Source organism: Pseudophryne corroboree, chromosome 8, assembly GCF_028390025.1.
Source record: "Pseudophryne corroboree isolate aPseCor3 chromosome 8, aPseCor3.hap2, whole genome shotgun sequence".
NCBI classification, from domain to species: Eukaryota; Metazoa; Chordata; class Amphibia; order Anura; family Myobatrachidae; genus Pseudophryne; species Pseudophryne corroboree.
Window position 1 is genome coordinate 367,378,610 of NC_086451.1, and position 72,089 is coordinate 367,450,698.

The 72,089-nt window shown below is 46.4% G+C and overlaps 1 long non-coding RNA gene across 2 annotated transcripts; it reads left to right on the plus strand.

Annotated features, from left to right (window-relative positions):
• The first annotated feature begins 3,729 nt into the window (after positions 1-3,729).
• On the plus strand, positions 3,730-43,839 carry LOC134949145 (uncharacterized). Of its 2 annotated transcripts, none has more exons than XR_010183114.1 (3): positions 3,730-4,170; positions 21,534-21,652; positions 22,123-22,742. It is a non-coding gene; the product is annotated as an uncharacterized LOC134949145 (long non-coding RNA). The 2 variants fall into 2 exon arrangements; XR_010183113.1 differs by lacking the exon at positions 22,123-22,742 and adding an exon at positions 42,230-43,839 and having other exon boundaries at positions 3,731-4,170.
• Positions 43,840-72,089: the final 28,250 nt, after the last annotated feature.

Below are 72,089 nucleotides of genomic sequence, written 5' to 3' on the forward strand. Positions count from 1 at the left end.
GGGTTAAGGTTAGGCACCTTCATGTGGTGGTGAGGGTCAGGAACTAAGGGTGGGAGGTTAGACTGCAGGAACGGAGGAATAGGAGAAGGGGGGAATAGCCTCTACTCACCCCTGTCAGGAATTCATACTTCGGGATCTTGGCCGCCGGCACTGACGTTTCTATAATGGGTGCAGTGTGTGCGGTGCACACTAGCCGATGAGTCCAGAGGGGGCCCACACCACACACACTGCACCAATTTTTTTAATACTCATCCTGCAGGAGTCCCGCGCCATTGTAACCGGTGCTGTTAAAACCCTGTGAAAAATGGTGCAGCAGCCATTTTCACGTAGTTCTGCGCATGTGCAGTAGAGAAATCTCTGGGAAAATGGCCACCGTGCCATTTTCCCGGAGATCTGCGCATGCGCAGCAGAGTCTGAGCCCTCTAGTGTGCAGACTCTACAGCGCTCCTGCAGAGAGGAGGGGCCCCGTACGGAGGAGGCAACACACGGGCCTCCTCCACTCTTAAAGCGCCCCTGGCCACCGGCTGTCACAACTGAGGGCTGATGACCGTGGCTGGGAGCCTCAGCTGTAGGGGCTGACGGGTACTTGAACTTAGGAGGAGCCATGTGACTCCTGGACATGCGTAAAGACAGTAGCAAGGATGCCCGAAGGCGTGACCACGACAACTGGAAATATCTTTCAGTGATTTTATTAAATGAAAAGTCATAAAACTTGCAAAAACAATAGAAAGTCACAAGTGGAAATTTAGGCGTGCAACTGGTTAATACCAGTAACCTGGAATGTAGAGAAAAGTTCTGTAAACTGTAAATGAACTAGGGTTCGCTGGAAAACTGTAGTTGTTGAAGAGTGGCTGCTGGAAAGCCGGAATACAGACACAGGTGAGTAAGGTGATGTTGTAGAGGGTTAATCACAGAGGTGTCGTGTTACACCACAGAGTGTAACACAGAGGAGTCAGGCTTGAATGCAGGAGAGTTCACTGGAGAATCTGTAGAAGACTGCACACAGAAACCACTGGAGACAAATGAAGCACTGCAGAGAAAGTCCATGGAAGAACTGCTCACTGGAAACACTGAAGACCATTGAAGCACTGACATCCTTCAGTGCTGGGACAGGCTATTTAAACCCACAGGTTAGCAGGGATTGGTGGGCAATTAACCAGAGACCAGAGTGCAGCTGCTGTGTAATCAGGCTGGGAGCAGAGTGCAGCTGATTGGCTGAAAAGTAACATGTGATGAAAACAAACATGGCTGCGCCCATGTTTGAACTTGGAGGGAAAGACTGTTTGTAACTTGCATGTGAGTTTAACCATGAAGCTGCCAGAATCACAGTAAAGAGATTTGAGACAATGAGATGCAGCATGCTGCACACAGACAGCGCAGATGGAATCCAGGCTTGGGACACTGGGACAGTCTCAGGAGGCATTTGGAAGGTAAATACTAATAAGGAATTACCTGGATCGTGACAGTACCCTCCCCTTTAGGAGTGGCCCCAGGACACTTCTTAGGCTTGAGGAGGAAATCTGGCGTGGAAAGCCTGAAGCAACTGGATTGCTAGAAGTCCTCCCAATCTTCTTCATCTGAAAGGACTGAGGAATAACATGTAGAAGGTCCCTTTCCTGGATTAGAAGTACGAGAAAATCGTGCTTTTGAAGCTAGCACTCCAATAAGTGTTAAATTAAATCTTGTTCTAGAACGAGGACTTTTCATACAGAGACCTGTAGAACTTTTTGGTAATTCTGGAACCTCTTCATGCGTGAAAGCATAACAGGAAAGAGCAGGACCTCCCATAATGTAGCTTGAGTCATCAACAAATTCACCTTCGGAACCTGAATTGAATCCTGATGAACTTGAACTGGCTGGAACCAGAGGAGTCTTTGGACTAACGGATAGGACTTGATTAGATTTGAAGGTGCTGGAATCGGCTGGAACTGAAGGAGGCTTACTGGAATCGGCTGGAACCGAAGGAGTCAGAATCCGGTTGGAACCGGAATGAGTGGTATCCAAGTGTTCAGTTAGACCATGGGTCTTCAACCTGTGGCCCTCCAGCTGCTGTGAAACTACACATCCCAGCATGCCCTGCCACAGTTTTGCTATTAATGTATGCTAAAACTGAGGCAGGGCATGCTGGGATGTGTAGTTCCACAGCAGCTGGAGGGCCACAGGTTGAAGACCCATGAGTTAGACCATCCTGGACCTGGTCCATGCTGGATGCCAACAGGGTGGTGCTCTCTGAAAACGGCAAACAGGAGTTCATAACTGCATCTGTAGCACAAAAATTTCCATCTGGGAACTTGGCTCTGGATACTTCCCTTGGGGCTGAAATTTCGTTGACCCCTCCTGGGGTTGACGAATCAGACACCTCTCTCAGGGTTGTTTTCTCCAGCACCCCTCCTGGGGTTAACAGATCAGAAACTCCTTTTTGAGAAGACTCATATGCCCCTAGTAGAGCTTGAACATTGGATACCTTTCCTGGAGCTGTAGAAACAGACGCCCCGTCTTGGGCTGCAGAAACAGACGCCCCGTCTTGGGCTGCGGAATTGGATTTCCCTTTGGTGAAGAAAGTCTCATTAAATCTCTTTTGTTTCCCAGAATTGGAAATGGGGCTCCTGGACACAGGACCCCAATTGTAGAATTGGGTTTTTCTTTGATCAACTTTTATATTTTTCTTGACCGGCTCAGAAGGAGCTGAAGATTCCACATAGGAAGGTTGGAAACTAAGAATGCTGTGATGTGGAGATCTATCCCACTTCCTTGGCTTACGGAGAGAACAGTCATTAATAAAGTGATCAGAACCCCCACAGTAGAAGCAGAGTTGAAACTGCATGCGACGCTTGCGTTCCTCTTCAGAAAGTCTAGACCGTGGCTTACTCCGGAACTTATCTTTACTTGGAGCAAGGGGAAACGAATTGGACATAGAGAGATTGGCAGCTGTTGCATCTGTGTTCTCAGCAAACTGTGGGCAGGCTTTCATGGAGATGGGAGCAGAGATAATAGGAGTATCACAGAGACACTTTGAAATAACTGGAACGATGCTAGAGAGAAGGTCTTGTAACTGAACCAACAGTTGACTGAAAGTCAGGACACTGGATGCCCCTGAACCATTAAGGGTTACTTGGATTCCATCCAGCCGGGTGGAAAGGCCCTGGAGACAGCGAAAAACTTGACCCTGTGCAGCCTCCAGAAGTTCTAAGCGTGCTGCAAGTCGTTGCATCGGGTTAAACGCTTGGGCCTGGTCTCCGGCCAGATCCATTAGGTCAGTGCTTACTGTCACAACTGAGGGCTGATGACCGTGGCTGGGAGCCTCAGCTGTAGGGGCTGACGGGTACTTGAACTTAGGAGGAGCCATGTGACTCCTGGACATGCGTAAAGACAGTAGCAAGGATGCCCGAAGGCGTGACCACGACAACTGGAAATATCTTTCAGTGATTTTATTAAATGAAAAGTCATAAAACTTGCAAAAACAATAGAAAGTCACAAGTGGAAATTTAGGCGTGCAACTGGTTAATACCAGTAACCTGGAATGTAGAGAAAAGTTCTGTAAACTGTAAATGAACTAGGGTTCGCTGGAAAACTGTAGTTGTTGAAGAGTGGCTGCTGGAAAGCCGGAATACAGACACAGGTGAGTAAGGTGATGTTGTAGAGGGTTAATCACAGAGGTGTCGTGTTACACCACAGAGTGTAACACAGAGGAGTCAGGCTTGAATGCAGGAGAGTTCACTGGAGAATCTGTAGAAGACTGCACACAGAAACCACTGGAGACAAATGAAGCACTGCAGAGAAAGTCCATGGAAGAACTGCTCACTGGAAACACTGAAGACCATTGAAGCACTGACATCCTTCAGTGCTGGGACAGGCTATTTAAACCCACAGGTTAGCAGGGATTGGTGGGCAATTAACCAGAGACCAGAGTGCAGCTGCTGTGTAATCAGGCTGGGAGCAGAGTGCAGCTGATTGGCTGAAAAGTAACATGTGATGAAAACAAACATGGCTGCGCCCATGTTTGAACTTGGAGGGAAAGACTGTTTGTAACTTGCATGTGAGTTTAACCATGAAGCTGCCAGAATCACAGTAAAGAGATTTGAGACAATGAGATGCAGCATGCTGCACACAGACAGCGCAGATGGAATCCAGGCTTGGGACACTGGGACAGTCTCAGGAGGCATTTGGAAGGTAAATACTAATAAGGAATTACCTCGATCGTGACACCGGCATTACATACTGATCCTAAACAAGAGACTCATAGGATCCTTAAGATTGACTTGAGCTTTTATCTGAGTTGAGGCAGTCAGATAAAACCTTAATATAATTCCTACAAGATTAACTATGACTAATTTTAATTGGTGGTTTATCATACTGTACTAAGATAGTGTTCCCTCTTTTGTATTTATCTCTCTATTTAGATTTCATTCTTTGTTGGTTATCAATGATAGAAGGATGCCTTTCTATGACAGAAAGATGCCGCTTCTATTTGGTCGCAAGTGGATTGTTTTCCTTTTGTTTTAATGTGCTTTTCATGTTGGGGGAGATTTATCAAAGCTTGGAGAGAGATTAAATGGAGAGAGATAAAGTACCAACCAAATAGTGTCTAACTTCCATTTTACAATCTATCTTTGAAATTGACAGGAGCTGATTGGTTGGCACTTTATCTTTCTTCACTTTCTCCAAGCTTTGATACATCTTCCTCTGTGTAATGTATATACTGTACCTGCAAATTCAGTGAGTCATGTTATTATCATACCCTACACCATTTATAATGCTATCCCAAGACAGATTCGCTTCCCTCTTGTGGTGAAAAACAATATAAATATCAGCAGTTACAAGAACACAGTTATTAAGTGCTATTTCTTTGGCTCTATCTCATGCTTCCTGAAACTCAATCAATTAGTTTGATTGCCCTAAACCAAATGTCTACCTCAAAAACAAACTTTTCTTTATATGCAGAATATATCTTACCTATTTTCCTTTCTGCAACATTTCTCTGTGAGGCTGCACAACCACTGCTTGGCCTGCAGCCTAGAAGCTACGTCAAAAGCCCCTATTTCCCTAGGCAAAGTCTGCTTCTTCATCTCTCACTGTGTGTACCAACAGATTAGTGCTTAGTTCCTGCTACAGTAGAAACCCTGACCGTGCTGACACTCCTCAGGCAAACTAAAGAAGATAAATTGCAAAGTATGTCACCTGTGACACGACTTGTATTTGTTAGCTCGGTTTGTTTTTCATCACAATCACTTTCTCTGGAGAGGGTATTTTTTATACTGTACACTGTACTATAAACTTACCACCTTCATACCATAGAAGAGGTGAGGAGAAAAAAGGGGTCTCCATCTGTGGTAGATAGAATTAGAAGTAGCTTGTCCTGGGGATGGGCCAGCTATCAGATGCATAACAGTGCACACAGGGGTGGATTGGGATGGAAAACTAGCCTGGGAAATGTATTGAAGCAGCCGTAATGGAGGTGCGGTCTGATGAGGGGGTATGGTCCGTCCTCATTGGGCCTGATTGTATGCAGTTGCGGCCTTCCTTGCATCTTTTGCTGCAATTGCATACCTCCCAACTGTCCCAATTTCAGCGGGACAGTCCTGCTATTCGGATACTGTCCCGCTGTCCCTCCTGCGGGTCGCAGTGTCCCGCGGGCGGAGGGGCAGTTGGGGAGGCTTTGATCACTCGCTGCTCTGCTCTGCTAAGCAGCGAGTGATCTCTGAATAGATGCTGTGCACACGCTGGGCATGCCCCCAAAATGCGAAAACGGGCCAGTGACGCTCGACCACGCCCACTCAGCTGAGTCCGCGCCCCTCCCACACTAAGCAACGCCCCTTTTTTGGCTGACATGGGCAGCATAAGAGATATAACAAACCATGTAGCCATGGCAGCATCACTGGATGACAGAGTTGCTGTATTGCAGACATGGAATAACAGAATGAATGGGGACAATGTAGTGTACTGTGGGGGTAATTCAGAGTTAATCTCAGCAGCAAATTTGTTAGCAGCTGGGCAAAACCATGTGCACTGCAGTAGTGATGAGCGGGTTCGGTTCCTCGGAATCCGAACCCGCCCGAACTTCAGGTTTTTTTACATGGGGCCGAGCGACTCGGATCTTCCCGCCTTGCTCGGTTAACCCGAGCGCGCCCGAACGTCATCATCCCGCTGTCGGATTCTCGCGAGGCTCGGATTCTATCGCGAGACTCGGATTCTATATAAGGAGCCGCGCGTCGCCGCCATTTTCACACGTGCATTGAGATTGATAGGGAGAGGACGTGGCTGGCGTCCTCTCCGTTTAGACTAGAGTACTAGAGAGAGACACAAATTTTGGGGAGCATATTATTAGGAGGAGTACTACTTGCTGCTGATAGTGTGACCAGTGACCACCAGTTTAATTAATCCGTTCTCTGCCTGAAAAAAAACGATACACAGTGTGACACAGTCACATACCATATCTGTGCTCAGCCCAGTGTGCTGCATCATATGTAATACTGTATATCATTATCTGACTGTGCTGAGTGCTCACTGCTCACACAGCTTAATTGTGGGGGAGACTGGGGAGCAGTTATAGCAGGAGTACATATTTTAAGTACAGTGCACACTTTTGCTGCCAGAGTGCCACTGCCACTGTGACTGACCAGTGACCACTGACCACCAGTATTGTGATTGTCTGCTGACCACCAGTATATTGTGATTGTCTGCCTGAAAAAGTTAAACACTCGTCGTGTGGTGTTTTTATAAACGCATTCTGCAGACAGTGTCCAGCAGGTCCGTCATTACATAATATATACCTGTCCGGCTGCAGTACTAGTGTGATATATATATATATTTTAATTTTATCTCATTATCATCCAGTCTATATTAGCAGCAGACACAGTACGGTAGTCCACGGCTGTAGCTACCTCTGTGTCGGCAGTCGCTCGTCCATCCATAATTGTATACCACCTACCCGTGTTTTTTTTTTTTTTTTCTATCTTCTTGATACTAGTAGCTTACTTTAGGAGTCTGCAGTGCTGAGTCTGACAGACAGTGTCCAGCAGGTCCGTCATTACATAATATATACCTGTCCGGCTGCAGTACTAGTGTGATATATATATATTTTAATTTTATCTCATTATCATCCAGTCTATATTAGCAGCAGACACAGTACGGTAGTCCACGGCTGTAGCTACCTCTGTGTCGGCAGTCGCTCGTCCATCCATAATTGTATACCACCTACCCGTGTTTTTTTTTTTTCTATCTTCTTGATACTAGTAGCTTACTTTAGGAGTCTGCAGTGCTGACAGACAGTGTCCAGCAGGTCCGTCATTACATAATATATACCTGTCAGGCTGCAGTACTAGTGTGATATATATATATATATATTTTAATTTTATCTCATTATCATCCAGTCTATATTAGCAGCAGACACAGTACGGTAGTCCACGGCTGTAGCTACCTCTGTGTCGGCAGTCGCTCGTCCATCCATAATTGTATACCACCTACCCGTGGTTTTTTTTTTCTATCTTCTTGATACTAGTAGCTTACTTTAGGAGTCTGCAGTGCTGACAGACAGTGTCCAGCAGGTCCGTCATTACATAATATATACCTGTCCGGCTGCAGTACTAGTGTGATATATATATATATATTTTAATTTTATCTCATTATCATCCAGTCTATATTAGCAGCAGACACAGTACGGTAGTCCACGGCTGTAGCTACCTCTGTGTCGGCAGTCGCTCGTCCATCCATAATTGTATACCACCTACCCGTGGTTTTTTTTTTTCTATCTTCTTGATACTAGTAGCTTACTTTAGGAGTCTGCAGTGCTGACAGACAGTGTCCAGCAGGTCCGTCATTACATAATATATACCTGTCCGGCTGCAGTACTAGTGTGATATATATATATATATATATATTTTAATTTTATCTCATTATCATCCAGTCTATATTAGCAGCAGACACAGTACGGTAGTCCACGGCTGTAGCTACCTCTGTGTCGGCAGTCGCTTGTCATCCATAAGTATACTAGTATCCATCCATCTCCATTGTTTACCTGAGGTGCCTTTTAGTTGTGCCTATTAAAATATGGAGAACAAAAATGTTGAGGTTCCAAAAATAGAGAAAGATCAAGATCGACTTCCACCTCGTGCTGAAGCTGCTGCCACTAGTCATGGCCGAGACGATGAAATGCCAGCAACGTTGTCTGCCAAGGCCGATGCCCAATGTCATAGTACAGAGCATGTAAAATCCAAAACACCAAATATCAGTAAAAAAAGGACTCAAAAATCTAAAATAAAATTGTCGGAGGAGAAGCGTAAACTTGCCAATATGCCATTTACCACACGGAGTGGCAAGGAACGGCTGAGGCCCTGGCCTATGTTCATGGCTAGTGGTTCAGCTTCACATGAGGATGGAAGCACTCAGCCTCTCGCTAGAAAAATGAAAAGACTCAAGCTGGCAAAAGCACAGCAAAGAACTGTGCGTTCTTCGAAATCCCAAATCCACAAGGAGAGTCCAATTGTGTCGGTTGCGATGCCTGACCTTCCCAACACTGGACGTGAAGAGCATGCGCCTTCCACCATTTGCACGCCCCCGCAGTCCAGTTCCTGATAGTCAGATTGAAGATATCAGTGTTGAAGTACACCAGGATGAGGAGGATATGGGTGTTGCTGGCGCTGGGGAGGAAATTGACAAGGAGGATTCTGATGGTGAGGTGGTTTGTTTAAGTCAGGCACCCGGGGAGACACCTGTTGTCCGTGGGAGGAATATGGCCATTGACATGCCTGGTGAAAATACCAAAAAAATCAGCTCTTCGGTGTGGAAGTATTTCAACAGAAATGCGGACAACATTTGTCAAGCCGTGTGTTGCCTTTGTCAAGCTGTAATAAGTAGGGGTAAGGACGTTAACCACCTCGGAACATCCTCCCTTATACGTCACCTGCAGCGCATTCATAATAAGTCAGTGACGAGTTCAAAAACTTTGGGCGACAGCGGAAGCAGTCCACTGACCAGTAAATCCCTTCCTCTTATAACCAAGCTCACGCAAACCACCCCACCAACTCCCTCAGTGTCAATTTCCTCCTTCCCCAGGAATGCCAATAGTCCTGCAGGCCATGTCACTGGCAATTCTGACGAGTCCTCTCCTGCCTGGGATTCCTCCGATGCATCCTTGCGTGTAACGCCTACTGCTGCTGGCGCTGCTGTTGTTGCTGCTGGGAGTCGATGGTCATCCCAGAGGGGAAGTCGTAAGACCACTTTTACTACTTCCACCAAGCAATTGACTGTCCAACAGTCCTTTGCGAGGAAGATGAAATATCACAGCACTCATCCTGCTGCAAAGCGGATAACTGAGGCCTTGGCATCCTGGGTGGTGAGAAACGTGGTTCCGGTATCCATCATTACTGCAGAGCCAACTAGAGACTTGTTGGAGGTACTGTGTCCCCGGTACCAAATACCATCTAGGTTCCATTTCTCTAGGCAGGCGATACCGAAAATGTACACAGACCTCAGAAAAAGAGTCACCAGTGTCCTAAAAAATGCAGCTGTACCCAATGTCCACTTAACCACGGACATGTGGACAAGTGGAGCAGGGCAGGGTCAGGACTATATGACTGTGACAGCCCACTGGGTAGATGTATGGACTCCCGCCGCAAGAACAGCAGCGGCGGCACCAGTAGCAGCATCTCGCAAACGCCAACTCTTTCCTAGGCAGGCTACGCTTTGTATCACCGGTTTCCAGAATACGCACACAGCTGAAAACCTCTTACAGCAACTGAGGAAGATCATCGCGGAATGGCTTACCCCAATTGGACTCTCCTATGGATTTGTGGCATCGGACAACGCCAGCAATATTGTGTGTGCATTAAATATGGGCAAATTCCAGCACGTCCCATGTTTTGCACATACCTTGAATTTGGTGGTGCAGAATTATTTAAAAAACGAGAGGGGCGTGCAAGAGATGCTGTCGGTGGCCAGAAGAATTGCGGGACACTTTCGGCGTACAGGCACCACGTACAGAAGACTGGAGCACCACCAAAAACGCCTGAACCTGCCCTGCCATCATCTGAAGCAAGAAGTGGTAACGAGGTGGAATTCAACCCTATATATGCTTCAGAGGTTGGAGGAGCAGCAAAAGGCCATTCAAGCCTATACAATTGAGCACGATATAGGAGGTGGAATGCACCTGTCTCAAGCGCAGTGGAGAATGATTTCAACGTTGTGCAAGGTTCTGCTGCCCTTTGAACTTGCCACACGTGAAGTCAGTTCAGACACTGCCAGCCTGAGTCAGGTCATTCCCCTCATCAGGCTTTTGCAGAAGAAGCTGGAGACATTGAAGGAGGAGCTAACACAGAGCGATTCCGCTAGGCATGTGGGACTTGTGGATGGAGCCCTTAATTCGCTTAACAAGGATTCACGGGTGGTCAATCTGTTGAAATCAGAGCACTACATTTTGGCCACCGTGCTCGATCCTAGATTTAAAACCTACCTTGGATCTCTATTTCCGGCAGACACAAGTCTGCTGGGGTTCAAAGACCTGCTGGTGAGAAAATTGTCAAGTCAAGCGGAACGCGACCTGTCAACATCTCCTCCTTCACATTCTCCCACAACTGGGGGTGCGAGGAAAAGGCTCAGAATTCCGAGCCCACCCGCTGGCGGTGATGCAGGGCAGTCTGGAGCGACTGCTGATGCTGACATCTGGTCCGGACTGAAGGACCTGCCAACGATTACGGACATGTCGTCTACTGGCACTGCATATGATTCTCTCCCCATTGAAAGAATGGTGGAGGATTATATGAGTGACCGCATCCAAGTAGGCACGTCAGACAGTCCGTACTTATACTGGCAGGAAAAAGAGGCAATTTGGAGGCCCTTGCACAAACTGGCTTTATTCTACCTAAGTTGCCCTCCCACAAGTGTGTACTCCGAAAGAGTGTTTAGTGCCGCCGCTCACCTTGTCAGCAATCGGCGTACGAGGTTACTTCCAGAAAATGTGGAGAAGATGATGTTCATTAAAATGAATTATAATCAATTCCTCCGTGGAGACATTGACCAGCAGCAATTGCCTCCACAAAGTACACAGGGAGCTGAGATGGTGGATTCCAGTGGGGACGAATTGATAATCTGTGAGGAGGGGGATGTACACGGTGATATATCGGAGGATGATGATGAGGTGGACATCTTGCCTCTGTAGAGCCAGTTTGTGCAAGGAGAGATTAATTGCTTCTTTTTTGGTGGGGGTCCAAACCAACCCGTCATTTCGGTCACAGTCGTGTGGCAGACCCTGTCACTGAAATGATGGGTTGGTTAAAGTGTGCATGTCCTGTTTATACAACATAAGGGTGGGTGGGAGGGCCCAAGGACAATTCCATCTTGCACCTCTTTTTTCTTAAATTTTTCTTTGCGTCATGTGCTGTTTGGGGAGTATTTTTTTGAAGGGCCATCCTGCGTGACACTGCAGTGCCACTCCTAGATGGGCCAGGTGTTTGTGTCGGCCACTAGGGTCGCTTATCTTACTCACACAGCTACCTCATTGCGCCTCTTTTTTTCTTTGCGTCATGTGCTGTTTGGGGAGTGTTTTTTGGAAGGGCCATCCTGCGTGACACTGCAGTGCCACTCCTAGATGGGCCAGGTGTTTGTGTCGGCCACTAGGGTCGCTTAGCTTACTCACACAGCTACCTCATTGCGCTTCTTTTTTTCTTTGCGTCATATGGTGTTTGGGGAGTGTTTTTTGGAAGGGCCATCCTGCGTGACACTGCAGTGCCACTCCTAGATGGGCCAGGTGTTTGTGTCGGCCACTAGGGTCGCTTAGCTTACTCACACAGCTACCTCATTGCGCCTCTTTTTTTCTTTGCGTCATGTGCTGTTTGGGGAGTGTTTTTTGGAAGGGCCATCCTGCGTGACACTGCAGTGCCACTCCTAGATGGGCCAGGTGTTTGTGTCGGCCACTAGGGTCGCTTAGCTTACTCACACAGCTACCTCATTGCGCCTCTTTTTTTCTTTGCGTCATGTGCTGTTTGGGGAGTGTTTTTTGGAAGGGCCATCCTGCGTGACACTGCAGTGCCACTCCTAGATGGGCCAGGTGTTTGTGTCGGCCACTAGGGTCGCTTAGCTTAGTCATCCAGCGACCTCGGTGCAAATTTTAGGACTAAAAATAATATTGTGAGGTGTTCAGAATAGACTGAAAATGAGTGGAAATTATGGTTTTTGAGGTTAATAATACTTTGGGATCAAAATGACCCCCAAATTATATGATTTAAGCTGTTTTTTAGGGTTTTTTGAAAAAAACACCCGAATCCAAAACACACCCGAATCCGACAAAAAAAATTCGGTGAGGTTTTGCCAAAACGCGGTCGAACCCAAAACACGGCCGCGGAACCGAACCCAAAACCAAAACACAAAACCCGAAAAATTTCAAGTGCACATCTCTACACTGCAGGTGTGGCAGGTACAACAGTTGCAGAGAGAGGTAGATTGGGGTAGGTTATTTTGTTTCTGTGCAGGGTAAATACTGGCTGCTTTATTTTTACACTGCAATTTAGATTTCAGTTTAAACACACCCTACCCAAATCTAACTCTCTCTGCACATGTTATATCTGCCCCCCCCCCCCCCACCTGCAGTGCACATGGTTTTGCCCAACTGCTAACAAATTTGCAGCCACGATCAGGTCTGAATTAGGCCCTAGGTGTGGTGGGCTGCCTGTCATGTGGGGGGTGGGGCCACATGACAACACACAAAACAGGCCCCACAGACATGTCAGTCTACCAGGAATCTTCCTGCTGAGCCCTATGGCCAATCCACCCGTGGGTGCATATATAGGAAGTTGTGACAAATAATTACAGGTGGCTTCCGTACACTGGCCCTCATTCCGAGTTGTTCGCTCAGTAAAAATCTTCGCATCGCAGCGATTTTCCGCTTAATGCGCATGCGCAATGTTCGCACTGCGACTGCGCCAAGTAAATTTGCTATTCAGTTAGGAATTTTACTCACGGCTATTTCATCGTTCTGGAGATCGTAATGTGATTGACAGGAAATGGGTGTTACTGGGCGGAAACAGGCCGTTTTATGGGCGTGTGGGAAAAAACGCTACCGTTTCCGGAAAAAACGCAGGAGTGGCCGGAGAAACGGAGGAGTGTCTGGGCGAACGCTGGGTGTGTTTGTGACGTCAAACCAGGAACGACAAGCACTGAACTGATCGCAGATGCCGAGTAAGTCTGAAGCTACTCAGAAACTGCTACGAGGTGTGTAATCGCAATATTGCGAATACATCGTTCGCAATTTTAAGATGCTAAGATTCACTCCCAGTAGGCGGCGGCTTAGCATGAGCAAATCTGTGAAAATCCGCTTGCGAGCGAACAACTCGGAATGACCCCCATTGCTCTTTAAATTGCGGTGACCGAAGGCAATGCCCTCTTATTTATACCACACTTGCCAACTTTTTATTTCTTCTCATTGGGAGAAGTCTGGAGATGATGCAGATGACCACTCCGGCTAAAATGATGCAATTCTTATAGAATCGTGACATTGGCCCTGCCCCCTCTCTAATAACATGTGATTCCTGGTATTTTTATCCCCATCATGCCCACTTAACTATCTACCCACTCTTCCACTTGGACAGCTATTGTACCCAAAAGAGTGTGGAGGTGTTGGAAAGGTGAAGTGTGCATGGATTTAGCCACCTGGAAAGCAACTGCCTTTATGGCGAGGCCTCTGGTGTATGGTAGTTGCCAGTGTCAGACTGGGGCATGTAGGGCCCACCGGGGGAATGCAGTGGTAGGAGCCCATGTTAGGGGTGTGGCCAGTCTGCACCTCATTGGTTTGACTAACCATTAGAGAGTGCAATGTCTGGGCCCCTTCATAAATATATACAGTTAATTCAGCTGCTGCATGCATGATAATGTACCAGATTAATAACAGCAATGCACTGTAGAAAATACACCATAGTCCAGTATAAGGTAACATATGTATAATGTATAATTCAAGTGCACAGTCTGGAACCTGAGTCTTAGAGCAGGAGATGGGCCCCCAGGTAGTGGGGCCCACCGGTGGTTTCCCCTGTACCCCTGTGGGCCAGTCCAAGCCTGTTGGTTGCCCAATCTTTCATAAGGTTAAGGACTGATGGGGCATGTCAGTTTTTGTAAAAGATCTATTATAGGGGGCGTGGCCTAGCTACTGAGGGAAGCTGACACACTTAGTAAGAGCTCCAGTGATTTGGGGCTCAAAATCCCCAAAACATCCCCTCTCTGAGCACCTCTCCTACATCTGGCAGCTTTCCTGCCTCCCCTGACGCCACTGGTGTTCCCTGGTTCGTGCCGCGGAATCGGGGAGCAGTTCTCAGAGCTCCCGCAGATTGCGGCCTACATGTAGCCCCCAGACTGGGGCCTCGATTTTGCTCCCGAGCCGGCGCGCACCTCCAGAGCTGCGGATTTGAGCCACAGACTTCCCCTCTGCCTCCTGGTGCCTGCACTGCCGTTGGACACTGCAGGGAGATACCTCCTGCTGCCCCTGCTTACCTCCTCTGCCCGGATTTACCAGGGCCCTCGGTGGCCGGATGGAGCCGCGGGATGCCCGACGGCCATTTTGGAGGAGACTTTTCTGTGCCTCACGATCTCCTGCCTGCTCCCAGCTTGTAGGATCACTCTGAAGGCATAATTCACGGGGTCCCGGCCGCAGAGCTGAAGGTGGATGTTGGGCTGCGCTTCCGGTGGGGAGTGATTGATTCGGCGCCGCACACCCGCTACTGCCCGCCCTGGAGAGCCGCTCCTCAGACGCTGCAGGTCCCTGCTCTGCCCGGAGCCACGATACAGCCGCCAGCTTCTGACACCGCACGCTGTCTGCCAGCCGCCCTGGGAAGAGAAAACCTCCGGAGCTGTGTTATAACTGCCGGCTCCCAGCGCCGCACACTACTTGCCAGCAGACCTGACGGGGGAACGAGCTCCGATGCCACACTACAGCAGCCAGCTCCTGGGGACACTCACAGATAGCCAGGTACAATAGTGGAGCCACCAACCCTTATCTCTCCCCCTGACGCCGCCTGGTCCTTGCTCTCCACAGCTCTGGAGCCACGCTGCAGCCTCATGATATAGGTGCCGCTCAGTAGCTGTTAGCTGCCCTGGGAGGATAGCGATAGGGCTGCTAGCCCTTATATCCCCCTCTAAAGCTGTCTGACTTTCGTTTCTCCCAGTCAGCGGAGAGTCGGTCTCTGGGGTGATACTGCAGCTGCCCACTCTGTTATGTTTGGGGACCACCATCTTAGGGCACTGACTGTTCCTTTTTTTTCACTACTACCTAGGATGCTGGCCTAGCAACACAATTTGTACTACCTGGCCAGTGATAGTTTTCTTTATACCTTTCCCTTTTCTACTTAACATGCATCCAAGAAACAGCGTCTGTGTCTCTTTTTACATTTGTGATACCCCGCCTACCCTCTTAGTCCTCCATTATGGCGCAAAGAAATAAGAAAAACAGGCAGGCCCACACAAATTTTTTTGGACCAAAATCTAAGGGCCCCCCAACTCCTTCATTGCTTACGGATTCTCCTTCCTCCCCCTGTTCATCGGAGATGGGTACTGACCCACAGATCCAAGCAGTTATGACCAGTTAACTTGAGGGGGTCCAACCCGCCTTTAAGCAAGAACTCTCCACAGGTATTGCCGATTTCAAGTCTGACCTCACGGCCCTTGGTAATCGTACAGATGCTCTTGAATCTAAGATGGACGACCTTTGGCTCTCTCAACAACGTCTTCATTCGGAACTCTCTAGACTCCATGATGAGCTGGAGGACCTCAAAGAACGTCAAGAAGATCAGGAGAATCGCTCCCGTTATAACAATCTGTGTATCCGCAATGTAGCGGAATCAATTCTTAGCTCTGCTCTACCGTCCTTTTTGAAAGACTTTTTTCAATACGTCTTACCTGACCTTTCAGATGCCGACTGTCTTTGTGATAGGGCTCACAGAGCGCTCAGAGCGAAACCTGCTCCGACACAACCGCCCAGTGATGTCATAGTTCGTCTACATTATTTTCGCTCAAAAGAATGAATCCTGATGTCAGTACGGGACTCCCCAGTGATCGATTTCCGGGATATGCAGTTGCAAGCTTTTCAGGATCTGGCCCCTTCTACCATTCAAAAGAGACGGGACCTCCAGCCCGTTACTAGGATACTACGTCAGCATCAAATACGATACAGATGGGGATTTCCCTTCATGTTACAGGAACAATTCCACTCATTCTGTCAAAACCTTAACTCAAGGTCAGAATCTGTTGGCTAAACTTGGTCTTCTCCCTGTACCGTCACCTGATGGTGAGACTGCCTCATCCTCTGGGCCACGACGCCCGCAGATCCCACCGCCTGAATGGACAAGGGTAACTCGTCATATCAATGACACCAATGACCCTCCCTGATTTTGGCAGACATTTTTTGCTATAATTAGATGGTCCCCAATGCTTTAGGGATATGTCTCCTGACAGATGGAGACTCTGGCTTCCATCTTACTTCTTTTAAGTGAATGTCATAGGTTCTGATATTGCTTACCAGGCTTTAATGTTTGTTATATGTTACGCCTAGCTTTATACTACTGCGCCGGGCTTACCTTGCTCACCTTATTTCCCCTTGTTCCCCCCCCCCCTTTATTTTGTTGGTTATGACACAGTACATTTTCGTTTTTTGTTTTTTATATTCTGGGTTATGTAACTGAATCTTCGGCTCCTGCCGACTCAACTATTGCGGTCCTGAGGGACTTGCTTCTCCTTCATTGGTTTGCTGTTCCCGCTACCCCCATGCTCCCTTTATTTGTTACTTAGAAGTATTTAACATTTTGTGTAGTGGTCCTTGATTGGGACCCTATATTTCAGGGTTTTATCCCGTATGGGCAGGGCCGGTTCTGGCGCTCTGAGCGCCCCGGGCGGCAATAGGGGGCATGGCTTCGTACAAGGGGCGTGGTCATTTACGCCCCCTGTACAGACTGAAATGATGTACGGTGCACGATGACGTCATCACGCACCGCACAGTAAAGGACCTCTTTATGAAGGGAAACTAGACGCGTACGCATCTACTTTCCCTTCGCAGCGGGGGGGGGGGCAGCGGCCAGCGGCAGCAGGGGGGTAGCGGGGGGCACACAGCAGCAGCGGATCTTGCCCTGGTGCGGCGCCCTCCGGACGGTGCCCTGCGCCCTCCGGAAGGCGGCGCCCCGGGCAAAAGTCCTGCTTGCCCGTGGCAAGATCCGCTACTGCGTATGGGTTCTCTATCACTTTCTCATCTCCTACATCTCTGATTCTTGTTTCTTGCTGTTCCTCTTCTTCTTTCCCTTCCCTTCTTCCCCGGGATGGGTTTCCACTGCTCCTCTTCCATTCTTTGGTATCACATGGCACTTAAATTGTTTTCTATAAATGTTAATGGGCTTAATTCTCCCAAGAAACGTACAGTGATGTTATCCGCCTGTCGGAGAAAGAAGGCTGATATAGTTTTCCTTCAGGAGACCCATTTCACTGGTACACACTCTCGACTTCAAGGTAACCAGTTTACACAAACCTTTTTTGCTGACTGTAAGAAAAGGGGGTAGCTATACTGATCCACCGTAACATCCCATTTGTACACACCACAACCATAGCTGATCCTGACGGCCGATACCTCATAGTGATTGGTATGCACCGCATTGAAATTCTAACACTTGTGTCAGTCTACGCCCCAATCAAGACCAATCACGTTTTTTCCGCACACTCTTTTTGCGTCTTAAGAGTAGCGCAGGGCCACATAATTTTAAGTGGGGACTTTAATACTGTGATTGATCCTTTCTTACATAAATCTAATCCTCCTAAAAATAAGAAGGAAACATCCCCGACTGAAGCCGCCCTCACATTAATATCCTCCATCACACAGCTTGATCTACGAGACACCTGGTGTCTTAAACATTCCACTGCTAGAGATTATACCCACTTTTCTGCACCTCATCAGCATTACTCTCGAATAGATATGATACATGTGTCTCAATCACTCACAATGTTGATTTCTGATGCAGGCATCACTCCCTGTTCATGGATGGACCATGCGGGGGTTTATATCCTGGTTGAACTCTACAGAACCCCTAATAAGACACGTAAATGGCGTCTCAATGACACCCTTCTTTCGCATCCCTCCACTCTCTCAGACACTAAATTAAACCTGAAATTATTTTTTTGAGGAAAACGCCTCCCCAGAAGTCTCTCCTAGTCTAGGTTGGGAGGCACATAAAACCACTATTCGTGGTCATTTCATGTCCAAGGCCTCAGCCATATGTAAGAAAGCAGCACAGGAAGTTTCCTCATTGAAATCTCAAATTTCTGCGCTTTTAGCCCAACATAAAAATACCCCGAGTGACTCCCTACTTTCCCAGATAAATAACCTCAGGGGTCAGTTAAATACCCTTTTATCGCGAAGAGCGGCAGCTATACTACAGAAGCTCCGTCAAAATTTTTACGATAAAACGGGTAAAATAGTCTCTTAGCCAATAAGTTGAGAAGTAAGCGAGCTATGGGAATGATAGAAAAACTGCATTCTACTACATTAAACGCACTCACTTATGATTCTAAACTGATGGTGGAAGAATTTCAGAATTTTTATAGCTCCTTATATAATCTCCCTGCCCCCCCCCCCCCTCTTCCCTCCGACGGTCCGGAGGGAGCATGTTCATACCTATCTGATACCCCCTTGCCATGTCTGACAGAGCAACAGATTTCTCTTTTCAATGAGGATATCTCGCTGGAAGAGACGGTTGCCGCTATCAAATCTATGCGGTCGTTGGCAGCACCTGGCCCAGATAGCTTTACCGCTCAGTATTACAAAACATTCCTTACGGAATTAGCCCCTTATCTTACCTCACTCTTTAATAGTGTTCTGGAGGGAGCATCATTTGCGCCAGCAACTATGCAAGCTGACATTATTGTGATTCCAAAGCCGGAGAGGGATCCAACGCAATGTTCCAACTATCGCCCGATCTCATTGCTGAATGTTGATTTTAAGATTTACGCTAAAATCTTAGCCAACCGCTTAGCTCCCGTACTCACACAATTGATACACCCGGACCAAGTGGGCTTCATCTCTGGCCGCCAGGCCTCCGATAATACCAGGAGATTTACTCTATCCATAAACAAAAGCTACCCTCATTGTTGCTAGCACTGGATGCCGAGAAGGCTTTTGACAGAATTTCCTCGCCCTTTGCTTTCTCGGTATTCCGGAGGATGGGCTTTTCTGGAAAATTTCTGGATGGTGTTTCGGCGCTTTATAGATCCACTACTGCCACGGTTTCTGTTAATCGCCTCACCTCTTCCACATTCGGTATCACTAACGGCACCAGACAGGGATGCCCGCTCTCCCCACTGAAATTTGCCTTGGTTATGGAACCGCTGGCGGCAAGGATCCGAGCTAATACAGCTATAGCTGGAGTGCGGATAGGCCCTTCTGAACATAAAATTGCATTATACGCTGACCTAATATCCCTGGGATCCCCGTCTCAGTCATTACAGCCGCTCCTCTCTGAGATAGATCTCTACTCTAAACATTCAGGTTATAAATTTAATACGGATAAAACTGAAGTGTTGAATTTTTATATCCACGCCCGATTAAGCTCTCTTTGGAAAATTCCTTTCCATTTCAATGGCACAAGCAAAAGATTAAATACTTAGGTATTTTCCTAACGCATAGCCATCATCAACTTTACCAAGCTAATTTCCCTAGACTTTTAGATCGAATTAAGTCAGATTTGTCTTCGTGGTCTAGCCTCTTTATCTCCTGGATAGGTAGGGTAAACTCAGTGAAAATGAACGTGCTCCCTCAGATACTTTACCTATTCCAGACCCTCCTGATATTTATTCCTCTATCTGTTTTTAAATTCATACAATTTCACACGTCACAATTCATATGGGCGAATAAGCGTCCCCGAGTCCGATTGAAACTTTTACAGTGCGCCACATATAGTGGCGGCCTAGGCATCCCAGACTTTAAAAGATATTATTTAGCCACACAGCTTTCACACTGCGTACAATGGTGCAACCCCGAATCTCGAAGGGTCTGGGTATCTATAGAAGCCGCCGAACTAGGTCTCTCTACTCTCTCTTCTCTTCTCTGGCTTCCGAAATCCTCCTGCCCTAGAAATGTAGCATCCCACCCCATAGTTTCCCGCTCACTAACGGTTTGGGACTTTGCCAATAGGAAATACGGCTTGGCCCAAGCCCCATCCCCTATCATCCCAATATTACACAACCCTGCATTCCCTCCTGGTACAAATAAATCATTGTTTGCTCCTTGGCAGGATAGAGGTATCTTATATCTGAATGATATCACCAGGGTTACTAGTTTTCCTCAATTTTCTCAGATTCAAGAAAATACTGATATTCCCTCCAGGTATTTTTATCAATTTTTACAACTCAGACACTTTCATTCCTCACTGGGCCACGTCCTCTCTAGCAGACCCCTGACCATGTTTGAGACTATATGTTTCAGACGTCACTCAACCAAAGGCCTATTTTCCCTTTTATATACTACTTTCACTGGGGAAACTCTCTCTCAGCGTGATCCTCATGAGAGAGCATGGGAAATGGACCTAGGCTCGGCCTTAGATGACGAGGAATGATCTGAAGCCTGGGGTAACGCGGCATCTAGCTCCATCTATGTTAGAATCAAGGAGAATGTTTATAAATTATTATATAGATGGTATTACATACCATCTCGTTTGAGCAAATTGTACCCGGATACATCGGATAGGTGTTGCAGAGGATGTGGCGCAGAGGGCTCTTTTCTACACACATGGTGGTCATGCCCTAAAATAGTGCATATATGGAGGGAAGTGATTCATTTTATTTCTAGCTTATTGCAGACTCCCATTCCTTCTGACCCTAAATACATTCTCCTCTCTTTAAACCTGCCAACGCTAACAAAATTTCAAAATAAACTGTTGCGTCATATAGTCTCTGCAATGATATGTCAATTAGCTGCAGATTGGAAAAACCCTATCCCGCCTTCCATGCAGTCTATAATTGCCCGTATCTGGTACGTTTACCGCATGGACTACATGACTAGCATCATAAACTGCTCCTCTAAGTCATTTGATAAAATATGGAGTCCATGGCTGACTACCCAACATGCCCCTTCACCTTTCAATTAGTGATGCCCCGTACTACATTTGATGAGACCCTCCCGGGGACTCTATCCTATCCTATTTTGTCTATCTCTCTCTTTCTCTCTCCCCTTCTCTGTCTTTCTTTCTTCTCGACTTCCTTCTACTTTTACTCTTCAACCTCAGTCGGTTAGCTTCTCCGCTGACTGCCATTCTTTCTGTTTTATACTACCCGCTCTATGGGTCAAAAATGGATCACTGTTTTTTTTTTGGTTATCTTTATAATTACCAACTATTATGCTGTATTTGCAATGTATTATGCTATACCCACTATCTGTTGGTTTCTGTTCGCTTTTGTTATCCCACGAATAAAAATTATGTTTAAAAAAAAAAGATCTGTAGATCTGTTACAGGAATTTCAGCTGCTAAGACTAGTCATACTAAAGTGATGTGGAATGGCTAAAGTCATTTTATTTGTTGTTATAGGGTTTTAGGTGCAACCTCCTTAGTTTGGTGAAGTTGGATGAGCACGACAATAAACTGGCAGTTGGGATTTCTTCAGTCAAGAGACCCACAGCAGCATCCTAATGGCCAGACACACTCCGGTAAGTATTTTTACCTTACCCCTAATTTTTGCGTATAAGCTATGAATGTACAGTATACGCAATTACAAATGAGTTTGCAATAGCTCCAGTGGGCATCTCTTTTCATTTCTGGGTGGCAGCTTCACTTGCCGAGAAAATCGCAATTGCTTCTGCGTTCAAACATGAATTAGGCCCAGAGTTTGGCATCAAGGTTCTCATTCAGGAGAGTCAACCATTAGGGCGTTTGTTCACAGCACCCACATCACATGCAGTTTTCAACTTATGTTGGAAAACCTGGGACAATGATGCCTAGATGCCCACAACAGATAGAAATGGAAGGTCTACGGAATCTCAGTGTGTTTATAGGATGTGGCCATTGCGTGGCAGTTTAATTTTGTTTTGTTCTTAAAGATGTAGTTTTAGGCCCTGCCTTGTGTGTCACTAAGCGATAATTATGTCACCCCAGGAAGGTGTTTTGTATCTTTTTCTAGTCTCTGTCAAGGTCTCCTTGCAACGCAGTGTATTGAGAAAACCGCTACATGCTACAGTCATTTACCTAAACCGGGATGCAGTCAAGTTTCCGGCTGTTAGGATCCCAGCGTACAGGAGACCCATACTGGAATCCCGACACCCGGTGATATGTCGACAACTGGAATCCCAACACCCTTCAGTAATTCTGACCCCGTTGGTGGGTCAACGCCACCAACCAAATGGGAATAAAACTTGTGGTGAGCTAAGCCCGCCACTGGGCCCGATGTGCGGCGGGTGCAGCAAGCCCGCGAGGGGTCCTGCCTCGCCGCTGGGAGTCCGGCAGATGGGATGCCACTTTCGGTATAGTGACAGTAATCATCCTGGCCAGCGGGATTTCATATGTATTCCTCCTAAACAGGACAAGAGTAGTGATCTATTGCGGGCCAAACATATACAGCCTCATTCAGTTGGGTAATCGGCAAAGGCACCATGTTAAAAATCCTTGATTCTCCGATCCCAACCATATTTTGGTTGGTATCAGCGAATCGAGGATTTCTGATATGTTGAATTTCCCCGAACCCTCTACGCAGCCATCGAAAGAACAGGAAATTGCTCCAATACCTGCCTGATATATGGGCCCTTTAACATGTTATAAAAGTAAAAAATAATATTTGTTTTTATAAAACTATTTTTTGAAAGTGTAGTGTTTGGAGTTTTTTTTTTTACAATTGTCTTGTCAGGAAAGTAGCTACTATATGTGCTGCACAATTATTTGCTGTGATGAAAGGTACTGCAGTAACTGATGAGCTACACCAAAGTATATATTCCTACTGTCCTGTTTTTCAGGCACTGTCCTGCTGTCCCACCCGCTGGTGGAAGTGTCCCACGGTGGGGGAGGGGGGTAGTTGGGAGGACCCCTGTCACAGCTCTGTTTAGCAGACCAACTGTGAATAGGCGATGTGCACATGCTCACAGCTTCTATTCACTGGGCAAGAGGGACTAGGGGCATGGCCAGCAGCTCACGGAGTGGCGGGCATGCCCCCACAGTGATGAAAGTGGTGGTGTGACTCGTGACCGCGACACTTCCCGTGAGCCCCTGCCCACTAACCATGAGTCCACACCCCTAATTTTATGGCACTCGCCTTAATACAGTAGCTCACAACTATCACTCGTAAAGCCCAACCAGATTTGGTAAGTCTGTCAAAGGATGCTACTGAAACAATCTTGGACACACTATTAGTATAGCCCTTCTAAGTTCATACGGAAATTCATTTGAAAATCACATCACTGCCGGTTCCTTCTCCTTTATGTTTTGTGTTAAACAGATCTACAATTAATCTTCATTCCTATCAACAGTTGCTGTCCTGTCTCCAGTTACAAGATGCCATGTTTTGCACAGGCATGGCATTCAGAAATATTAAATCACAAGGCCCTATGTTTTGAAGAATTAATTATTGTCAGGATAGAATAAAAATGTAACGTTGATTCAGTGTTTTGTAAAACAGATCAAATGATAAAGCCCCAACAAAACGTGTGACACAACACATTACCCTTCAGGTGTTTTTCTGGCTAGCACACTGTTGTGCAGCTTGAGTAATACCATGATCCTGTTTTGTTCATGTCATTCAATTTTATTTTGTTCCTGTTACTATTCTGGACTTATGACTCTAGTCAGCTGATGTTGACCTTGGTTCTCTGAACAATTCCTCTTCTAATCTTTGCTTGCTCTCTGACAACCCAGCGTGTCTCTCCTCCTCTTACCTCAGTCATCAGAGCTTTAGTTTTGCTCTTGGCCCTGTTTTAGACATTGATTCCTTTGGCCTACACACTTAATGTTGTGTGTTCATAGTTTTGCTATTGTGGCCACTTGTAGTTGTCTCTGCCAAAATCCTAATTAACAAGATCTACCTCTTTAAGGTGAATTGATGTCTTACGTAAGCTTTTTTATTTAATGTAGTCATTGGCATATATATAGTGGGTGCAGAGCCCACACTGACCAGACTGTACCCACATAATTGTATTCGCCTCTCTGGAGTCCCGTGTCAGTTGCAGCAACAGCAGAAACCACTGGGAAAATGGTGCTGCGGCCATTTACCTGGAGATCTGCACATGTGCAGTACAGAAGTCACGGGATTATGGCGCAGGCACCATGGGGCCTGATTCATGTTTATATGGAATTGTACAGCTGTGCAATTGCTTCTAATCAAAATTGGAATGCAGCAGGAGATATCTGTAGGAGATAGACGCCTCCTGTTATCATAAGCGAGGATCCCAGTGTTGAGTCTGAGGATGCAGCCTTGGATCACTATCCCAACCATTGTGACTTTCAGCTTACTCAGGCTGGTCATAAGATAAGGACACCTGGATCCAGGAAATATGTGTCAGATGACGCAGACCCTGGACACCTCACTTCTTCAAATGGAGGCCATGCCCCCATTTTGAAGAACAGTGACAAGTCCCACCCCCCAAACCATGCAGCATGTCAATCATGCTGCAGTTGACAGGGGTCAGCGAGCGGTATCGCAAGACCCGTTCTGCACCTGCGCAGACCCCCAAATATTATATTTGAATATGTGAAGCAGGCCCCATGTTCATGGAGACATGCACTTGCACAATGCCAGACTACTAGATTGCCCGTATGGAACCTGCACATGGGTCCCATCCTCTCTTAAACCACCCCGGAATGTAATCTCTAGCTTTAACCATTTGCTTGGCAACAATGCAGCCAGAGCCAGGTGTACATTACCTGGGCAGGTTGCATCACATGCAACGCGCTGTACGCCATCATGTGGAAAAGGAGATCCATTCTGCACAAGTGTAGAATTGATCTCCTCTGGTTCCTCGACTCTCCCAGAGTAAAGTGGTGCTGACATCACTTCTGAAATTGCTAACCCTAACCCATCCCCTCTATCCCTAACTATCCTCCTACTGCCTAACCATCCCCTCCCACAGCCTAACCCTAACCTTTCCCCTAGTGCTTAACCCTAAACCTAACCCTAAAACTCGCCATCGAGATCCGTTGGGATTTTGATCGTCAGGATTACTATGCCGGGATTCTAACCATCGGGCTACTGAGAGCCAGGATATTGACTACATCCTGTTTAAGATCCCCATTGATTTAGATTATACTGAGTTTCCAGTATGAACCATTTCTAAAAACAGTGACAGTTTACCAAGACTCGGTTCTCATTGTATGGGCACCTGAGTGTACAATGGCTGACAACAAATCGGTAGAAGCTCTTGATCGAAGATCTATGAAAAGATGGCCGATTAATGTGCAGAGTCACATTTGTTTTTTGAGGAAACTACAGACAGACACTGTTAGGGATCACAAGAGGTACCAGAGCGTATGAGGTGAATGCATGTGTGAAGTGCTGAAGTATGGGGCATCACGTAAAAATGTTGTCCCTAATTACTAATATGAGAGTCAGACTTGGTGGTAATGCAAGCAACCGTGATTTTTCTGAAATTCTAGTGAACCTTGATGAAGAGAATATACCTGAGGTAAATGGAGAAATATGCCTTTCAATGTCACTCTGCAAAGTAGTCCCTAGTTTGGAACAATTTATTTAAAAAGTTTATGGACACGTCAAGACAATTGCCACTCATGATGACTCATGGTTATGCGAACGCGTGATCCTTGCACCCAGGAATGAACACGTTCACTCTATTAATTATATATTGGAGAGGCTTCCAGGGGAGATGAGAGTTTACAATTCTATAAACACTGTCATGATTGTAGAAGATGCAGTGCAGCAGAGGCGTAGCTAGGGTTTTTGGAGCCCAGGGCAAGATGGAATATGGCGCCCCCCCCCCCCAAAAAAAAAAAACAGCAAAAGAAGCATGTGCGCACGCCGAAGGCACGTGCGTCAAGAAATGGGCGTGGCCACACACCAGAAGGGGTGCGGCCACGCACCAGAAGGGGTGTGGCCACTGAAAATGGCCCACAGTGCCAGTTACATTGCCCCACAGTGCCAGATACAATGCTCCACAGTGCCAGATACATGCCCCACAGTGCCAGATACATGCCCCACAGTGCCAGATACATGCCCCACAGTGCCAGATACATTGCCCCACAGTGCCAGTTACATTGCCAGATACATTGCCCCACAGTGCCAGATATATGCCCCTCAGTGCCAGATACATGCCCCACAGTGCCAGATACATGCCCCACAGTGCCAGATACATTGCCCCACAGTGCCAGTTACATTGCCAGATACATTGCCCCACAGTGCCAGTTACATTGCCAGATACATTGCCCCCCAGTGCCAGTTACATTGCCCCACAGTGCCAGATACATTGCCCCACAGTGCCAGATACATTGCCCCACAGTGCCAGATACATGCCCCACTGTGCCAGATACATTGCCCCACAGTGCCAGATAAATGCCCCACAGTGCCAGATAGATGCCCCACAGTGCCAGTTACATTGCCCCACAGTGCCAGATACATTGCCCCACTGTGCCAGATACATGCCCCACTGTGCCAGATACATGCCCCACTGTGCCAGATACATTGCCCCACAGTGCCAGATACATGCCCCACAGTGCCCCACTGTGCCAGATACATGCCCCACTTTGCCCCACTGTGCCAGATACATGCCCCACTGTGCCAGATACATGCCCCACTGTGCCCCACTGTGCCAGATACATGCCCCACTGTGCGCCCCCCCCCCCCGGTCACTCACCGCCTGTTGTGTCTGTGAGGGGAGGAGAGCACAGCGCAGCGCCTCTCCTTCCCCTCACCGCTCCCGGTCTCCGGCGGCTGTGTGTCGCCGGTTCGCCAGCCAATCAGAGCTCGCGGACCGGCAGCCAATCAGGAGCCGGTCCGCAAGCTCTGATTGGCTAACGCCGGAGACCGGACACACGCAGCGCTGCTGGCAGCGCTGCTGGCAGCGCTGCTAGTGCTCTGCCGGCGGTGAGGGGAAGGAGAGACGCTGCACTCTCCTCCCTTCACATTTCGGCGTGATGGGGGCGAGTGGGGCATGATGCCCTGGCCGCCAGCGGCGCCCCCCTCTCCTGGGCCTGCCAAGGCTCCCAGGGCACGTGCCCCACTCACCCTACCTTTGTTACGCCTCTGCAGTGCAGTATCCTCCTGAACTCCTAAATAATCTATCAGCGTCAGGATTACCTGCACATTTTATAAGCTGGTGTGTCAGTAATACTGATGAGAAACTTGACTCCGCCTAAATTGTGCAATTGGATATGACTGAAAGTTAAATCTCTTCAAAGAAACATATAGAGGTCACTATATTGACAGGCTGTGGTAAGGTGAAAATGTATTTATTCCTTGAATTCCTCAACTTTCCAAAAACTTTTCCTTCCAGTTTAACAGACAAATTAATAAACAAGTGGTGAGGTCAGACTCTAGGTAAAGTAGGGGTGGAGCTGAGAACTTGGTGTGTCAGTTTTATGTAGCCTGCTCACGAGTGAGCAAAAGCAGAGATCTCTATATTTGCACCTAGTGTACCTTTTAAAAGCCATGCAGTTCATGGCAGGTACACCTTACACCAAGTGGGCATATTTGCAGTTATATTATGTGATACAGTTGCCAGGTTTTAATTTTTATGATTTTGTGATAGTGTAGGACCTGCATGAAGGTGGGGTACCTTGGCGAGCGGTATGCAGGCTTCCGTGCATTGGCCAATTCACTAACTAAACCCCCATCATTTATTCATTTATTCATTGATGTTGTGAGGATAAGTGAGCTCATTTTGGTGAGTGCTGAACTTTTTGTTTCTATATTTTTGAGTAGGTAGCCATGGGCTACATGCACCCCACCCTATTAGTGGCGAGTGCGGATACTGCACCCCGCTTCTGGGGTGGCGAGTGCTGTGGTTTTCTATTTGTTGGTATATATATATATATATATATATATATATATATATATATATATATATGTGTGTATTTATATAACACTGCATATTATTTCTTTGAAATAGTAAACATGCTGAGTTTTGTATTGCCTACCTATTAATAAAATTGTTATTTATCATACTGGTTCATTAATGCTCATGTGATCAAGCAAACAAGTCATAGGAATACAGTATTTTACATCAAATCATTTTACAGGTCTCAAATCAGTAAATGATATCATAAATCAGAATGTTGCTGTGTTTCTTCCCCTGCTGCTACTTAATAAATGCCATGGTCACATATTACATTGTAAACATTTTTCAGCCTGGCATCCTGAACAAATGACACTGTATACGGTAACACTTTGCCATCTGGGATTCAGCCAGACTCTGCAGATCCATTCTAAAATGTCTCAGATTTGAAGCTAGCAATAGGAATTATTCAGAGATGCCTCTGGTATTTAGAGAATGGAGGAACAAAGCCTAAAGACAATGAAGAACATGATGTAATATTTATGAGCACACTGTTCTGTTGTGCTAGTGGAGCTATCTAGCGATCATCAAGGACCACAGTTTCAACTAATCATGATATTTACAGAACATTTTTCAGACTAGAAACACGTTTTACTAACTCATTGTAAGTTAAAGATTATAAAATTAAACTCTTTTAAATGTAAATATAAATGTAAAGGTGGGATGTATTCAATTGAATAAAAGCTTTATATGTAAAAGCTGCAATTTGTATCCCTGTATTTATCACTTATCAGTCTCCGCCAGCAGCAGCTCTTGCATCATTCATCCCCATAGTTTGTATGGGAGCAATATTTTGCTTTGCAGACCCTGCTTGCATGGGTTGATGCCATCTACAGATGGTGTTGGCCCATTGACTGCAATGGAGAAGCTCTGACAGAGAGGTAACTTGTGATCCCTCTCCAGTGAGCTCCAGGAGATCCCAAAGTGCATTGGAGCCATTTCTGGATTGCACAGTAGCTGACTACTGTTCTTGGGTGGAAGTAAAGTAATCTCTTTTGTGACCACTTCACTTCTTCCTGATTGCTGGGACAAGCTCTGATCGGAGCATTTTGATGCATATGAGTAGAAAAAGACCCTTTATTGCCATGATATTGTCACAAAACCGAGGTATTTAGCACTCTTCAGCCGCGCTCTCTCTTACCTGTGCCGCACTCTGAGGCGCTGTCCATCATCCGCCGGTCCATCTGATGTCCTGCGCTGTCTGCTGATGCACTGTGTCTCCATTACCGGTGCTCCCAGGCCTTGTGGCTATGGTCAGTCTCCACTACCCACTCCATGCCGCCAGTTCTCTCCAAAATCATGGATGGCGCCATGACAGTTCTGTTCAGCTGACCGCCCAGAGCCCAATCAGGAACCATTTCTCAGTCATATGATTATCACCAGGGTCGGTTCTAGACCTTGTGGCGCCCAGGGCGAAAGTTTCCTTTGGCACCCCCCAAGACGGCGAAATAGGGTTAGTGCGCGCCGAAGGCACACATAAAAAATGGGGCGTGGCTTCATAGGAAAGGGGCGTGGTCCATTTTGCTCCCTGTAGTTTTGCCCCCTGTAGCGTTGTGCACTCTGTAGAGCTGTGCCCACAGTAGCTGTTGTGCCCCCTGCAGCTGTGCCCCCAGTAGCTGTTATGCCCCCTGCAGCTGTTGTGCCACCTGCAGCTGTGCCCCCAGTAGCTGTTATGCCCCCTGCAGCTGTGCCCCCAGTAGCTGTTATGCCCCCTGCAGCTGTGCCCCCAGTAGCTGTTATGCCCCCTGCAGCTGTGCCCCCATTAGTTGTGGCCCCAGTAGTTGTGCCCCCCTTAGTGTGCCCCCATTAGTTGTGGACCCAGTAGTTGTGCCCCCCTTAGTGTGCCCCCTGCAGCTGTGCCCCCATTAGTTGTGGCCCAAGTAGTTGTGCCCCATTAGTTGTGCCCCCCTTAGTGTGCCCCCTGCAGCTGTGCCCCCATTAGTTGTGGCTCCAGTAGTTGTGCCCCCCTTAGTATGCCCCCTGCAGCTGTGCCTCCATTAGTAGTGCCCAAAAGTAGCTGTGCACCTAGTAAAAAAAAAAAAACTTACCAGCCCCGTTCCTGTTCCCGACCAGTGCACTCTGTCTCTGGCGCCGCTCCTCTCAGCTATGGGAGAGATGTCATGACGTCTTTCCCATAGCGCTGCACAGAAAGGTCCTCTCCGCGAAGGGAAACTAGACGCTACCTCACTGCGTGTCTAGATTCCCTTCACGGAGAGGACCTTTTCAAAACCACCGCTGCCGCCATCCAAGTTAGTAGCGGCTCTTGCCACCGCGGCAGCGCCCCCGGGCCAGCGGCGCCCCGGGCAAAAGTCCTGCTTGCCCGTGGCAAGAGCCGCTACTGATTATCAACACCAATCAGCAGCAAGCAAAGGGTATAAATCCTGAATCCCAGCACAGGCAAATCGCCAGTGTTTTGTTGTCTATCAACTTGTTGTGATCTCCCGACTCTGCTGTTGAATTCTAGTATAGCACCCAAACCTGTTCTGTTAGTGTGCTTTGCGGATGAGGCTGTTGCATGGGTTAGGGGTAGGGTTTAGGGTTAGGACAGAAATTCTTACTGGAACGCTGGAGTATCAGAGGTCACATGACTGCTGGTAGCCTGACTAGCCATATTGGAGCCATTGCAGCTGTCAGAAATAGGTAAGTGACCGCGGGGCCACCAGAGACAATGGCGACTTTTCATCAGTGTCTACGCAAGGAATGTCGCCATGGCTAATGTGGCTATTATGGCCATGTCGACATTCTCATTTCTATATCATACCACATCCTGCAGATCATGCACTGTGTGCAAATCTCACAGTCTACAATCAGCCACAATGTTATTAAATATCCCTAAACATAGTATTGTATCTTTTATACATTGTGTTACCTTTAATGGCTACTTTCAAGCTCATGGTACCTTTCTAATACCAATTCCATCAGCAAAGGAAATTTTAATTAAAAATCAATACGCAGGATTTTCTTCCTAAACCATAAAGCAGCTTGTAAGCACAATTACATCCCATGGAATAAGCTGCTGCCACTCTCTGCAGGCTTTTCACTACTTACACAAAACTGGAGAAAAACCTTTAGAAAACTATAAATTTGCAGCATCCAGCAGCTTTACTGCTCCCATCTGTGCACATTCATTTTGGAGTTATAGTCAATATGGAGGATGGAAAATTCTAATGCAGTCTGCAATCACAAGACAGAGAAACAACCCTAATAGTACATCTATTCCTTATAAAGAAAAAGGTTAGTTTGGGAATTTCATACAGTATTAGTGGGACACCCATAGGCTAGTTACCAGAACAGGATGGGGGAGAGAGTACCTGAGGTTACTCTCCAAACACCAAGTAATCAGTACTGTATATGCAGGAACATATTTTCACGCCAAGGCGAATAAAAAATGGTTAAGTGTATTACCATATACCCCAGACGCCCCCTTTCCCACAGGCCATGACCCTTCCCCCCCCCAAATTGCCTCTAGTGGATGTTGGGAGGTATGCTTTTATGAATGGGCTCAATCATTGACACTATAACAGTTGTAATATACTGTAAGACACAAGGGAACATTATTACAATAAGATATCAGTCTCCTTATTGCTTTATAGTTATGCCTGGGATATCCACTGAGGGTTTGATCCTTTATAGTGATATTCCTTTTGATGCCAGCCAAGCAGCAGTCCAGCTTCACTGTCACCTCACTTTCAGTTTGTAACTGGGTCACCTAGGGGGTTGATTTATCAACAAGTTTTATCATATGCAACAAGTTTTAAAACTCGTTGCATATGATAAATGGGGCTCCATACAATTAGCTCCCAATTGAAATTTTTCAAACATATGACAGATGAGAGCTGATTGGCTGGGGCACCATTTATCATACGTAACAAGTTTTAAAACTCATTGTGTAAGATAAAACTTGTTGATAAATCAGCCCCCTAGTATCAGCCACAGAATCCACAGGGAATGAGGAAAGACTGTGAGGAACAGCTCCTAATAGAATGACTATATGAGCTGTAATCCTCACCAGTCCTGATATACAGCTTCACGATCTTTAACTTTAAGTTGAGTCTCCCTTCTGGTCTATGGGCAAAGCATTTTATTCTGCCTCTAGTTCCCACCCTTGAAGCTTCTGGATACAGGGAGGGAGCTAGCTCTGGTTTAATAGATGTGAGAAGGAATGATATCTCAATCCTCAACCCCTTGCTGTGTCTTGAGATAAATGAACTTCCTCAATGGTTCTCAACTGCTGATAAATAACCAAGCTCTGGCAATCTTCCTGAATTAATGTTATCCAGTCTCTGTCTCTAGTGAGATCCATTGCTCCAGTCAACTATGTATGTCAACACATACTTTATCTCCATCCACTGTATATCCATCCAAGGCGTAGTAATACCCCTTTCAGACCGCCAGCTTTGAACATGGTTATTGGCACATGAGTGCGCATAACCTGTGTTCCCGTGTGGTCTGAAAGGTGCCAGAGAAAATATACTGGGTCGAGTGATCCGGTATTTCAACCCTGGTAGTGAGCAGGGTTAAACTCGTGTTCAACCCGGCTCGCTGTGCGGTGTGAATGGGAGCCGGGTCTGTGCCTGAGGTGGGTTGCACCCTGGGAGCTCCCGTGTCAGGCTCCTGGGTGCGACCCACTGAAAGGGGTGTTATAGACCCCTAAGTACAGTACAAATAGTCTATAAAATTTAGAATATGCCAAACTATTAATTTATTTATTTAACAGATGTATTATTCGGCAGAAACCCCTTGAGGTATTTTGACTTGAACATTTTGGAGGTTAGTTAAAGGGGCAATCCTCTTTGTGGCCTCAACGTGTGCTGGTACAGCTGGGAACTTCTCCACTAAAGAGCAGGACATAGAGGGGAAATAAGGCAGGGTGGGAGGACAGTGAGGGAAGAGAGGAGGCATACCCAGCATCATCCCATGATGTACTAAAATTTTATTATGTGGGTTAGGTTATTTAAAGTGGTAAAAAGTTAGAGAGAGTATTGCTGATGGTTACATAGCTGATAGTGGCAACACTTTGTGCTGTGCACTGACAGATGCATTTTGCTCATTGTAATAAAAACTTCAAATACTGTAGAATACTAATTGTAATAGATGCGATATAACGCTTAATATAATGCATAACTAAAGCTAAATTGAACATTATATTAAGATAATAATTAAAACAAAATATTTTAACGGAAGACAAGGGCAGAAAGTTGGCTTGTAATTGAGTGTTGAGTGGCCCAGATAGGTGCCCAGAGTAAATCATAACCAATTTATTGGGCCATTACAAATCACCTTAGCCTTAAGGTGGGTACACACTGATAGATATATCTGCAGATATATCAATGGACGGATCAGGCAGTGTGCTGTGCATACACACTGCCCGATCCATCGGGGACTGACGTCATGTACTGGTCGAGCGTGTACACACGACCGCCCAGTTCAGCTGTCAATCACCGCCGGCTGACGCAGCATGTGTACGGGCAGCCGGCTGGTCGTCCATACACACACAGCGGAGTGCCAATATATCGGTAGATATATTGGCCGTCGGCTGTGCTGCAGGGCCGACGCGATATGTCTGTGAACGACGGAGTTCACAGACATATCGCCCGTACACACTGGCCGACAGACCCGCGATATATCGGCCGTTCAATAGAACGGCCAATATGTCGGCCAGTGTGTACTCACCTTTAGAAGTCACCTTAGTAATTAAGCTGGGTGCAGACCATCTGACGGTGCAACTAAGTGACACGGCAATGCAATGTAATGATACATCACACCGCTCTACACACTAAATGATCCACTGTACAACGTAGCATTATATGCCTCATATTATTACTCCACATCCGCTGTTTGTATCTCCAATCCATTCTTCCTGGCCGTGGATGTGCTGCATGTCCAATGGGGTAATTCAATGAATGACAGCCAGGAAGAACAGACTGGAGGTACACACTATACAATGTATACAATATATATCGCTCGGATCAGTATATATCTCGGGATGGATTGTATAGTGTGTACCCAGTGTTAGCCTGATAAACATGAAATGAAAACTGAGCAAAGCCCATTGGCTCTGCAAAATAATTCTCACAAGTAGAATTTCTGGAGTTTTATACAATTGTCAACAAATAAACATGGAGCAACTTATACATTACTATCTGTTCTACCTGTTCTTTGCACAAGAGTTTCTGATTTTCACGGTCATAAATATAAAGGAGTGTTAAAGATTTGGTAAATCTATAGAGCTGTAAAGTTGAGACATCCTAAAGTAAGTAATTATTAATCCATGGCTATTGGTGTTACCTGAGGAACACCAGTAGCAGATACGTTAAAATGTGACAGGACCATTTTTGTAGTTTATTAAATTCAACACACTGGAGGTGCAATCCAAATTTTGATCTGATTGTCCGTTTGGGCGTTATCGTTCACGCAACGCAAGCCACGCATTGGTGATGATGTCATTATGTCAACTCCCTTTTCATCCCCTTAGGGAAGGGTTATTAAAATTCTAATTATGTAGTTTTCCTATTTCCCACCTGAAGAATATCTATGTTAAATTTCAGCTTCCTAACATATCGGGAAGTAAGAGAATTAGTGATGAGTTAGTCAGTGAATGAATGAATGATTGATTGATTGATTGATTGACTGACTGACTGACTGACTGACTGAGTGAGTGATTTCACTTTTATATATATAGATAAAAGAACATTATCTTGTCGTGGGCGCGATGATTGGCACTGGTCATGCTAATAAACAGAGAGGGGTTTAGGTGGAGTTTAGGTGTACTGTATGGATCATCATTTGCAATTGTGTTTATTTCTGTTTGTGATTGTAACTGCTGTAAATGGTGTTTGTGAATAAACCAGAAGGTTATTATTGCAGAGGAGCTGTTGTGGGAGCTGTGTATTATGTATTATTCATTGAATATATCATTAGGCTGTTACAATAAAATGTAATAGGAAACAGGTGGCTCAGAAAAACTCATGCTAGACAAGGTTGCCATCAGAAATTGTGGTTCCTGTGACTGACAACATAGACAGGACCTCCTCCCATGTATCAGCAGTAGGGCCCTACATCTGTCCAGGCTTGGCACTCAAGTCCCGGCTGTACCCCCTGATGACAGCCCTGTTGCTAGACATCCCTATTTGTTCTTTGGGAAATTGCCATCTAGCAACAGCTGGTGGGCTTGGTCAGCAAGCACCGCAGCAATAACCCAGGGTAGAGAGTAGGGTTGGACCCAGGAAGGTCCTGGGTAATGGGGCAGCATAAACTGGTCCCATTTACAGCATAAGAATAGTCAGATCACCAAGTGCTGGCAGAACACCCGTGTGTAGTGTAAATAGGGCCAACCTGGGAATAACCCCGGCCAAAGCGACAGTGCAGACCAAGGGTGGCACTTTAGACGACTTATCAAATTAAGTACATTACCATCATATGTTATTTTAATTGTTTCAGAACTCTTTTATTCAGCCCTTTCGTCCGGATACCTGATGAAAGGGCTGTATAAAGTGCTCTGAAACTTTTAAATAACCTATGTGTCAGGACCGACTGATTTTGTGAATCCGTTAACCTTGAACCAACCGAAAGTGTTGGTGCCGGAGTATAGTGGAAACCGGGAGGACGAAGAAAGTTCAGTTTCATATATTTATTAGAAAGTTACAATTGCAGTAAGGAGTTAAATGACAATCATTAGACACTATATATAAACTGACGTACTGCAATGAATGGCATAACGATAAACAGGATCTGTATTAAAGATGCATTGAAGAAAAGTTCATATGAATAAGATAAAATGTGCCTGAAGATTAGTGAAGAATTGCATACCCTCCAACTGTACCTTTTTAATAGGTACAGTACCTTTTTTTAATGGTCTGTACCGATTTTTGGCTCTCTAAACTTCCATTGAAAGTATAGGAAAAGGGGCGTGGCCACGCCCCCTTTACCCGTAGCCACGCCCCTTTTTCTATTTTGTACCTGTTTTTGTGTGTCAAATGTTGGAGAGTATGGAATTGTCCAATATGAAGCAAAGATTGGTGCCAAGCTGTAAAGAAGTATTAACTGGATATTGTAGACAAAGATGAATAACTGTGAAGACTTGTTACTGACGCTTAAAGGCTGACCTGGAGAACTGTGAAGAATTGTCTTTGAATGATGCAGAAACGTAAATACAATACTGAAAGAAGTAATTGCAGGTTGTGAAGATTATACTTGAAACACTGTGAAGAGCTGCAGCAGAAGACAACTGTGAGGAATGGGTTAACTTGAGAGATGAGTAAACGAGGACCAGGATTAAGTAGAAACTGTCACAGGCTGGCAGGCAGACACTGAACGAACAGGGTAGCCTCTCACGGGACTCCACTTGTTGCCACTTGGAGAGCGATTGCAGGGCCGGCGCCACCACTAGGCAGCTTTAGGCAGCTGCCTATGTGCGCAGACCACTGGAGGGCGGCAGCTCACGCTGCCGATGAATGCTTCCCTTCTTGTCATGTCGAGCGTTACCGTGGAGAGGAGCAGAAGACAGTTGCTAGAACAACTGTAACCATATCCAGCAGCACGCTGCTTACTCTAAGTGCACAGAGTATTGAAGCCCCTGTCGTAACAGTTGGGCGGCCGCGACATCCCTGCTGCACTGTCAGTGTGAATGTTACCCATAGGCAGCGGCTTCAATACCCTATGCACTTAGAGTAAGCAGCATGCTGCCGGCTATGGTTACAGTTGTTCTTGCAACTGTCTTCTGCTCCTCTCCGGGGTAACGCTCCACATGTTGCCGCCCCGCACCATAGACGTCCGCAATCTCACCCTGCGTTGTACAACAACCTCCGCAATAACAACCCCCCCGACCCCGTGCAATGTATAGATACTAGAGGGCGGAGGGGAGCTGCAGCAGAAACTCAGCAGAGGCAGGAGCAGCGGGCAGTCGGCAACGGCGGACACTCGGCACCCGGCAATGTTGGCAGCAGCAGGAACTCGGCAGCGACAGGATAGGCAGGTACACGGCTGCACTGAGCTCCTGGGAGAGGCAGCCAGTCGGCTGCCCTGTTATGCAGCATAAGTTTGTCAGAAGGACTCCAAGCTCCTCCAGATGTTTAAGTGTGACCTTACTTTATGTGTATGTATTTATATGTGTGTGTGTATCTTGTGTTTATGTATATAACTATACAGTAAGTATGTGTGTTTTATATATATATATATATATATATATATACACATATATATACACATATATACACATATATACACATACATACACTGTTTTACTGTTTGTTTGTTTTTTAACACCCATGGAGTGTCATCTGGTTGCTGAATTGCATTGAATGGGGGGGGGGGGTGGGGGGGGGGTGCAGTCTTACACATTTGAATATATTTATGTGTGTGTGTGTGTGTGTGTGTGTGTGTGTGTGTGTGTATATTTTTTTCTTTTCTTTAAATGTATAGCATTTATCTGGAGAACCCCTCTTAGAAATCCTGCGTTTGCCCCACCCTACTCTTCATGATCGCAACCCAGAGGGCGATCAAGGGGTTGGGTCCCTCCTACTGCACCACCAGATATGCCAGGATTAAGGACCAGGGGGTCGTTGGGTAGGTGAGTGCTTCATTTAATATATAAAGGGTGGGGGTGAGAGGGGGGAAATACTTAAGGGGTGGGGATTATTTAATCTATACAGCAAAGGGCGGGGGTGAGGGTGCATCTTTAAATATATAAGGGATGGAGGTGCTGGAAGGGGGAAAGAGATATATATATATAATAACAGTAATGTCAGAGCCAGTGGCTGTGCACACCTGGACGGAGCAACACTTGAACTGCTTGGTCGGGCGCCATATAGTGTCTGCCAGCACGAAAAAACACTTGAATTCCCCCCCAAACAGGTGAAGAGCAGCATTAGCCTTTTATTTTACATATATATATATATATATATATATATATATATATATATATATAGTATCTGTACCTTCCCCACCTGTGGCTCAGGTGTATCTGGCAAAGGACAAGAGGCGGCACTCCAAGGTCTTGAAAAAACTTTTATATGCAAAGCATGGTGCAAAACAGGGCAATAAAGTGCAAAAAATAGAAAAACATGGAGGTCTATTTTTTGCACTTTATTGCCCTGTTTTGCACCATGCTTTGCATATAAAAGTTTTTTCAAGACCTTGGAGTGCCACCTCTTGTCCCTTGCCAGATACACCTGAGCCACAGGTGGGGAAGGTACAGATACTGCATTATCTTTAGGAGGGCACCCAGGCATTTATACTGCTGCACAGAGTGCCGGATGTGTACATTTGTATTTGTATATATATATATATATATATATATATATATATATATAATATATATTTACAAGAGATTAGAGAAACAGCAGGCATGTAGTTATGTGACCGGTCAAAACACTTCCCCCTACATCCCGCCCCTTGAGAATCCCGTCAGTCGGCATGCCGACTAGCAGGGACTATTCCCACTCTTGTGCATAGAACCTGTGGCGAGCACAACGAGCCCACAAGGGTCTTCTTGCGCTCACCCGCCGGCATTTCGCTGCCGTTATCCTGGCGGAGGTATGCTGACCGCTGGTCACGCATACCCAATACCCAGGCACAGCCCCTGTCTTAAGTGCCCTGGGCCCCCCGAAGGCTTAATCCAGCCCTTGTCTAGCGGTTCTTGCGCACCCTGGGTAGAGCACCTGCAGCAGTACAGCAGTAACCTGTCCTGAAGTTCCCACTAATAAGCCCTACACAGTGGATGATTAGTGTGATTTGAACGATGATCGATATAATTCAAATTGGCTTGCATTGAAAAACTATTAAAAACCAATGATGAACGACTGCGGGGACGCGCATCTTTCATCGTCGGTGCCTCCATACTAAACGATATGAATGATATAGCATTCTTTTCTGAACAATATCATTCTGAGATATCGACCAGTGTGTAGGGCCCATTAAAATCAGCATGCTGGACGGGATGTACTAAAAGGAAAATGCGGTAAAAACCTGTTTTCTGTGTTCTACTGCATTTCCTGGATGTACTAAAACTCTGTGTGTGGTTGGTGGGGGGGCAGCAGGCTGAAGTTTTGCCTAAGGCGTCGAGAAACCTTGCACCGGCCCTGAGCGATTGACTGACAGCACAGCAGGGAGCTGGTGGATCTCTTGCAGTGAAGGCTGCAGGCAGACCCCTGGGAGAGGAGACGATATCAGGACCACTGGAATCACACAGAAATTCACAGGAAGAGCACAGAGGTAGGGTACAGACTAGCTACAACAAAGCACTGGCCAAGAGTGAAATAATCCTAGCCTACTTATAGGCCGCACAGGCACGGGATTGGCTAACACTTACCCACAGATGCTCACAGGTGCTGCATTTGGTCTCCAACATGGCCAACTCCTATACTGCAGACACAGAGGCACCTCCGGCCATTAGGTCCCCGCACTCCTGACTCCCAAAACCTGCATCACCTCCGCCACCGACCCTGCCGCGTCCCCACACGGCCGCACAGCACCGCAAGCAACTGCCTCGGCAAGGGACGGACCACAGAACCCGCAGCAGTGAGTGAGCGGTTCGTGACAATATGATGGTAATGTACTTCAATTGATAAGCTGTCTAGAATGCCTTCGTGGATCTGCGTAAGTTTACTTACCATGGCAAGTGCGGGAGATGGGTTTGAAAGCACCAAGACGCAGGTGATGTTGGTAGCATGAGAGTTCCGGCTCAGTGACGTGCTATATGTGTGTGTGTATACAGTATATATATATATATATATATATATATATATATATATATATATATATAATTTGTGTGGACAAAGGATGAGGTGGTAGAGAGCGACCAAAGATGCCAAATAAATGCTAAAAGCAGAGTGATGATATAAAAAATGTATACAAATTTATTGCAGTGGAACGCACTATACAAAACTGGTTGTAAAAACATACAAGCTCATATAAAAAGATATATATATGACCCATACAAAGAACACAAACTTAAAAAAGATTATTAAAATTTAAAAAAGAAAAGAAAAGAGCATGGTGACATAAAACCATATGTATTACTTAAAAAACTTTGAAGTATCACTTTAGCACAGAAGGTAAAAAATACTTAAAAAGTTTAAAAAGCACAAAAGAATAAAAAGGCATTCAAAAGGATGTAAAAGAGGAATCGAATAGCTAAACTTTGTGGTGAGGTTAGACCAAAGAGTAGCACCCAACGCGTTTCATCCTATCTGGACTTCATCAAGGGGTGATCATATGATGGTAATGTACTTCAATTGATAAGCTGTCTAGAGTGCCTTCGTGGATCTGCGTAAGTTTACTTACCATGGCAAGTGCGGGAGATGGGTTTGAAAGCACCAAGACGCAGGTGATGTTGGTAGCATGAGAGTTCCGGCTCAGTGACGTGCTATATGTGTGTGTGTATACAGTATATATATATATATATATATATATATATATATATATATATATATATATATATTTAAAACAAACAGAATCAATCCGGCACTCCACTCCCAGTGAAAACAACAGCTGCGGTGCCATCCCAGCCAGTGACAAAAAGTCCCAGGTTTAAACAGCAGTAGTAAGGGCGGCACTCAGTCCAGACTTCACAACTTGATGAAAGTTTTGGCCCATTAAAGTAAACTTTCATCAAGTTGTGAAGTCTGGACTGAGTGCCGCCCTTACTACTGCTATATATATATTTATATATAAATTCTGCTGGCATCTTGCTCAGGTGTCCTTATCACGTGTAAATATAAATAAAAAAAGAACAGCACTCCGAGACAAGTTCAAGCAGCAGATGTGTGTAATAAACTAAATCAATGTTTCGGGGCTTATCGCCCGGTCGTCAGGATCACACAGGTAGTGTTCACTATCTGTGTGATCCTGATGACGAGGCGGAAAGCCCCGAAACGTTGATCTGGTTTAATAAACACATCTTCTGCTTGAAGTTGTCTCGGAGTGCTGTTCTTTTTATATGTATATATATATATATATATATATATATATATATATCAGTTTGCCATGCCATGCATAGCACGGCTTAGCTTTTCTCTGCAAATTTTTTACATTTTTGCTTGCTATAATAGAATACTGTACTTATGCAGTAGCATTTTAAAGAAGCAAATTAAGAAAAATAACAAAGCATGGCTAAATCTCTGAGTCTATGGCATGCCAAGCCGTGCCATAGATGGCAGGATAAAGGAAAGGTGTATGTGGATACATTTATATATACAGTATAGAACGATGTTGCACAACTGACACATATACTGATTGGTTACAGTTAGAATTTACACTCCAATCTTCGTATACAATTCTATGTCTTCTGTTTCTATTATTCTATTATTATTTTGATTGCTGTCTTTATTCTATTACTATTTATAAATCATTATCAGTCGTTTTAATATGAATTTTCCCCCCTTCCCTATTTTTTGAAGTGTATAGTAAGTTTTTAAAATGGTATTTATAAATTATACATTCATATAAGGATGTGGTCATAAACGCTGCTGGGTTATGTTTATGAAGATTGGAGTGTAATACTAATTGTAACCAATCGGTATACAGTATGTGTCAGTTATATAATGACGTTCTGTGTGTGGCCAGGGTGGCTACATGAAAATGGCAGCGGAATATAGAGCTAGTGTCACCATCTTTAATGTGGCGGAAATGAGAGGTAGCGTCACCATATTTGTGTGGCAATTTAGAAATATAGTAGACTTCACTGTCAGATGTCATAAGGGGCGGGCCAGGCGGTCGCAACGCGGGTAAACTCAGGCTGTATGCATGCCTTCATTGTTTTATTGTATTTGGTATATATGTAGGGGCTAGCTGGGTGGGTTATCACTCCTGATGAAGTCCAACTTAATGTGACAAGGATGAAATGTGTTGAGCGCAGAAAGACTGAACCATCACCACCTGTTGGAGGGGCATTTGAGGGCATTCAGATAAGCAAATAGTATTCATTTTTAAATGTACGGGCACCACCCTCTTTCTTTTAATGTATATAAAGTGTGTTAAATAGTATCACAATATTGTGCTTTTATTCTATTCCTCTCACTGACATTCATATCCATGGAAGAGTGGGTAGACCATCTTTGAATAACAGATCACATACTGATGTATGCTGGGAGACCATTGAGGTTCTGTAACCGCGAATATTAAGTGTCGAACCACCTGATACGGTACTTCTTTCTATTGAAGGGTGCTTTATTTATGGCGATGGTACACAACTAAGAATATTCAATATACCACACTATTCACCCTATTCTCGCTTTCTTTCAGATCTACATAAAGACCTTTTGAACAACGGTTTTGTGGAGATAAGCGGACACCCCTATGCGGGGAGTGTAACCGAGCCAGCGACTGGACTATATTGACTTCTTTAAACTTTTGACTATCCTTCTTATTTGAACTTTAAAGGTTTAGCTCCAGTCACCACTATATATACAGAATACAGTATATGCCAAGATTAAATGTCCAGTTATTAATACCCCTTTCAGACTAGCAAATATTTCCCGGGTTATTGCACGTGACCGCGTATCAACTTGGGATTTTGCTTAGTCTGAAAGGGTCCTGGGTCGCGCGTCCCGGCATTTCATCCCAGTTTGTGACCTGGGTTCAAACTGGAATCGGCCCGGGATGCATGCAGTGTGATCGGGTAAGCCTGGGCAAGGCGACCCTGCACCCATTCCCTGCATATGATGATCATATCCAAGCACCGCCTCCTGTAGCATCGGCGGTGATGTCACCAACCCGGCAATATGCTGGGTCGGGCCACAAGTCTGAAAGGGGTCTCAAGCCATGTCGCACCTGGGAAGCACCAGTGTACAAATTCCCGGGTGTGACCCAGCTCTGTTAGTCTAAAAGGAGTATTAGTTAGCAATCAATTGGCTGAAACTGTCAACATATTAAAAATAGAGAAGAGTGGGACCGGTTCTCATGATCCGAGCCGGGTTCAGAGTCCAACTTGGGTTTTCCCACCTGATTCAGATCCCAAAACGTGGCAAAACGTCATCCTGCCACTGTCAGATTCTCGCAGGTTTTGGATTCTATATAAGGTCCCCGGTGATCTGCGGCATTTCACTCTGGCTGTGGAGCATGTAGTGAGAGGACGTGTCCATGCTGTATCTGTCCAGGGGTGCTGTGTTGCACATCAAAGGGCTGGGGCTGTTTTGTCCAGGGGTGCTCTGTCCATGCTGTGTACATCCAGGTGTGCTGCAGTGTTGTCCATCCGGGGGTGCTGCAGTGTTGTCCATCCAGGAGTGCTGCAGTGTTGTCCATCAAGGCACTGGGGCTGCATTGTCTTCCAGGGGTGCTCTCTCCATGCTTTGTCCATCCAGGGGTGCTCTGTAAAACTATGGATGTGACCCCAGTGTAAAAAAAATGTAAGCAAAAAATATAATTAAAAAAAGAATATATATATATATATATATATATATATATACATATATTTATTTATTTTGTGACACTGTAGATGGTTCGTCCCCAGGTGTGCTTTGTTGCACATAAAGGAGTGCTGTGTCTGACAAGGAACTGTCCATCCAGGGGTGCTCTGTAAATGTAGGGGTGTGAACTCAGTGTAAAAAAAGAGTTAAAGGAAAAAATATAATTGAAAAAATATATATACATGCATATTTATGTTTGTGCTATACCCCAGTGTACTATACTATTATTTTTATTTGACACTGCTGGTCAGACCGCAGTGTATCATACAAGTATTGTGACACTGTAAGTGGAAGTGAACTGTAGTGTAATATATATTCTGACTCAAACACGTATTGTGTGACACTGTAGGTGAAAGTAAACTGCAGTGTTATTATATTATTATTTCTGACTCATACACATATTGAGTGACAGTGGAGGTGAAAGTAAATTGCAGTGTTGTATTATTATTTCTGACTCATGTATTGTGACACTGTAGGTGTTACATTTTTTGTAGAAATTGTGGTGTGTGCTGTAGCTTACTTCGTTCCTGTTTGTTGATAGATATGGAGGAGGAATAATTGAGAGCAGGGAGCACATACTAGTGCTGCAGGTGCTGCCACCAGTAATGACGATACAAGCCCATCAAGATCATTTACTAAGACCGATGGCCAAGGGCATAGAGGGCTTAAGTCAGGGCATGTAAAATCAAAAAAGCAGCAGTAGAGTCTTCTCGCTGGTCCAAAAATCACCTCCCCATGACTGCCCTATGGAACAATAAAGAGTTCTTACCCGGCTTTGACCCAAAGCCTTTTTGCTATTAGACTGCTCAGTCACAATATAAAATTTCTTTGTGATATCGCTCCTCTGCAAACTTTCCCTGAACTCTCCACTCTTCAGAATAAATTTAGCCTTACCATCAGATGCTTTCATCAATATCTTCACTTCTGCCACCTCTATACCTCAATTTTGAACATCATCCATGTCCAATCTATACTCCACTAGAAACATTTTGTCTCTGCCTCTCTGTTTCTAAAGGGCTAATTGCCACTCTCTATAGCCTGCTGACTGCCCATAATCAACTCCCCAAAGAATTAGAGAAAATGCTTTTAAGCACCTATACCAGTGGTACCTAGTATCTTCTCGCCTTTGAGCTACATATACTCAACCATCAGATAGATGCTGGAGGGGATGTGGGGAGTAGGGCAACCTGACGCATATATGTTGGTGCTGCCCTAAAATAAAGTGTTTTTGGGCTATGGTACATCGCTTAATTTCTTCTCTTACGGGCATCACACCTCCATCCTTCCTTTCCTACTCCATTCTTCCATGTCCCATTCCTAACTGTGACAGAGATACCTTAGCCCTCATTAGATATATTTTAAATGCTGCTAATTGCACTGCTGCGGCTAACTGAAAGAAGCTTGGCCATAGGCGTTTCTATCATGGGTGCAATGTGTGTTGTGCACATCGCACACATTGCACCCATATTTTCATACTCGCCTCTCAGGATTCCAGCAAATTTGATAGCTCATGGGCAAAACCATGGTGGTCATTCCGAGTTGTTCGCTCGCTGCTATTTTTAGCAGAATTGCTAATAGGCTAAAATCCGGCAGTTCTGCGCATGCGTATGCACAGCAGGGCGCACGCGCTAACCAAGTTTACACAAAACTATGCTATTTTACTCACAGGCGAACAAAGCTTTTCAGTCGCTCTGTTGATCGGAGAATGATTGACAGGAAGTGGGTGTTTCTGGGTGGTAACTGAGCATTTTCAGGGAGTGTGCTAAAAAACGCAGGCGTGCCAGGTAAAAACGCAGGAGTGGCTGGAGAAACGGGGGAGTGGCTGGCAAAACGCAGGGCGTGTTTGTGACGTCAAACGAGGAACTAAACGGACTGAGGTGATCGCAATCTAGGAGTAGGTCTGGAGCTACTCAGAAACTGCAAGGAAATACTTAATAGCAGAATTGCTAATCGTTCGTTAGCAATTCTGCTATGCTAAGATACACTCCCAGAGGGTGGAGGCCTAGGGGTATATGCAATTGCGGTCGAATTCCCGAAAATGTCGAAAAACTGGACATTTTATTTTTCACCCAAAAAAAAAAAAAAATCGACAATGCAATTCAGTACTTTTCGTCAAAAAAACGGCCATTCCAAATTCGACTGTTTGAAATTCGACATTTGTCAAATTCGACATTTCTGCAATGGTACAAATGCAGCATTTCGACAAAAGTATATTCAATTGAAGATTGGAAATTCGACAACAGTGCTTTTAGACAGTAAATTCGTAATTTTCAATCCACCACACTTTGCTGGCGGAATCTAATAAAAAAATGTAAAAACATGTTTTTTTGTGTTTTTTTTATTGGTAATAGCATATCTATTTATATTAGAAGGGATTAGGTACTTGGTTTGTCTATTTAGGAGGCACAAGTATTATTTATGTATTTTTAAAAAAATATATATTTTTTTTAAATGGAATGGGGTAAAAAGCAGCAAAAAAAATGTGTGGGGTCCCCGCTCCTAAGCATAACCAGCCTCGGGCTCTTTGAGCCGGTCCTGGTTGCCAAAATACGGGGGGGGGAAATGACAGGGGATCCCCGTATTTTAACAACCAGCACCGGGCTCTGCGCCTGGTCCTGGTGCAAAAAATACGGGGGACAAAAAGAGTAGGGGTCCCCTGTATTTTTTGTACCAGCACCAGGCTCCACTAGCTGGACAGATAATGCCGCAGCCGGGGGGCACTTTTATACCGCTCCCTGCGGCCGTGGCATTAAATACCCAACTAGTCACCCCTGGCCGGGGTACCCTGGAGGAGTGGGGACCCCTTCAATCAAGAGGTCCCCCCCCAGCCACCCAAGGGCCAGGGGTGAAGCCCGAGGCTGTCCCCCCCATCCAAGGGCTGCGGATGGGGGGCTGATAGCCTTGTTGAAAATGTAAGAATATTGTTTTTTGCAGAAGAACTACAAGTCCCAGCAAGCCTCCCCTGCAAGCCCGTACTTGGAGAACCACAAGTACCAGCATGCAGGGGGGAAACGGGCCCGCTGGTACCTGTAGTTCTACTGCAAAAAAAATACCCAAATAAAAACAGGACACAGACACCGTGAAAGTATAACTTTATTACATACATGCCGACACACATACTTACCTATGTTGACACGCCGACTCTAGCCACGTCTCCAATGTCGACATCCGGGGTACCTGGAAATAAAATTATACTCACCTGATCCAGTGTCCAGTTCTTTTATTGTAATCCACGTACTTGGCAAAACAAAAAAACGCATTTACCCGAACCAGACGGACTGAAAGGGGTCCCATGTTTACACATAGGACCCCTTTCCCCGAATGAAGAGACCCCCCGTGACTCCTGTCACAGAAGGTCCCTTCAGCCAATCAGGAAGCGCCACGTCATGGCACTCTCCTGATTGGCTTTGTGCGTCTGAGCTGGCAGACAGCGCATCGCACAGCTCCCTCCATTAGTTTCAATGGTGGGAACTTTGCGGTCAGCGGTGGGGTTACCCGCGGTCAGCCGCTGACCGCGGGTGACCTCACCGGTGACCGCAAAGTTCCCACCATTGAAGATAATGGAGGGGGCTGTGCAATGCGCGTCTGACAGCTCCGACGCGCATACAGCCAATCAGGAGAGTGCCACGACGTGGCGCTTCCTGATTGGCTGAAGGGACCTTCCGTGACAGGAGTCACGGGGGGTCTCTGCATTCGGGGAAAGGGGTCCCATGTGTAAACATGGGACCCCTTTCAGTCCGTCTGGTTCGGGTAAATGCGTTTTTTTGTTTTGCCAAGTACGTGGATTACAATAAAAGAACCGGACACTGGATCAGGTGAGTATAATTTTATTTTCAGGTACCCCGGATTCGTCGACATTGGAGACGTGGCCAGAGTCGGCGTGTCAACATAGGTAAGTATGTATGTGTCGGCATGTATGAAATAAAGTTGTATTTTCACGGTGTGCGTGTCCTGTTTTTATTTGGATATTTTTTTTTGCAGAAGAACTACAGGTACCAGAGGACCCGTTTCCCCCCCGCATGCTGGTACTTGTGGTTCTCCAAGTACCAGCTTGCGGTGGAGGCTTGCTGGGACTTGTAGTTCTCCTGCAAAAAACAATATTCTTTCATTTTTACACATCAGCCCCCCATCCGCAGCCCTTGGATGGGGGGGACAGCTTCGGGCTTCACCCCTGGCCCTTGGGTGGCTGGGGGGGGACCCCTTGATTGAAGGGGTCCCCACTCCTCCAGGGTACCCCGGCCAGGGGTGACTAGTTGGGTATTTAATGCCACGGCCGCAGGGCGCTGTATAAAAGTGTCCCCCGGCTGTGGCATTATCTGTCCAGCTAGTGGAGCCCGGTGCTGGTACAAAAAATACTGGGGACCCCTACTCTTTTTGTCCCCCGTATTTTTTGCACCAGGACCAGGCGCAGAGCCCAGTGCTGGTTGTTAAAATACGGGGGATCCCCTGTAATTTTGTTCCCCGTATTTTGGCAACCAGGACCGGCTCAAAGAGCCCGAGGCTGGTTATGCTTAGGAGGGGGGACCCCAAGCAAAAAATTTTCGGGTTTTTTACAGTTTTTTAAACATTTTTAAAAAATCTAATCAAACTCCGTCAAATTGGCCGTTTTTCGACAGCGGGACTGTCGAATTCGTTTTTTATTGAATATGTCGAATTCCGGCACCCACCTGCCAGAATTCGACGGTTGAATTGTGTCGAACTTAAAAACGGGCGAAAAAGTGCCGCAATTCGCCCGGAATTGCATATACCCCCTAGTGTTTGCAATGCTGCTAAAAGTAGCCAGCGAGCGAACAACTCGGAATGGCCACCCATGTGCACTGCAGGTGGGGCAGATATAACATGTGCAGAGAGAGTTAGATTTGGGTGGGTTATTTTGTTTCTGTGCAGGTTAAATACTGGCTGCTTTAATTTTACAATGCAATTTAGATTTCAGTTTGAACACACTCCACCCAAATCTATCTCTATTTTTACATGTTATATCTGCCTCCCCTGCAGCGTACATGGTTTTGCCCATTAGCTAACAAATTTGCTGCTGCGATCAGATCTGAATTAGGCCCCTTGTGTCTGGAACAAACCATGTTGCAATGTAAGGGGAGCAAATACATTAATATTGTTTCTGTGAAGGGTAAATACTGTCTGCATTTGCATATAGCCCACAAATGTTAGGCAGCTTTATTTTTACATGATAATTTAATTTAGATTTCAGTTTGAACACACACCCCACCCAAATCTAACTCTCTCTGCACATGTTACATCTGCCTAAACTCCAGTGCAACATGGTTTTGCCCAGTTGCTTGCTTTTTTGCTTTACTTACAAGCATGAATCATTTCCTAAGTATATTATAGTGAGAGACAGAAAAGCTTGGCCTGCCAACATGGGGCCTAATTCAGAGTTGATCGCAGCAGCATATTTGTTAGCAGTTGGGCAAACCCATGTGCACTACAGGTGGGGCAGATATCATACAACGTGTGCAGAGAGAGTTAGATTTGGGTGCGGTGTTTTCAAATTTAAATCTAAATTGCAGTGTAAAAATAAAGCAGCCAGTATTTACCTTGCACAGAAACAAAATAACCCACCCAAATCTAACTCTATCTGCACATGTTATATCTTCCCCGCCTGCAGTGCACATGGTTTTGCCCAACTTTTAACAAATTTGCTGCTGCAATCAACTCTGAATTACCCCCATGGTACCACCTGTACTAGACAAATAGTGTAGGCTTGTCATAAAATACCTTTAATCCAGGACACCTATGATTTAGGTTCTGGGATGGCTAAATTCATGCCTGCATTTCACCTGGTTTTAATCAGCCACTGAACCTGTGTAAATCCTCTGTTTCCTGGATTAAAGGGACATTATGGCAAACCTCAACAGGTGTAATGATTCCATAGGTCTCTGGCTAGACTGCACTTGCAATGAGTCATATCCGTGCTGGTGGGATATTTGTAGACGTTAACCACATGTAGGGCCTATGCCACTCATCTCACTATTTTCCGTAAAACAAAAAATGGTGCAGTATGGAAGATTGCAATGAGCGCAGCTGGCCTGTTATGGGACATACAGTATCCTGCCATAATAAACTATTTCATGCTTTGAAATTTAAAGCAATACATTACTGTCTATAGCAGAGGTTCTCAAACTCGGTCCTCGGGGGCCCACACAGTGCATGTTTTGCAGGTCTCCTCACAGAATCGCAAGTGAAATAATTAGCTCCACCTGTGGACCTTTTAAAATGTGTCAGTGAGTAATTAATACACCTGTGCACCTGCTGGGTTACCTGCAAAACATGCACTGTGTGTGCCCCCGAGGACAGAGTTTGAGAACCTCTGGTCTATAGGACTGTAAGGAATAGAGTAGAGATGAGCGGGTTCGGTTCCTCGGAATCCGAACCCGCCCAAACTTAATTTCTCTATCGTCCTAGTGGATGCTGGGGTTCCTGAAAGGACCATGGGGAATAGCGGCTCCGCAGGAGACAGGGCACAAAAAGTAAAGCTTTTTCAGATCAGGTGGTGTGCACTGGCTCCTCCCCCTATGACCCTCCTCCAGACTCCAGTTAGATTTTTGTGCCCGGCCGAGAAGGGTGCAATCTAGGTGGCTCTCCTAAAGAGCTGCTTAGAAAAAGTTTAGCTAGGTTTTTTATTTTACAGTGATTCCTGCTGGCAACAGGATCACTGCAGCGAGGGACTGAGGGGAGAAGGAGTCAACTCACCTGCGTGCAGGATGGATTGGCTTCTTGGCTACTGGACATCAAGCTCCAGAGGGACGATCACAGGTACAGCCTGGATGGTCACCGGAGCCGCGCCGCCGGCCCCCTTGCAGATGCTGAAGTCAGAAGAGGTCCAGAATCGGCGGCTGAAGACTCCTGCAGTCTTCTAAAGGTAGCGCACAGCACTGCAGCTGTGCGCCATTTTCCTCTCAGCACACTTCACACGGCAGTCACTGAGGGTGCAGGGCGCTGGGAGGGGGGCGCCCTGGGAGGCAAATGAATACCTATAAAGGCTAAAAATACCTCACATATAGCCCCTAGAGGCTATATGGAGATATTTAACCCCTGCCTGATTTTTCTAAATAGCGGGAGACGAGCCCGCCAGAAAAGGGGCGGGGCCTATCTCCTCAGCACACGGCGCCATTTCCTCTCACAGCTCCGCTGGTCAGGACGGCTCCCAAGTCTCTCCCCTGCACTGCACTACAGAAACAGGGTAAAACAGAGAGGGGGGGGCAAATTTATGGCGATATTTTGATATAACAAAGCAGCTATAAGGGAGCACTTATTATAAGGCTATCCCTGATATATATATAGCGCTTTTGGTGTGTGCTGGCAAACTCTCCCTCTGTCTCCCCAAAGGGCTAGTGGGTCCTGTCTTCGTTAGGAGCATTCCCTGTGTGTCTGCTGTGTGTCGGTACGTGTGTGTCGACATGTATGAGGACGATATTGGTGTGGAGGCGGAGCAATTGCCAAATATGAGGATGTCACCCCCTAGGGAGTCGACACCAGAATGGATGCCTTTATTTATGGAACTACGGGATAGTGTCAACACGCTAAAGCAGTCGTTTGACGACATGAGGCGGCCGGACAATCAATTAGTGCCTGTCCAGGCGACTCAAACACCGTCAGGGGCTGTGAAACGCCCTTTGCCTCAGTCGGTCGACACAGACCCAGACGCAGGCACTGACTCCAGTGGTGACGGTGACGATTCAACCGTATTTTCCAGTAGGGCCACACGTTATATGATTTTGGCAATGAAGGAGGCGTTACATTTAGCTGATACTACAGGTACCACTAAACAGGGTATTATGTGGGGTGTGAAAAAACTACCTATAGTTTTTCCTGAATCAGAAGAATTAAATGACGTGTGTAATGAAGCGTGGGTTGCCCCTGATAAAAAGCTGATAATTTCAAAGAAATTATTGGCATTATACCCTTTCCCGCCAGAGGTTAGGGAGCGCTGGGAAACACCTCCTAGGGTGGACAAGGCGCTAACACGCTTATCTAAACAAGTGGCGTTACCCTCTCCTGAGACGGCCGCACTTAAAGATCCATCAGATAGGAGGATGGAAAATATCCAAAAAAGTATATACACACATGCAGGTGTTATACTACGACCAGCTGTAGCGACTGCCTGGATGGGCAGTGCTGGGGTAGTTTGGTCAGAGTCCCTGATTGAAAATATTGATACCCTGGACAGGGACAATATTTTACTGTGGTTAGAACAAATAAAGGATGCATTTCTTTATATGCGTGATGCACAGAGGGATATCTGCACACTGGCATCACGGGTAAGTGTTATGTCCATTTCGGCCAGAAGAGCTTTATGGACGCGACAGTGGACAGGCGATGCGGATTCAAAACGGCATATGGAAGTTTTGCCGTATAAAGGGGAGGAGTTATTTGGAGTCGGTCTATCAGATTTGGTGGCCACGGCTACAGCCGGGAAATCCACCTTTCTACCTCAAGTCACTCCCCAACAGAAAAAGGCACCGACTTTTCAACCGCAGCCCTTTCGTTCCTTTAAAAATAAGAGAGCAAAGGGCTATTCATATCTGCCACGAGGCAGAGGTCGAGGGAAGAGACAGCAACACGCAGCTCCTTCCCAGGAACAGAAGCCCTCCCCGGCTTCTACAAAAGCCTCAGCATGACGCTGGGGCTTCTCAAGCGGACTCGGGGACGGTGGGCGGTCGTCTCAAAAATTACAGCGCGCAGTGGGCTCACTCGCAGGTAGATCCCTGGATCCTGCAGATAATATCTCAAGGGTACAGGTTGGAATTAGAGACAGATCCACCTCGCCGTTTCCTGAAGTCTGCTTTACCAACGTCCCCCTCCGAAAGGGAGACGGTTTTGGAAGCCATTCACAAGCTGTACTCTCAGCAGGTGATAGTCAAGGTACCTCTTCTACAACAAGGGAAGGGGTATTATTCCACTCTTTTTGTGGTACCGAAGCCGGATGGCTCGGTAAGGCCTATTCTAAATCTGAAGTCCTTGAACCTGTACATAAAGAAGTTCAAGTTCAAGATGGAGTCACTCAGAGCAGTGATAGCGAACCTGGAAGAGGGGGACTTTATGGTATCCTTGGACATCAAGGATGCGTATCTCCACGTTCCAATTTACCCCTCACACCAGGGGTACCTCAGGTTCGTTGTACAAAACTGTCACTATCAGTTTCAGACGCTGCCGTTCGGATTGTCCACGGCACCTCGGATCTTTACAAAGGTAATGGCCGAGATGATGATTCTTCTTCGAAGAAAAGGCATATTAATTATCCCATACTTGGACGATCTCCTAATAAGGGCGAGGTCCAGAGAACAGCTAGAGATGGGATTAGCACTGTCTCAAGAAGTGCTAAAACAGCACGGGTGGATTCTGAATATTCCAAAATCCCAGTTAATGCCGACAACTCGTCTGCTGTTCCTAGGGATGATTCTGGACACGGTTCAGAAAAAGGTTTTTCTCCCGGAGGAAAAAGCCAAGGAGTTATCCGACCTTGTCAGGAACCTCCTAAAACCAGGAAAGGTGTCTGTACATCAATGCACAAGAGTCCTGGGAAAAATGGTGGCTTCTTACGAAGCAATTCCATTCGGCAGATTCCACGCAAGAATTTTCCAAAGGGATCTGTTGGACAAATGGTCAGGGTCGCATCTTCAGATGCACCTACGGATAACCCTGTCTCCAAGGACAAGGGTGTCTCTTCTGTGGTGGTTACAGAGTCCTCATCTATTGGAGGGCCGCAGATTCGGCATACAGGATTGGATCCTGGTGACCACGGACGCCAGCCTGAGAGGCTGGGGAGCAGTCACACAAGGAAGAAACTTCCAGGGAGTATGGACGAGCCTGGAAACGTCTCTTCACATAAACATTCTGGAACTAAGAGCAATATACAATGCTCTAAGCCAGGCAGAACCTCTGCTTCAGGGAAAACCGGTATTGATCCAGTCGGACAACATCACGGCAGTCGCCCATGTGAACAGACAGGGCGGCACAAGAAGCAGGAGTGCAATGGCAGAAGCTGCAAGGATTCTTCGCTGGGCAGAGAATCATGTGATAGCACTGTCAGCAGTGTTCATCCCGGGAGTGGACAACTGGGAAGCAGACTTCCTCAGCAGACACGATCTTCACCCGGGAGAGTGGGGACTTCATCCAGAAGTCTTCCACATGCTGGTAACCCGTTGGGAAAGACCAATGGTGGACATGATGGCGTCTCGCCTCAACAAAAAACTGGACAGGTATTGCGCCAGGTCAAGAGATCCGCAGGCAATAGCTGTGGACGCGCTGGTAACGCCTTGGGTGTACCAGTCGGTGTATGTGTTTCCTCCTCTGCCTCTCATACCAAAAGTATTGAGAATTATACGGCAAAGAGGCGTAAGAACGATACTAGTGGTTCCGGATTGGCCAAGAAGGACTTGGTACCCGGAACTTCAAGAGATGATCACGGAAGATCCGTGGCCTCTACCTCTAAGGAGGGACTTGCTTCAGCAGGGTCCCTGTCTGTTTCAAGACTTACCGCGGCTGCGTTTGACGGCATGGCGGTTGAACGCCGGATCCTAAAGGAAAAAGGCATGCCGGAAGAAGTCATTCCTACTTTGATTAAAGCAAGGAAGGAAGTAACCGTGCAACATTATCACCGAATTTGGCGAAAATATGTTGCGTGGTGCGAAGATCGGAGTGCTCCGACGGAGGAATTTCAACTGGGTCGATTCCTACATTTCCTGCAATCAGGATTGTCTATGGGTCTCAAATTGGGATCTATTAAGGTTCAAATTTCGGCCCTGTCGATTTTCTTTCAAAAAGAATTGGCTTCAGTCCCTGAAGTCCAGACCTTTGTTAAGGGAGTGCTGCATATACAGCCTCCTGTGGTGCCTCCAGTGGCACCGTGGGATCTCAATGTGGTTTTGGACTTTCTAAAATCTCATTGGTTTGAACCACTAAATAAGGTGGATTTGAAATATCTCACTTGGAAAGTGACCATGCTTCTAGCCCTGGCTTCTGCCAGGAGAGTATCAGAATTGGCAGCTTTATCTTACAAAAGCCCATATCTGATTTTCCATTCGGACAGGGCAGAACTGCGGACTCGTCCGCATTTTCTCCCTAAGGTGGTGTCAGCATTTCATCTGAACCAGCCTATTGTAGTGCCTGCGGCTACAAGTGACTTGGAGGACTCCAAGTTACTGGACGTTGTCAGAGCATTAAAAATATATATTGCAAGGACAGCTGGAGTCAGAAAATCTGACTCGTTGTTTATATTGTATGCACCCAACAAGATGGGTGCTCCTGCGTCTAATCAGACGATTGCTCGTTGGATCTGTAGCACAATCCAACTTGCACATTCTGTGGCAGGCCTGCCACAGCCTAAATCTGTAAAGGCCCACTCCACAAGGAAGGTGGGCTCATCTTGGGCGGCTGCCCGAGGGGTCTCGGCATTACAACTTTGCCGAGCAGCTACGTGGTCAGGGGAGAACACGTTTGTAAAATTTTACAAATTTGATACTCTGGCTAAGGAGGACCTGGAGTTCTCTCATTCGGTGCTGCAGAGTCATCCGCACTCTCCCGCCCGTTTGGGAGCTTTGGTATAATCCCCATGGTCCTTTCAGGAACCCCAGCATCCACTAGGACGATAGAGAAAATAAGATTTTACTTACCGATAAATCTATTTCTCGGAGTCCGTAGTGGATGCTGGGCGCCCATCCCAAGTGCGGATTATCTGCATAAATTGTACATAGTTATTGTTAACTAATTCGGGTTATTGTTGAAGGAAGCCATCTTTCAGAGGCTCCGCTGTTATCATACTGTTAACTGGGTTTAGATCACAAGTTGTACGGTGTGATTGGTGTGGCTGGTATGAGTCTTACCCGGGATTCAAAATCCTCCCTTATTGTGTACGCTCGTCCGGGCACAGTACCTAACTGGAGTCTGGAGGAGGGTCATAGGGGGAGGAGCCAGTGCACACCACCTGATCTGAAAAAGCTTTACTTTTTGTGCCCTGTCTCCTGCGGAGCCGCTATTCCCCATGGTCCTTTCAGGAACCCCAGCATCCACTACGGACTCCGAGAAATAGATTTATCGGTAAGTAAAATCTTATTTTTTTTTTACACGGGGCCGAGCGACTCGGATCTTCCCGCCTTGCTCGGTTAACCCGAGCGCTCCCGAACGTCATCATCCCGCTGTCGGATTCTCGCGAGGCTCGGATTCTATCGCGAGACTCGGATTCTATATAAGGAGCCGCGCGTCGCCGCCATTTTCACACGTGCATTGAGATTCATAGGGAGAGGACGTGGCTGGCGTCCTCTCCGTTTATAGAGAAGAGAGTGAGACTAGAGTAGAGAGAGACACAGTAGTAATTTTGGGGAGCATTAGGAGGAGTACTACTACTTGCTGAAGTGATAGATAGATAGTGTGACTGTATAATGTATATCTGACTTGTGGGGGAGACACTGACAGTGGGGAGCAGTTAGAGTCTGAGAGCAGGACTCAGGAGTACATATAACGTACAGTGCACACTTTCTCTGACGTCCTAGTGGATGCTGGGACTCCGTAAGGACCATGGGGAACAGCGGCTCCGCAGGAGACAGGGCACAAAATAAAAGCTTAAGGATCAGGTGGTGTGCACTGGCTCCTCCCCCCATGACCCTCCTCCAAGCCCCAGTTAGATTTTTGTGCCCGGCCGAGAAGGGTGCAATCTAGGTGGCTCTCCTGAGCTGCTTAGAATAAAAGTTTAGTTTAGGTTTTTTTATTTTCAGTGAGTCCTGCTGGCAACAGGCTCACTGCATCGTGGGACTAAGGGGAGAAGAAACGGACTCACCTGAGTGCAGAGTGGATCGGGTTTCTTAGGCTACTGGACATTAGCTCCAGAGGGACGATCACAGGTTCAGCCTGGATGGGTCACCGGAGCCGCGCCGCCGTCCCCCTTACAGAGCCAGAAGAGACGAAGAGGTCCGGTGAAATCGGCGGCAGAAGACATCCTGTCTTCAGACTAAGGTAGCGCACAGCACCGCAGCTGTGCGCCATTGCTCTCAGCACACTTCACACTCCGGTCACTGAGGGTGCAGGGCGCTGGGGGGGAGCGCCCTGAGACGCAATATAACAGTATATACCTTAGGTGGCAAAAAGAATACATCACATATAGCTCCTGGGCTATATGGATGTATTTTAACCCCTGCCATTTTTACACAAAAAAGCGGGAGATAAGGACGTCGTGAAGGGGCGGAGCCTATCTCCTCAGCACACAAGCGCCATTTTCCCTCACAGCTCCGCTGGAAGGACGGCTCCCTGACTCTCCCCTGCAGTCCTGCTTCAGAATCAGGGTAAAAAAGAGAAGGGGGGGCATTTTTGGCAGCAAATAACGATAATAACAGCAGCTATAAGGGAATAACACTTATATAAGGTTATCCCTGTATATATATATAGCGCTGGGTGTGTGCTGGCAGACTCTCCCTCTGTCTCTCCAAAGGGCTAAGTGGGGTCCTGTCCTCTATCAGAGCATTCCCGGTGTGTGTGCTGTGTGTCGGTACGCGTGTCTCGACATGTATGAGGAGGAAAATGATGTGGAGGCGGAGCAGTTGCCTGTGTTGGTGATGTCACCCCCTAGGGAGTCGACACCTGACTGGATGATTGTATTTAAACAATTAAGTGATAATGTCAGCAATTTGCAAAAAACTGTTGACGACATGAGACAGCCGGCAAATCAATTAGTGCCTGTCCAGGCGTCTCAGACACCGTCAGGGGCGCTAAAACGCCCGTTACCTCAGTGGGTCGACACAGATACTGAGTCTAGTGTCGACGGTGACGAGACAAACGTAATGTCCAGTAGGGCCACACGTTACATGATCACGGCAATGAAAGAGGCATTGAACCTTTCTGACACTACAAGTACCACAAAGAAGGGTATTATGTGGGGTGTGAAAAAACTACCAATAGTTTTTCCTGAGTCAGAGGAAATAAATGAGGTGTGTGATAAAGCGTGGGTTTCCCCCGATAAAAAACAGCTAATTTCTAAAAAATTATTAGCATTATATCCCTTCCCGCCAGAGGTTAGGGCGCGTTGGGAAACACCCCCTAGGGTAGATAAGGCGCTCACACGTTTATCTAAACAAGTAGCGTTACCGTCTCCTGATACGGCCACCCTCAAAGAACCAGCTGATAGAAGGCTGGAAAATATCCTAAAAAGTATATACACACATACTGGTGTTATACTGCGACCAGCAATCGCCTCAGCCTGGATGTGCAGTGCTGGAGTCGCATGGTCGGATTCCCTGACTGAGAATATTGATACCCTGGATAGGGACAATATTTTGTTAACTATAGAACATTTAAAGGATGCATTACTATATATGCGTGATGCACAGAGGGATATTTGCACCCTGGCATCAAGAGTAAGTGCTATGTCCATCTCTGCCAGAAGAGCGTTATGGACGCGACAGTGGTCAGGGGATGCGGATTCCAAACGGCACATGGAAGTATTGCCGTATAAAGGGGAGGAGTTATTTGGGGCTGGTCTATCGGACCTGGTGGCCACGGCAACGGCTGGAAAATCCACCTTTTTACCCCAGGTCACTTCACATCAGCAGAAAAAGACACCGTCTTTTCAAACTCAGTCCTTTCGTTCCCATAAGTACAAGCGAGCAAAAGGACACTCCTTTCTGCCCCGGGGCAGAGGAAGAGGAAAAAGACTGCACCATGCAGCCGCTTCCCAGGAGCAGAAGCTCTCCCCTGCTTCTGCCAAGTCTTCAGCATGACGCTGGGGCTTTACAAGCAGACTCAGATATGGTGGGGGCCCGTCTCAAGAATTTCAACGCGCAGTGGGCTCACTCGCAAGTGGATCCCTGGATTCTACAGGTAGTATCGCAGGGGTACAAACTGGAATTCGAGGCGTTTCCCCCTCGTCGGTTCCTGAAGTCTGCTTTACCAAAGTCTCCCTCCGACAGGGAGGCAGTTTTGGAAGCCATTCACAAGCTGTATTCCCAGCAGGTGATAATCAAGGTACCCCTCCTGCAACAAGGAAAGGGGTATTATTCCACGCTGTTTGTGGTACCGAAGCCGGACGGCTCGGTGAGACCAATTTTAAATCTGAAATCCTTAAACACACACATAAAAAGGTTCAAATTCAAGATGGAGTCACTCAGAGCAGTGATAGCGAACCTGGAAGAAGGGGACTATATGGTGTCTCTGGACATCAAAGATGCTTATCTCCACGTCCCAATATACCCTTCTCACCAAGGGTACCTCAGGTTTGTAGTACAAAACTGTCATTATCAGTTTCAGACGCTGCCGTTTGGATTGTCCACGGCACCTCGGGTCTTTACCAAGGTAATGGCCGAAATGATGATTCTTCTACGAAGAAAAGGCATTTTAATTATCCCTTACTTGGACGATCTCCTGATAAGGGCAAGATCCAGGGAACAGTTAGAAGTCGGAGTAGCACTATCTCAGGTAGTGTTACGTCAGCACGGGTGGATTCTAAATATTCCAAAATCGCAGCTGATTCCAACGACACGTCTACTGTTCCTAGGAATGATTCTGGACACAGTCCAGAAGAAGGTGTTTCTCCCGGAGGAGAAGGCCAGGGAGTTATCCGAGCTAGTCAGGAACCTCCTAAAACCAGGCCAGGTCTCAGTGCATCAGTGCACGAGGGTCCTGGGAAAAATGGTGGCTTCTTACGAAGCGATTCCATTCGGAAGATTCCATGCAAGAACGTTTCAGTGGGATCTACTGGACAAATGGTCCGGATCGCATCTGCAGATGCATCAGCGGATAACCCTGTCGCCAAGGACAAGGGTGTCTCTCCTGTGGTGGCTGCAGAGTGCTCATCTACTAGAGGGCCGCAGATTTGGCATTCAGGATTGGATCCTGGTAACCACGGATGCCAGCCTGAGAGGCTGGGGAGCAGTCACACAGGGAAGGAATTTCCAGGGCTTGTGGTCAAGCATGGAAACATCTCTTCATATAAACATTCTGGAACTAAGGGCCATTTACAATGCCCTAAGTCAAGCAAAACCTCTGCTTCAGGGTCAGGCGGTGTTGATCCAATCGGACAACATCACGTCAGTCGCCCACGTAAACAGACAGGGCGGCACGAGAAGCAGGAGGGCAATGGCAGAAGCTGCAAGGATTCTTCGCTGGGCGGAAAATCATGTGATAGCACTGTCAGCAGTGTTCATTCCGGGAGTGGACAACTGGGAAGCAGACTTCCTCAGCAGACACGACCTTCACCCGGGAGAGTGGGGACTTCACCCAGAAGTCTTCCACCTGATTGTAAACCGTTGGGAAAAACCAAAGGTGGACATGATGGCGTCACGTCTAAACAAAAAACTGGACAGATATTGCGCCAGGTCAAGGGACCCTCAGGCAATAGCAGTGGACGCTCTGGTAACGCCGTGGGTGTACCAGTCAGTGTATGTGTTCCCTCCTCTGCCTCTCATACCAAAAGTACTGAGAATCATAAGAAGGAGAGGAGTAAGAACTATACTCGTGGTTCCGGATTGGCCAAGAAGGACTTGGTACCCGGAACTTCAAGAGATGCTCACGGACGAACCGTGGCCTCTACCTCTAAGAAAGGACCTGCTACTGCAGGGACCTTGTCTGTTCCAAGACTTACCGCGGCTGCGTTTGACGGCATGGCGGTTGAACGCCGGATCCTGAGGGAAAAAGGCATTCCAGAAGAAGTCATCCCTACTCTGGTCAAAGCCAGGAAGGACGTAACCGCATAACATTATCACCGCATTTGGCGTAAATATGTTGCGTGGTGTGAGGCCAAGAAGGCCCCTACAGAGGAATTTCAACTGGGTCGTTTCCTTCATTTCCTGCAAACAGGACTGTCTATGGGCCTAAAATTAGGGTCCATTAAGGTTCAAATTTCGGCCCTGTCGATTTTCTTCCAGAAAGAACTGGCTTCAGTACCTGAAGTTCAGACATTTGTAAAAGGGGTGCTGCACATACAGCCTCCTTTTGTGCCTCCAGTGGCACCTTGGGATCTCAATGTGGTGTTGAGTTTTCTAAAGTCACATTGGTTTGAACCACTTTCCACTGTGGACTTAAAATATCTCACATGGAAGGCGTGTGTCAGAATTGGCGGCTTTATCATATAAAAGCCCTTACTTAATTTTTCATTCTGACAGGGCGGAATTGAGGACTCGAGATGAGCTAGAGGACTAGAGATGAGCGCCTGAAATTTTTCGGGTTTTGTGTTTTGGTTTTGGGTTCGGTTCCGCGGCCGTGTTTTGGGTTCGAACGCGTTTTGGCAAAACCTCACCGAATTTTTTTTGTCGGATTCGGGTGTGTTTTGGATTCGGGTGTTTTTTTCAAAAAACACTAAAAAACAGCTTAAATCATAGAATTTGGGGGTCATTTTGATCCCAAAGTATTATTAACCTCAAAAACCATAATTTACACTCATTTTCAGTCTATTCTGAATACCTCACACCTCACAATATTATTTTTAGTCCTAAAATTTGCACCGAGGTCGCTGTGTGAGTAAGATAAGCGACCCTAGTGGCCGACACAAACACCGGGCCCATCTAGGAGTGGCACTGCAGTGTCACGCAGGATGTCCCTTCCAAAAAACCCTCCCCAAACAGCACATGACGCAAAGAAAAAAAGAGGCGCAATGAGGTAGCTGTGTGAGTAAGATTAGCGACCCTAGTGGCCGACACAAACACCGGGCCCATCTAGGAGTGGCACTGCAGTGTCACGCAGGATGGCCCTTCCAAAAAACCCTCCCCAAACAGCACATGACGCAAAGAAAAAAAGAGGCGCAATGAGGTAGCTGTGTGAGTAAGATTAGCGACCCTAGTGGCCGACACAAACACCGGGCCCATCTAGGAGTGGCACTGCAGTGTCACGCAGGATGTCCCTTCCAAAAAACCCTCCCCAAACAGCACATGACGCAAAGAAAAAAAGAGGCGCAATGAGGTAGCTGTGTGAGTAAGATTAGCGACCCTAGTGGCCGACACAAACACCGGGCCCATCTAGGAGTGGCACTGCAGTGTCACGCAGGATGTCCCTTCCAAAAAACCCTCCCCAAACAGCACATGACGCAAAGAAAAAAAGAGGCGCAATGAGGTAGCTGTGTGAGTAAGATTAGCGACCCTAGTGGCCGACACAAACACCGGGCCCATCTAGGAGTGGCACTGCAGTGTCACGCAGGATGTCCCTTCCAAAAAACCCTCCCCAAACAGCACATGACGCAAAGAAAAAAAGAGGCGCAATGAGGTAGCTGACTGTGTGAGTAAGATTAGCGACCCTAGTGGCCGACACAAACACCGGGCCCATCTAGGAGTGGCACTGCAGTGTCACGCAGGATGTCCCTTCCAAAAAAACCCTCCCCAATCAGCACATGATGCAAAGAAAAAGAAAAGAAAAAAGAGGTGCAAGATGGAATTGTCCTTGGGCCCTCCCACCCACCCTTATGTTGTATAAACAAAACAGGACATGCACACTTTAACCAACCCATCATTTCAGTGACAGGGTCTGCCACACGACTGTGACTGATATGACGGGTTGGTTTGGACCCCCCCCAAAAAAGAAGCAATTAATCTCTCCTTGCACAAACTGGCTCTACAGAGGCAAGATGTCCACCTCATCTTCACCCTCCGATATATCACCGTGTACATCCCCCTCCTCACAGATTATCAATTCGTCCCCACTGGAATCCACCATCTCAGCTCCCTGTGTACTTTGTGGAGGCAATTGCTGCTGGTCAATGTCTCCGCGGAGGAATTGATTATAATTCATTTTAATGAACATCATCTTCTCCACATTTTCTGGATGTAACCTCGTACGCCGATTGCTGACAAGGTGAGCGGCGGCACTAAACACTCTTTCGGAGTACACACTTGTGGGAGGGCAACTTAGGTAGAATAAAGCCAGTTTGTGCAAGGGCCTCCAAATTGCCTCTTTTTCCTGCCAGTATAAGTACGGACTGTGTGACGTGCCTACTTGGATGCGGTCACTCATATAATCCTCCACCATTCTATCAATGTTGAGAGAATCATATGCAGTGACAGTAGACGACATGTCCGTAATCGTTGTCAGGTCCTTCAGTCCGGACCAGATGTCAGCATCCGCAGTCGCTCCAGACTGCCCTGCATCACCGCCAGCGGGTGGGCTCGGAATTCTGAGCCTTTTCCTCGCACCCCCAGTTGCGGGAGAATGTGAAGGAGGAGATGTTGACAGGTCGCGTTCCGCTTGACTTGACAATTTTGTCACCAGCAGGTCTTTCAACCCCAGCAGACCTGTGTCTGCCGGAAAGAGAGATCCAAGGTAGGCTTTAAATCTAGGATCGAGCACGGTGGCCAAAATGTAGTGCTCTGATTTCAACAGATTGACCACCCGTGAATCCTTGTTAAGCGAATTAAGGGCTGCATCCACAAGTCCCACATGCCTAGCGGAATCGCTCCCTTTTAGCTCCTTCTTCAATGCCTCCAGCTTCTTCTGCAAAAGCCTGATGAGGGGAATGACCTGACTCAGGCTGGCAGTGTCTGAACTGACTTCACGTGTGGCAAGTTCAAAGGGCATCAGAACCTTGCACAACGTTGAAATCATTCTCCACTGCACTTGAGACAGGTGCATTCCACCTACTATATCGTGCTCAATTGTATAGGCTTGAATGGCCTTTTGCTGCTCCTCCAACCTCTGAAGCATATAGAGGGTTGAATTCCACCTCGTTACCACTTCTTGCTTCAGATGATGGCAGGGCAGGTTCAGTAGTTTTTGGTGGTGCTCCAGTTTTCTGTACGTGGTGCCTGTACGCCGAAAGTGTCCCGCAATTCTTCTGGCCACCGACAGCATCTCTTGCACGCCCCTGTCGTTTTTTTAAAAATTCTGCACCACCAAATTCAAGGTATGTGCAAAACATGGGACGTGCTGGAATTGGCCCAGATTTAATGCACACACAATATTGCTGGCGTTGTCCGATGCCACAAATCCACAGGAGAGTCCAATTGGGGTAAGCCATTCCGCGATGATCTTCCTCAGTTGCCGTAAGAGGTTTTCAGCTGTGTGCGTATTCTGGAAAGCGGTGATACAAAGCGTAGCCTGCCTAGGAAAGAGTTGGCGTTTGCGAGATGCTGCTACTGGTGCCGCCGCTGCTGTTCTTGCGGCGGGAGTCCATACATCTACCCAGTGGGCTGTCACAGTCATATAGTCCTGACCCTGCCCTGCTCCACTTGTCCACATGTCTGTGGTTAAGTGGACATTGGGTACAGCTGCATTTTTTAGGACACTGGTGACTCTTTTTCTGAGGTCTGTGTACATTTTCGGTATCGCCTGCCTAGAGAAATGGAACCTAGATGGTATTTGGTACCGGGGACACAGTACCTCCAACAAGTCTCTAGTTGGCTCTGCAGTAATGATGGATACCGGAACCACGTTTCTCACCACCCAGGATGCCAAGGCCTCAGTTATCCGCTTTGCAGTAGGATGACTGCTGTGATATTTCATCTTCCTCGCAAAGGACTGTTGAACAGTCAATTGCTTACTGGAAGTAGTACAAGTGGGCTTACGACTTCCCCTCTGGGATGACCATCGACTCCCAGCGGCAACAACAGCAGCGCCAGCAGCAGTAGGCGTTACACGCAAGGATGCATCGGAGGAATCCCAGGCAGGAGAGGACTCGTCAGAATTGCCAGTGACATGGCCTGCAGGACTATTGGCATTCCTGGGGAAGGAGGAAATTGACACTGAGGGAGTTGGTGGGGTGGTTTGCGTGAGCTTGGTTACAAGAGGAAGGGATTTACTGGTCAGTGGACTGCTTCCGCTGTCACCCAAAGTTTTTGAACTTGTCACTGACTTATTATGAATGCGCTGCAGGTGACGTATAAGGGAGGATGTTCCGAGGTGGTTAACGTCCTTACCCCTACTTATTACAGCTTGACAAAGGGAACACACGGCTTGACACCTGTTGTCCGCATTTCTGGTGAAATACCTCCACACCGAAGAGCTGATTTTTTTGGTATTTTCACCTGGCATGTCAACGGCCATATTCCTCCCACGGACAACAGGTGTCTCCCCGGGTGCCTGACTTAAACAAACCACCTCACCATCAGAATCCTCCTGGTCAATTTCCTCCCCAGCGCCAGCAACACCCATATCCTCCTCATCCTGGTGTACTTCAACACTGACATCTTCAATCTGACTATCAGGAACTGGACTGCGGGTGCTCCTTCCAGCACTTGCAGGGGGCGTGCAAATGGTGGAAGGCGCATGCTCTTCACGTCCAGTGTTGGGAAGGTCAGGCATCGCAACCGACACAATTGGACTCTCCTTGTGGATTTGGGATTTCAAAGAACGCACAGTTCTTTGCGGTGCTTTGCCTTTTGCCAGCTTGAGTCTTTTCAGTTTTCTAGCGAGAGGCTGAGTGCTTCCATCCTCATGTGAAGCTGAACCACTAGCCATGAACATAGGCCAGGGCCTCAGCCGTTCCTTGCCACTCCGTGTGGTAAATGGCATATTGGCAAGTTTACGCTTCTCCTCCGACAATTTTATTTTAGGTTTTGGAGTCCTTTTTTTACTGATATTTGGTGTTTTGGTTTTGACATGCTCTGTACTATGCCATTGGGCATCGGCCTTGGCAGACGACGTTGCTGGCATTTCATCGTCTCGGCCATGACTAGTGGCAGCAGCTTCAGCACGAGGTGGAAGTGGATCTTGATCTTTCCCTAATTTTGGAACCTCAACATTTTTGTTCTCCATATTTTAATAGGCACAACTAAAAGGCACCTCAGGTAAACAATGGAGATGGATGGATTGGATACTAGTATACAATTATGGACGGGCTGCCGAGTGCCGACACAGAGGTAGCCACAGCCGTGAACTACCGCACTGTACTGTGTCTGCTGCTAATATATAGACTGGTTGATAAAGAGATAGTATACTCGTAACTAGTATGTATGTATAAAGAAAGAAAAAAAAACCACGGTTAGGTGGTATATACAATTATGGACGGGCTGCCGAGTGCCGACACAGAGGTAGCCACAGCCGTGAACTACCGCACTGTACTGTGTCTGCTGCTAATATATAGACTGGTTGATAAAGAGATAGTATACTCGTAACTAGTATGTATGTATAAAGAAAGAAAAAAAAACCACGGTTAGGTGGTATATACAATTATGGACGGGCTGCCGAGTGCCGACACAGAGGTAGCCACAGCCGTGAACTACCGCACTGTACTGTGTCTGCTGCTAATATATAGACTGGTTGATAAAGAGATAGTATACTCGTAACTAGTATGTATGTATAAAGAAAGAAAAAAAAACCACGGTTAGGTGGTATATACAATTATGGACGGGCTGCCGAGTGCCGACACAGAGGTAGCCACAGCCGTGAACTACCGCACTGTACTGTGTCTGCTGCTAATATATAGACTGGTTGATAAAGAGATAGTATACTCGTAACTAGTATGTATGTATAAAGAAAGAAAAAAAAACCACGGTTAGGTGGTATATACAATTATGGACGGGCTGCCGAGTGCCGACACAGAGGTAGCCACAGCCGTGAACTACCGCACTGTACTGTGTCTGCTGCTAATATATAGACTGGTTGATAAAGAGATAGTATACTCGTAACTAGTATGTATGTATAAAGAAAGAAAAAAAAAACCACGGTTAGGTGGTATATACAATTATGGACGGGCTGCCGAGTGCCGACACAGAGGTAGCCACAGCCGTGAACTACCGCACTGTACTGTGTCTGCTGCTAATATATAGACTGGTTGATAAAGAGATAGTATACTCGTAACTAGTATGTATGTATAAAGAAAGAAAAAAAAACCACGGTTAGGTGGTATATACAATTATGGACGGGCTGCCGAGTGCCGACACAGAGGTAGCCACAGCCGTGAACTACCGCACTGTACTGTGTCTGCTGCTAATATAGACTGGTTGATAAAGAGATAGTATACTACTAATATTATATACTGGTGGTCAGGTCACTGGTCACTAGTCACACTGGCAGTGGCACTCCTGCAGCAAAAGTGTGCACTGTTTAATTTTAATATAATATTATGTACTCCTGGCTCCTGCTATAACCTATAACTGGCACTGCAGTAGTGCTCCCCAGTCTCCCCCACAATTATAAGCTGTGTGAGCTGAGCAGTCAGACAGATATATAATATATATAGATGATGCAGCACACTGGCCTGAGCCTGAGCAGTGCACACAGATATGGTATGTGACTGACTGAGTCACTGTGTGTATCGCTTTTTTCAGGCAGAGAACGGATATATTAAATAAACTGCACTGTGTGTCTGGTGGTCACTCACTATATAATATATTATGTACTCCTGGCTCCTGCTATAACCTATAACTGGCACTGCAGTAGTGCTCCCCAGTCTCCCCCACAATTATAAGCTGTGTGAGCTGAGCAGTCAGACAGATATATAATATTATATATAGATAATAGATGATGCAGCACACTGGCCTGAGCCTGAGCAGTGCACACAGATATGGTATGTGACTGAGTCACTGTGTGCTGTGTATCGCTTTTTTCAGGCAGAGAACGGATTATAAATAAAAGTGGTGGTCACTGGTCACTATCAGCAAAACTCTGCACTGTACACTACTGAGTACTCCTAATGCTCCCCAAAATTAGTAAATCAAGTGTCTAAACGGAGAGGACGCCAGCCACGTCCTCTCCCTATCAATCTCAATGCACGTGTGAAAATGGCGACGACGCGCGGCTCCTTATATAGAATCCGAGTCTCGCGATAGAATCCGAGCCTCGCGAGAATCCGACAGCGTCATGATGACGTTCGGGCGCGCTCGGGTTAACCGAGCAAGGCGGGAAGATCCGAGTCGCTCGGACCCGTGAAAAAAAACATGAAGTTCTGGCGGGTTCGGATTCAGAGAAACCGAACCCGCTCATCTCTAATTTCTACCTAAGGTGGTTTCTGCATTTCACATGAACCAACCTATTGTGGTACCTGCGGCTACCAGGGACTTAGAGGACTCTAAGTTGCTTGACGTTGTCAGGGCCTTGAAAATATATGTTTCCAGGACGGCTGGAGTCAGAAAATCTGACTCGCTGTTTATCCTGTATGCACCCAACAAGCTGGGTGCTCCTGCTTCTAAGCAGACGATTGCTCGTTGGATTTGTAGTACAATTCAGCTTGCACATTCTGTGGCAGGATTGCCACAGCCAAAATCAGTAAAAGCCCATTCCACAAGGAAAGTGGGCTCATTTTGGGCGGCTGCCCGAGGGGTCACGGCTTTACAACTTTGCCGAGCAGCTACTTGGTCAGGGGCAAACACGTTTGCTAAATTCTACAAATTTGATACCCTGGCTGAGGAGGACCTGGAGTTCTCTCATTCGGTGCTGCAGAGTCATCCGCACTCTCCCGCCCGTTTGGGAGCTTTGGTATAATCCCCATGGTCCTTACGGAGTCCCAGCATCCACTAGGACGTCAGAGAAAATAAGATTTTACTTACCGATAAATCTATTTCTCGTAGTCCGTAGTGGATGCTGGGCGCCCATCCCTAGTGCGGATTGTCTGCAATACTTGTATATAGTTATTGTTACAAAAATTCGGGTTATTATTGTTGTGAGCCATCTTTTCAGAGGCTCCTTTGCGTTTATCATACTGTTAACTGGGTTCAGATCACAAGTTGTACGGTGTGATTGGTGTGGCTGGTATGAGTCTTACCCGGGATTCAATATCCTTCCTTATTATGTACGCTCGTCCGGGCACAGTATCCTGACTGAGGCTTGGAGGAGGGTCATGGGGGAGGAGCCAGTGCACACCACCTGATCCTTAAGCTTTTATTTTGTGCCCTGTCTCCTGCGGAGCCGCTGTTCCCCATGGTCCTTACGGAGTCCCAGCATCCACTACGGACTACGAGAAATAGATTTATCGGTAAGTAAAATCTTATTTTTGCTGCCAGAGTGCCACACTGCCATTGTGACCACACTGACCACCAGTATAATATATATTGTGATTGTCTGCTTAGGAGTACTACTTGCAAGTTGCTGATAGTGTGACCAGTGACCTGACCACCAGTTTAATAATCACCACCAGTTTAATATATATATATATATATATATATATATATATATATTTATATATATAATTGTATATAATATATATATAATATTGTATACCACCTACCCGTTTTTTTTTTTCTTTCTGTTTATTTATACATACTACTATAGTAGCTTACTGTAGCAGTCTGCGGTGCTGCTGAGCTGACAGTGTCCAGCAGGTCCGTCATCAGTCATTACATAATAAATATATATACCTGTCCGGCTGCAGTACTAGTGATATTATATATATATATATTGATTTCATCTCATTATCATCCAGTCTATATTAGCAGCAGACACAGTACGGTAGTCCACGGCTGTAGCTACCTCTGTGTCGGCAGTCGCTCGTCCATCCATAATTGTATACCACCTACCCGTGGTTTTTTTTTTCTTTCTTCTTTATACATACTACTATAGTAGCTTACTGTAGCAGTCTGCGGTGCTGCTGAGCTGACAGTGTCCAGCAGGTCCGTCATCAGTCATTACATAATAAATATATCTACCTGTCCGGCTGCAGTACTAGTGTGATATTATATATATATATATATTGATTTCATCTCATTATCATCCAGTCTATATTAGCAGCAGACACAGTACGGTAGTCCACGGCTGTAGCTCCCTCTGTGTCGGCAGTCGCTCGTCCATCCATAATTGTATACCACCTACCCGTGGGGTTTTTTTCTTTCTTCTTTATACATACTACTATAGTAGCTTACTGTAGCAGTCTGCGATGCTGCTGAGCTGACAGTGTCCAGCAGGTCCGTCATCAGTCATTACATAATAAATATATATACCTGTCCGGCTGCAGTACTAGTGATATTATATATATATATATATATTGATTTCATCTCATTATCATCCAGTCTATATTAGCAGCAGACACAGTACGGTAGTCCACGGCTGTAGCTACCTCTGTGTCGGCAGTCGCTCGTCCATCCATAATTGTATACCACCTACCCGTGGTTTTTTTTTTTCTTTCTTCTTTATACATACTACTATAGTAGCTTACTGTAGCAGTCTGCGGTGCTGCTAAGCTGACAGTGTCCAGCAGGTCCGTCATCAGTCATTACATAATAAATATATCTACCTGTCCGGCTGCAGTACTAGTGTGATATTATATATATATATATATTGATTTCATCTCATTATCATCCAGTCTATATTAGCAGCAGACACAGTACGGTAGTCCACGGCTGTAGCTACCTCTGTGTCGGCAGTCGCTCGTCCATCCATAATTGTATACCACCTACCCGTGGTTTTTTCTTTTCTTTCTTCTTTATACATACTACTATAGTAGCTTACTGTAGCAGTCTGCGGTGCTGCTGAGCTGACAGTGTCCAGCAGGTCCGTCATCAGTCATTACATAATAAATATATCTACCTGTCCGGCTGCAGTACTAGTGATATTATATATATATATATTGATTTCATCTCATTATCATCCAGTCTATATTAGCAGCAGACACAGTACGGTAGTCCACGGCTGTAGCTACCTCTGTGTCGGCAGTCGCTCGTCCATCCATAATTGTATACCACCTACCCGTGGCTTTTTTTTTCTTTCTTCTTTATACATACTACTATAGTAGCTTACTGTAGCAGTCTGCAGTGTCCAGCAGGTCCGTCATCAGTCATTACATAATAAATATATCTACCTGTCCGGCTGCAGTACTAGTGTGATATTATATATATATATATATATATTGATTTCATCTCATTATCATCCAGTCTATATTAGCAGCAGACACAGTACGGTAGTCCACGGCTGTAGCTACCTCTGTGTCGGCAGTCGCTCGTCCATCCATAATTGTATACCACCTACCCGTGGTTTTTTTTTTTTCTTTCTTCTTTATACATACTACTATAGTAGCTTACTGTAGCAGTCTGCGGTGCTGCTGAGCTGACAGTGTCCAGCAGGTCCGTCATCAGTCATTACATAATAAATATATCTACCTGTCCGGCTGCAGTACTAGTGTGATATTATATATATATATATATTGATTTCATCTCATTATCATCCAGTCTATATTAGCAGCAGACACAGTACGGTAGTCCACGTCTGTAGCTACCTCTGTGTCGGCAGTCGCTCGTCCATCCATAATTGTATACCACCTACCCGTGGTTTTTTTTTTTTTTTTCTTCTTTATACATACTACTATAGTAGCTTACTGTAGCAGTCTGCGTTGCTGCTGAGCTGACAGTGTCCAGCAGGTCCGTCATCAGTCATTACATAATAAATATATATACCTGTCCGGCTGCAGTACTAGTGATATTATATATATATATATTGATTTCATCTCATTATCATCCAGTCTATATTAGCAGCAGACACAGTACGGTAGTCCACGGCTGTAGCTACCTCTGTGTCGGCAGTCGCTCGTCCATCCATAAGTATACTAGTATCCATCCATCTCCATTGTTTACCTGAGGTGCCTTTTAGTTGTGCCTATTAAAATATGGAGAACAAAAATGTTGAGGTTCCAAAATTAGGGAATGATCAAGATCCACTTCCACCTCGTGCTGAAGCTGCTGCCACTAGTCATGGCCGAGACGATGAAATGCCAGCAACGTCGTCTGCCAAGGCCGATGCCCAATGTCATAGTACAGAGCATGTAAAATCCAAAACACCAAATATCAGTAAAAAAAGGACTCCAAAATCTAAAATAAAATTGTCGGAGGAGAAGCGTAAACTTGCCAATATGCCATTTACCACACGGAGTGGCAAGGAACGGCTGAGGCCCTGGCCTATGTTCATGGCTAGTGGTTCAGCTTCACATGAGGATGGAAGCACTCAGCCTCTCGCTAGAAAAATGAAAAGACTCAAGCTGGCAAAAGCACCGCAAAGAACTGTGCGTTCTTCGAAATCCCAAATCCACAAGGAGAGTCCAATTGTGTCGGTTGTGATGCCTGACCTTCCCAACACTGGACGTGAAGAGCATGCGCCTTCCACCATTTGCACGCCCCCTGCAAGTGCTGGAAGGAGCACCCGCAGTCCAGTTCCTGATAGTCAGATTGAAGATGTCAGTGTTGAAGTACACCAGGATGAGGAGGATATGGGTGTTGCTGGTGCTGGGGAGGAAATTGACAAGGAGGATTCTGATGGTGAGGTGGTTTGTTTAAGTCAGGCACCCGGGGAGACACCTGTTGTCCGTGGGAGGAATATGGCCGTTGACATGCCTGGTGAAAATACCAAAAAAATCAGCTCTTCGGTGTGGAAGTATTTCAACAGAAATGCGGACAACATTTGTCAAGCCGTGTGTTGCCTTTGTCAAGCTGTAATAAGTAGGGGTAAGGACGTTAACCACCTCGGAACATCCTCCCTTATACGTCACCTGCAGCGCATTCATAATAAGTCAGTGACAAGTTCAAAAACTTTGGGCGACAACGGAAGCAGTCCACTGACCAGTAAATCCCTTCCTCTTGTAACCAAGCTCACGCAAACCACCCCACCAACTCCCTCAGTGTCAATTTCCTCCTTCCCCAGGAATGCCAATAGTCCTGCAGGCCATGTCACTGGCAATTCTGACGATTCCTCTCCTGCCTGGGATTCCTCCGATGCATCCTTGCGTGTAACGCCTACTGCTGCTGGCGCTGCTGTTGTTGCTGCTGGGAGTCGATGGTCATCCCAGAGGGGAAATCGTAAGACCACTTTTACTACTTCCACCAAGCAATTGACTGTCCAACAGTCCTTTGCGAGGAAGA